We start from the raw sequence: 68,293 nt of genomic DNA, 5'->3' as shown, positions 1-68,293 counted from the left end.
AGAGGAACATGGGGGAGCACAGAGGAACCTGGGGGAGCCCAGGGAAGCAAGGGGAGTACGGAGGAGCATGGGGGAGTATGGAGGAGCATGAGGGAGCACAGAGGAGCACCACAGAGGAACATGGGGGAGCCCAGGGAAGCACGGGGGAGCACGGGGGAGCACGGAGGAGCACGAGGAAGCCCGAGGACTATGGTGGAGCCCAGGCTGCTCCCCAGCCTTGAATAGAGCGGGGTATGCACAGGCTCTGGAGCCACAGTGCAGGCCCAGCTCTGGGTCCCCTCCCCAGTCCCCTTCCCTAGCCAAGGACTCCTGCTTCTTGGGATCTGGCCACTGCCCTCTGGTCACCTGCTGCCTGGCAGTCCCTGCGTGGATCCCCCCGGCCCCGGCCCCGACCCCAGGCCGATTCAAATGGACCACCCCTAAGAAGGATGGCAGGTGCCCACAGGCTTGCTTGCGTCCCGTGTGGCCTTGTACCAGGGTCTGCCAGGGGGACTCTCCCCCCCCCGGGGCTCATGGTGGGCGGCCAGCAGACAGGAGACGTGAGGACGGAAGCCAGCCCAGAGGCTGTGAGGGACCACCCCGCCAGACCGCCTCCTGTCAGGCCTTTGGCCTCCAGGAGGACCCCAGGACGCACGTGCTGTCTTCCTCCGCCGAGCGTGTGGCCGGTTGTTGGTCATGGCAGCCCCTGGGGGGACACAGGGCATGGGGGGGACAGGGCAGCGTGCTCCAGGCCCCTGGGGGGGACACAGGGCGCCATGGGGGGGACAGGGCAGCGTGTTCTAGCCCACTCTTGGGCTGTGCTTGCCTACACATGGTACCCATGCTCCAACCCAGAGCCACAGGGTGGGCGTGGGGGTGCGGGCACGGGGGTGCCGGTGTGGGGGGTGCAGGTGTGGGGGTGCGGGCGCGGGGGTGCGGGTGTGGGGGTGCCAGTGTGGGGGTGCGGGCGCGGGGGTGCTGGCATGGGGGTGCGGGGGTGGGGGTGCAGGTGTAGGGGTGCAGGCATGGGGGTGCTGGCGTGGGGGTGTGGGTGTGGGGGTGCGGGTGTGGGGGTGCCGGTGTGGGGGTGCCGGTGTGGGGGTGCGGGTGTGGGGGTGCAGGCGTGGGGTGTGGGTGTGGGGGTGCGGGTGTGGGGGTGCGGGCATGGGGGTGCTGGCGTGGGGGTGCGGGTGTGGGGGTGCGGGCATGGGGTGCTGGTGGGAGGGACGGTGCGTGTGGTGCCATGCTGCTTGCACCCCATCCCACGCAGCCCCCTGTGAGCCGTGGCACCGCTTCCCGGCTCAATCCCCCCAGGGGCTTTCTGGGGGACATGGCCTGGCAGAGAAGGAATGTGGCTCCTTGTCCAGCCCCTTCCCCTCCCCTCAGCGGCAACTCCATCGGGGACGGGCTCCGTGGCCCGGGACGGGGCAGCTCCCGTGATTCAGAGAGCCGGCCAGGGGGCCAGGGAGCCTCCGGCTGGGGAGCGGGGCTTCTGGGAGAAGCGCGGCCTGAACACCCGTGGCCCACGCGCCCGCCTGCGTGTGAGCGGTGCTTCTGCCCGGGCCTCTCCACTGCAGACTCCACCGACACTGTGGGCTCCTGAGTCTGCGTTGAATTTCTCCACCCTGTCTGCGCTGTTGTTTATTTAAAACATATTTGAACATCAAGGACCCTGCCCCGCCCTCACCCCAGAGGAGGCTTGGAAACATGGGGCACTTCCCAGACCCCCGCCCCGCCGAGGCCGCCGGCCACCTCCTCCTCACACGGTCCTCATGGAGCCCTTCCTCAGCCCGGAGGGGCCGCGGGCTCCAGGAAGATGAGTGACAGCCGCGGTGACATTCCTGCGCCCTGTCCAGTCCACTCTCAAAGACGCTCTGCTGCTAAACTCATCCGCCCGCCTCTCCTCTTCCCTTCTCCCCCCCCCCCGCCCCCGCCTCAACCCCTTCCCTTCCCCCCTCGTCCCCTTCCCTTCCCCATCCCCTCCCCCCATCCCCTTCCCTCCTCCCCTGCCTCGTCCTCTTCCCTTCTCCCCTCCTCATCCCCTTCCCCCTCCCCCTCCCCTGTCCCCTTCCCCCCTCCCTTCTTCCCCTCATCCTTTCCCTCCACCCCTTCCCCTTCCCCCTCCCCATCCCCTTCCCCCCCTCGTCCCTTCCCCTCCATCCCCTTCCCTACTCCCCTCCCGTCCCCTTCCCTTCTGCATGTTTTCCTTACCAAAAAAAAAAAGTTTATTGCTCTTTTCAAATGTAAAAAATAACACGTGTTCGTTTTAGAAAATCAGATAAGCCAAAGAGGAAAAGGGCTTTTTCCTCCCCACGCCCGCCGGTGCTAGGTGAGGGACACACTGTCTAAGCACGCAGCCTCCCAGCTTCCTGGCAGTCACAGAAATTTCTGGAATTTTTCCTGGGCCAGGGCCGGGTGCACGGTTGGGAGGGCTGACGTTGGCAGGGGTGATCCTGGGTGGCCCCTCCGTGGGTTCTTTGGGCTTCCTGTCTGTCTGTCTTTCTGGGTCTGCCCCTTGCTGGGCCGGGAACCCGCTGTGCAGCAGCGTCAGGCCTCTCAGGCCTCCATGCTAACTCCAGCCCCAGGCTCCGAGAGTCAGACACAACCTTGGGCCGGCCGCCTCCCGCCGCCCCCTTCACAGCCGCTGCCACACGGTAGCCTGGCTTTTGTTCACTGAAACCTCAGAGCCGCTCATCAGAAAACGGGTCCTGCCTTCCTGCCTGCTCTGCCGGCCTCCAGTGGGCCTCCAGTGGGTGCTCAGCACCGAGGGACCCAAATTCTGCGACTCCTGGAAGTGTGTGGGGTGGCAAGCACCCCAGCCTGAGGGCACAGGCCCGTCTCCTTGGTCTGGATACTTCCAACTTGGCCCCAGGGTTCTCCTGCAAGGGGTCCTCTCCCCCCCTCCCCGCAGCCCGGCGGCATGCCACCCTGTGCGGACCCAGCCCCTCTGTGACAGCTTTGTCGCCTGAAGCTGGGCAGGACGAGGCTGAGATGCCCCCGGGCCCGGCAGTGAAGCAGGCCTGCGCGTGTGCTATCACCTGAGCTTGGCACTGCCTGGGGGGAGAGGGGCAGGCTGCAGGCCCGAAGCCCCTCGGGTGAGGGGACCCTCCTCCTCGGGACTCCTAGGCTCCGGCCCGGACTCCTGCCCACCCCCAGCACCTCCTCATCACCAGAAAGTCTCCTCCGGCTGGGAGTGGCCTGGCGGGGCCTCGGGAGTCACGACCCACAGCCTGCGGTGGGGGGGCCTGGCCGGGCACCCCGACTCCCAGGCCGGCTCTGAGGCTCCTTTCCCATTAATTGAATGGTTGCAGGAGTCCCCACCTTGTGGGTGCTCTGGGTCTCCGGGCCCTGGACAGGTGCTGTCCATGCTCCTGTCCTCCGAGAGGCTGGACGGCCCTTGCCAGCCCCGTGTCCTCCCTGGCCCACCGCCGCTGGCCAGCCTGGCACGGGAATGGCGGGGCCGGGTGCCACAGTGGCATGCTCCACGGCCTGGCCACGCAGCCCCGGCCCGGACGGCCAGCCGGCCACAGCCAAGGTCCCGTGGTTGGCAGCTGTGGGCAGGTGAGGTGGTGTCTAGTGCCGGGTGTGGCGGGCACGGAAGGGAGCCAGGCGGTGCCGGGGCCGCTGGCAGGGGCGCTGGCTCCTGCTCGAGCCTGGGCTGGGGCGTGGGGCCATCCTGCCGGCCCCGGCCCCCTGGCCCCCAAGCCCCATGCCGGTCCGCTGCCCTGGGACCAGGAGGGACGTGGGAGGTCGGCTGTCCGGGCCTCTGGTGCCTCTGGGCAGCACCCTGGCCAACTAGATGGCCAGGAAAGACAGGCACGTGAGGACAGGGAGCGTGACTCGGTCACAGCAAGGTGCCCGGAGCCAGAACACAGCGGAGAGGTCACCCGGTGCCGAGGACGACAGACGCGCGGCCGGGCCAAGCCCCCGAGGCCGCAGCTGTCCAGCCTGCTGGCCCAGGGCTGGACCGCCAGCCCCTGGCTTAAAGGAGATGCTGCCAATAGGCATGAGACAGGATCAAGTGTGGTCCAGACCTCTCTGCCATGACCCGGGCGTGCACACACGCACACACACGCATGCACACACACGCCCACTCCCTGGAAGCAGAGGCTGGCCGGAGAGTGCTGCGCAGCAGCCCTGGCACCCATTTCCCTCCCCACACACTCTGAGCCTCTGACGTCAGAGGAAGGAGTGAGCACACTGTGTCCAGCCAGCAGGACGTGAGGACCGGTCCTGGCGGCTCAGGACTCACAGATTTGTTGCATGAGTGCTCTGTGCGGAAGCGCCAAGCCCCATCTCCTCTTGGGGAGGAGGGACGCTGCCCCCCTACTCCACCCCGCCCCGTTCCTCTCCCCTCCCCCCCACAGCTGTGTGGACACCTGCGCTCCCCGGGGTGTTGCTCAAGTGCTGTTTGTGCACCGGCCTGGTCACTGGGAGACCCTGGGGGCCGGGGTGCCCGCCGCCTGCCCGCGGTGGAGGGGGGTTCTCGGCACGGCAGCGGGTGGGCGGACATTGGGGGGTAGCTGGGCGGGGAGGTCCTGTCCAACAGGTGCTGATGACAGAGCCCAGGCCCCAGCCAAGTTCAGACAAGCCAGCTTCAGCCCGCCGTCAGCCTGTGCTCCCGTCCTGGGGCGGAACTCAGGGCCGGGCCTCTGCCCTTGGCGTCCTCACTCGGGAATGGTGCTGCTCTGCTTGAAGCAGTTCACGAGTGTACGCACTCCGACAGTCCTGTTTTCCATCTGTTTTTTAAGGCATGTGGTGAAATCCCCCTCCCCGGGGAGTGGAGCCGGGGCGGGCTGTGGGGTGCATGGGTCCAGTTTCCATGCCTGTAATGAAGTATGCAGGCATCTTTAACCACTGGACTTTGAATCAGCTCTGGCCATGACCTCTTGCTAGCTGAGTCCTGAGGTCGCTCAGGGCTTACACAGGCCAAAGCAGGGAGCGAGCACAGCTCCCCGTCTTCGATAAAACCACCAGGGTGGGGGTCCTGGGGCTCTCCGCTGATGGCCGCCCCTAATCCTGACGCCACTCCCAACAAGCATGCCAGAGGAGTCGCTGTGCTCCACAAAACCCACCCTCCCAGTGCTCAGGAGGAGAGGGGTGGGCCGGCTGGGGACCTCACCTGAGAAGCAAAGTCTCATGGCGGAGGTCTGAGCCTGCAACCGGAAGGCGGTGGTCTGCACCCACCTCAGGCAGCTTGGGGACCCGAGGGACCCTCAAAAGACCTCACCCAGTGACCAGCCACCCTCTTCCTCCATCCACCCAGCAAGCCTCCGAGCGGGCTAGTTGACTCTAATGCGCTGGCTCCAGGCAGCCTGTCCCCTGCGCCCGGGGAGCTGAAGATGCAGAAGGTGACTTGGGCATCCCGGGACAAGCCTGGGGTGTTCCCGGGAGGAGACTCAGGGACAGGGCAGACATCACCACTTCCAGGGCCATCGTGGTCCTGGACACTCTTGAGGTCTGACAGCTGGCCATGAGAACAACAGCAATGCTGGGAGCCGGTGGCTCACACCTGTCATCCTAGCTACTCAGGAGGCTGAGGTCTGAGGATCGAGGTTCAAAGCCAGCCCAGGCAGGAAACTCTGAGACACTCATCTCCAATAAACCACCAGAAAACCAGACGTGGCGCTGTGGCTCAGGTGTTAGAGTGCTCACCTTGAGCTGAAGAGCTCAGGGACAGCGCCCAGGCCCAGAGTTCAAGCCCCACGACTGACTAAAAAAAAAAGAATATTGGCAAGTGTGAAGACTTGGTGCCAGCTGATGTGTGATCACCAAGCTAGGCCTTGAGTTAGTTCTCAGGAAACCTCTGCCACCGTCACTCTGCTCGCTTTCAGCCTGGGAAGTTACAGTTCTTAGCCTCATTGTACAGATGAGGAACAGAGGCCCAAGGAAGAAACAGGAGGCCCGGTCTCTAGAGGGGCACCGGGCAGTAAAGGGTGTGCTCTGGAGCCCCGCCCTGTGCCAGTGCTGAGGGTCTGTGCAGCCAGGCCCAGCAGCGTCTCCTGATCCTGGAGCCAGGTGGTTTGCGACGTAGCTGCTGACACCTCCTGAGGAGGGACGAAGCTCCTGGGGGCTCATGGAGCTTCCAGGGCTGCTGGGTGCTGCGGGCGTGTGCCTGCTGGGCCAGGCCTCCTGCCTCCTTGTGCCTACTCCAGCGAGGGCCCCATCCAAAGGCCTCCATCCTCCCTCAGACTAGCACTTGCTGTGTCCTCCTGCTTGTCTCTCTGTCCCCTGAACACACCTTGCACGCCAAACACTCATTTCAGGAGCACACTTCCATGCACATCTATGCTGTCTGACCGTGGCTAGCGCCTCTGGGCTACAAGAGTCCAGAGATGCACCACAAGGCTGGTGCCGGCCGAGTCAGGCACTGGCCCTGGGCCTCCACTGGCCACATGAGACCCAAGGAGCTGATTCAGGGACAGCCAGCACTGGGTTGTGCTAGAAGACCTCAGCCAGTAAGTGGATGAGAGCAGGAAACAGCACCATCTACACGGGTGCCACCGCACACCAGCTGCCAGCATGGCCAAGGCTGACAGCTAACACGCCTGATGTTTGGGACAGTAATAAAGGTATCGTGAGGAGCCATCAGCTCTGTGCTATGTGGTTTTAAGAAGGGAATGAAGCTCATAGAGGATTCTTGGACTTTGTGGTCCATCCCATGACCAAATGTGAAAACTTTCGGTGGATGCAGGAGTGGATGATGGCCAATTGGGATCTTTCCAGAGGCCGTATTTGAATGGGTAACAGGATAGAAAGGTGGCATGCACAGAATGAGGAGTCAGAATGTCTCTGATTTGCCAGCAGCTGTACCAGCAATGGGGACAGTGCTATCCTCGCAGAATGGGCAGAGGCCCAACTTTTTCTGCTGGAAAACGATTCCTGAAGAATTCTATACCCAGCCAAACTGTCCATCGCAATGAGCACAACACATCACACAGCACAGGGGACATTGGCTAACACCCGAGCCTGCAGCAATGACCCCTAGCAGAGTCAGTAACTCTGATCTCCATAAAACAAGAGAGTCAACCCAGGTGCAGACCCCCTTGAGGGGTCAGGAAGCCTGGGGGAGGTGTGGCAGGAGGCATCATGGAGAATGGGGCTGAGTTAGTGCCACACACCCAGGGTAAAATAAAGCAGTCAAGAAGAACTAGGAAGGGAACACTAGAAAAAGTTTGGCTGCAGGTTACATTTGCATACTCATGCATAGCCGGCACATTTGCATACTCAAGAATAGCTGGCACATTTGCATATCATGCACAGCTGGTTACATTTGCATACTTGTACATAGCTGGCACATTTGCATACTCATGCAAAGCTGGTTATATTTGCATGCTCATGAAGAGCTGACACATTTGCATACTCATGAATAGCTGGTTACATTTGCATACTTGTGCAGGGCTAAGGACTCCTTGTGTTTATGTGGGTGGTCAGGATCAGGGAGGGGATCAGATGAGGGACAGCTTCCTCTCTTCCCCACAGGGGCAGGTCAGCAGACACTGGCTAAGCTACAAAGTTGAGTAGAAATACAAAAACGCTATGGAGCAATATGGAGAGAAATACCCAAATACTTTTGTTTTTGCTTTCTTTCTTAAGGGGAAAAGGTTGTCTCTGGGGGAGAATAATTAGAGGGAGGAGGGTGGTTTGGAGGGGAGGGGAGGGCTGTTTTTGTTTCTTGTTTTTACAACAAGCCAAGGGATTGTTTAACTCCTTGTGTTCTATGTATGCTCAACTCTGATTTGAAAACAAGGTTCAGGCTTGGTGGTAAGACACCGAGAAAGGCTGTGTGCTCCGGCCAGGTGGAGATCCTTCATCCATGACCTATTGGAGGGTCAGGCATCTTGGCCTGGTTTCTTGGCCAGGTCCTAAAGAAGCACCCAAGAGGGTGTGGTCATGTTCTTGGCCTTGGATGAGGGTGGGCCTTGGCTGGCTGAGCTGGGCTGGGCTCCGGGCCCTGCTCTCTACCAGATGTGAAGCCAGTGCTGACATCTCCCACTCGAAGGCAGTGGACAGGAGGGAAGGGGTGGGGGCCACAGGGACACCTGCACTCCCCGATGGTGGGGGAGGGGCAGGGCCACGCCAGGCCTCTCGGTCCTTCTGCCCCTCCAGCACCCGTGGAGGCTTTTTTTTTCCGCCCTGAGTCCCCAGCCGGTGTGGGGTGTGGCTTGCTAAGCCCCTAACCTGTGTCAGTTCCTGCTGTCTGGTGGTGAGGAGACCTAGCCCTCGAGGCGGGGCTGGGTGTTCTGTGTCCACGGTTGGGTGGGTGGAAGGGAGGGAGGCTTGGGGCTTGGGACTCCCCAGCTGAGCCCGGCCCAGCCCACCTGTCTGCGCTCCACTGCACTTCCCGAGTCTCCTTTCCAGATGCTCCTCACTCACCAGCTTCTCATTTCAGAATCCATGACTGCCTGCTAGAAGAAGAGCTGGGTGAGAGCCGACCGTCCGGTGCGCCAGGCCTCCGGAGGCTGGGCCGAGCGTGGGACAGGGCCGAGGCCCAGGAGGGGAGGGTGGCTGCAGGCGCTGGAGGACACACACCAGCCACTCCCATGAAGGGGTTGTGGCTGTGGCAGTCACGTGGAAAATGCTAGAAGGCACCTCAGAGGTGCTCTGACAAGGGGTGGGGACTGAGGGCTCCTGAGCGCCCACCGGGGGAGGGGTACAGGGAGGCCGTACCCCCGAAGTGGCAGGTCCCGAGGCATTGTGGGAGAGCATTGCTTGCCCCCCCCACCCACCATGAGCTCTGGCCACAGAGGCAGCAGCTGCAGCGTCCTGGAGCGGCTGTTGGTGTGGTTGGCAGACGGACAGCGGCCGGTGGGCGACCGCTGGGGACAGAGTGCGGGGACCAAGCCAAGGCCTGCGCTGTTGTCTTTGGGTCTCAGTCTGTGTGCATTGAAGGAAGCCAGCTGCAAGGCCGGGAGAGAAGGAGGCTCCGGAGAAACTCCGCCTCCCACTGTCCTACTTGCGTACTCCATGGAGGGCCCTAAAACTGTCTGTTCCCACCGGGATGGTCCCAGGACACCCCACACACAGGCTGGGGTGAGCCACCCCGAACTCAGAGGACAGACAGTGTCCTGTGCAGACTCAGCGACATCAGCACGAATCTTCCTTCCTTACCCCGGGTCACACGGGGCGAGCAGGCCCAGCTCCCCTCTGAGAGGTATCTGCTGGGAGTGGGCTCTGTTTCACCTGCTCTTAGGTCTCCAGCCCACAGCCCTTGGCTCTGCCATGGCCTTCGCCTTGCCTTTTACTGAGCCACCTGATACAAGCTTGGCCTTGTCTCATCCGGTCCCTCTGTCCTGCGCAGCTGTTGCCTGTAGACTTTGCAAACGCTTCTCTGTGCGTGGGAAACCCCAGGTTTCCTGCGAGATGGAGTTGGGTTGTCTGTCCTGCCACTATAACATGGACAGAATTCTGGTAATGGACTCCATCGTGGCCTCGAAACCAAACGGCCTTGCATCTGAGTGGCCAATCAAGCAGAGGACTTGAACAAGCACGGCGTGGGAGACACCGCTGGCTCCCACCGGTAGGAAACCGGGGCGCTCCTGGCCAGGGCATACCCCGGAAGATGGTCAGCAAGAGCGCTCAGGCTCTCAGGCTCCAGGCTGCAAACCCAGCTCAGGGGGAAGACACCAGACGCAAACAGAGGCGCACCGAGTATGTCCATTGGTGGAAGAGCAAGAAAAGCAAAGCCACGTTCTCCACAAGATCGGGGGTGGGCAGGCCTGGGGGGGCTGGGCGGCCGGTGTCCGCTGTCCAGCAAGTTCCGTGCTGGGGGCGCTGGGTAGCCTGGTGAAGCCTTCTGTGTAGGTTCCACAGCAAGGAACATGCTAGAGCGCTTTGGGGCAGGTCGGGCCTTTCACTCTGATTCCCAGGACAATGCGGGGACAAAGTGGGGACAGAGGGAGGTGTAGGGAGCTGGGTGTTGACTCCTGTGGTGCTATCCTGACCTTCCTTCAGGAGATGCTGGGGCAGGGGGTACCCTGCCCTGGGCAGCTTGCTCCCCGTTCCACAAGCACCAGGGACCTGCCCCCAAATGTCCCACCGAATCCTCCCCCCGGATACTCCCATGGCTGTGCAGCTGGGGCTGGAGCCGGGCAGAGCTCAGAGCCCCGCTCCCCAAGTCCCCCTCCACACCCATCACCTTATACCTGGCTCTGAGGAACAGAAATGGCTGCGCTAAGCCCTCCGGTCCACTGAGCTGGCGAGCATGGCTGGAAACCACGTGGCTCGCTCCGAGCGGTGTGGGCAACGGCAGGGTTTCCTTCTATTTTTTTTCCCCTCTGTGATGGTTTTTAAAGGATCTGGACCACAGCACTGCTGTGGGGTAGAGAGCGGTGTTTTCTCCCGCCGGCTCCCCCAGCAGGTGTCCCTGGACCCCGTCCTTCTACAGCTGTCCACACCTTCTTCTGCTGAGAGCTGACCCGCCCGTCCAGTGACCACAGGCGGTCACCGTGTCCACACCTCAGCCTGTGTCCACACCGCCCTTCCCAGAGGTCAGAGGAAGTGGCCCCACCTCAGGGAGACAACACACAGCCCCGCCCGCCACACTCCAGCCAACCTTGAGTGCAGGGAGGGGCCAGCCCTGGGCCAAAACAACGATGCATCAGCACCTGTCCCCCACGCCTGTCATCCCAGCTGCTCCGGAGGCTGAGATCAGAGGCTTGCAGTTGGAAGCTGGCCAAGGCAGACAAATGTAGAAACACGTATCTCCAATTAACCAGCAAAGAAAAGCTGTGTGGCTCAAGTAGTAAAGCACCGGCCTTCACGGAAAAAGCTAAGCAAGAGCTCAAGGCCCTGACTTTGAGACAAACTGGTGCCCGCTCACAGAGCAACGGCATAAGCCCTGGGTTGGGGGCGAGAACCAGGCCCCAGGCCACGGGGCAGCGCCCGAGCACCTTCTCCCGCTCTAGCCCCCAGAGCGCCCAGCCCAGCCTCTCCCCGGCCACCCTCCCCCACTTTCTTCAACTTGCTCGTCTATCTGTTCTCATCCACCTCCACCATCCACGGACATTCACCACACATCCTCCCGTGTGCCCACCTGTCCCCACCCCCTCTCCGAGTCCTCAGGACCTGCCTCACACTTCCTCTGTGGGTGGCACTCCACGGGGAGCTGGGGTCAGGTGGCTGACCACAAACAGCCACAGGGTGTGAGCACGCGCCGCCACCGCCCCTTGCCAGAGGTCAGCGCTGTGTGGCGGTGCCAGCCGCGGCGGGCTGCTGTCAGGTGTGCCGTCCTGTCTACGCACCGGGCGTCCACGTTCCCGCAGGCTGCGGGCGGGAGGCACAGGAAGGGTGCAGAGGGGCCAGGGGGCTCCTCGGCTGGGCCCAGGGATGACGTCCGGGGGCCGCCTGGATCCTAGATGGGGTGCGTCACCGGGTGGGTGCCAGGGCACGCCGGGCCTGGCCACAAACCACACTGGGGGGCCTTCCTGTCCAGCCACCTCTCCCTGCTCCAGGGCCACGGCCCGGGCCCTTTCCTCTAGATCTGGGCCAGGACTGCCAGCGGTCCCGATGCTGCGCGTGGAGAGGTCAGGCCGTAGCTCCACAGGCCCAGGAACCGCCCTCCCCTCCCCCCCCAGCCCGCGTGGTGACAGTGACACCTTAAGACCCTGTGAGCACAACTCTGGAAAGAGGGGAACACATGAACAGATGGGAAGAGGGTGTCACGGCCCCATGGCAAGTGGGGTCAGGCCTGGGCCTACCGCCCACGCCCAGCCTTCTTGCAGTCACACACACACATACCCACACATGTGCGTGCACGCACGCGTGCGCACACACGCACGCACCATGACGCACAGGAAGGCTGATAGCGTAAGAAAGTGCTCCTCAGGTTTTGCCTCATGTTTAGACATCGTACCCAAGAGCAGAGAGAAGGACTTTCAAGCAACATGGAGGATTCTGCAGCGAGCCCACGCCGCGCAGCCAAGCGCCGGGCGGCGGTGTGAGCAGGGCCGAGGCGCCCGGCTCGTCTCCCTACCCCACGCGCCCGACCGGCCCCCGGAGACTCCCTGTGCTTCCTTGCAGAGGCGACGGCCGGGCCAGTGTGGCGGCCTCGCCTGGGAGCAGTCAAGCCACAGGAGCCCGAGCTCAGTGCCGGGCTGAGCACAGAGGGGAAGGCCGAGCACCCGGCGGTGCGAACGGGCTGCAGCGAGACCTGACCACCCCTCCCCGTCACAAAGCAAACTGAGTCACTTTCCCGGCAGCCATGGCAGGGAGGGGGAGAGGCTGAGGTCAGTCCCCAAGTGTTCCTGGAAGCCACCCAGAGCCACACCACACCGATGTCCCAGACTTCGGATCAAAGCTCAGGGCCCAAACAAAATACCCTAATGGAAGTTTCCATGACTGACTGGCTGCGGTGGAGAATTCAAAGCCACCATGTCCCAGCCCACGATACCCCCGGAGGTGGGGGGTGGGGGGAGAAGAGAAGAGGCGAGGCTGGATTTTTCTTCTTTTAGATCCCAGAACAGTACTTGAACTCAGTGCCTGTCGTTTTTGCTCACTGGCTGAGCCACGCTTCCAACCCCTGGGTTTACGTCCTCCACTTGTAGGACTCTGCTTTCCGCCGGAAGCTGCCCTGCCTGCTGCAGGAGGCCCCGCCCCCACGCTCCTGCCCGGCGTGGCACCAGCCCCACCCTGCAGCCCTCAGCAGCCCCAGCACCGTCCTTGGCACGTGGCACACACCTGCACCCCCCCCCAGCTGAGGGTGGCTTCCAGAGCCCCGCTCCCCGGCCGTCCTTCCAATCTGCCCTGCACGGGCGTCACGCAGACGCAGCCTGCCACAGGCATTTCCTGAATGTCACAAGCGAGGCCACAGAGCCCGTCACCAGAAGAGCGTGTCGCCAGGCTGGCAGATGTCATGAGATAGCAGAGTCTAAGCGGCGGGGAAAGGCCAAAGCAAAACCATTGTTATTTGCTGATGAGGCAGAAGGAAAGCCAAAGTGAACCACTGGCAGACCATAATAATTAAAGCAGGTTTTAATAACAAAATTTGTATACAAAGGCCAGATCATTTTTCATTAAACAACTTGAAGACACACCTGTAGATAGAGGCTACTTTTCTATAAAGATATCCTGGTACTAATTTAAAAGATAAATACGACCTCCAGAGACACGCCAAGCTAGATGCTCTGACTGACCGGCGAGAGTGCACCTGGCCTTCAAAGTAATAAACACCAAAGCACAAACACCTGCCAGGGATGTTGGTAAGAGGCGAGAGAGGAGGCTCTGTTTGCCGCAACCGGTATCAGACATGTGAGAACAGACACTGAGACACAGAAAGGCAAAGAGGAGGAACGTGCGGAATCAGACCAGGGAATGCAAGGTTCCCACACTGGACGCAGACCGCAGCATGCATCAGTGCACCAGGCACACCCGACCTCACGCTGGCCTCAGCGCCCATTCCCATGATTCATCCTGAAAAGTGCCGGTGCGAAACAGATGAAAAGGAAACCATCTTGACAGTTCAGACTTTCCAAGCTGGAGCTCAGAGGTCTGAAGTGCAAATGATTTGATTCATTGCTGATAAATTTAGATCTATTTCTGGCTCAAAAGGTGTTTTTGTTGTTTTGCTCCAGCTTTTTCTGTGTATGTGGTACTAAGGAATCGAACCCAGGGCTTCATGCATGCTAGGCAAGCACTCTTACCACTAAGCCACCTTCCCAGCCCCTGGTTCAAAAGTTTAAGTGCTGGGCTGGGAAGGTGGCTCAGTGGTAGAGCGCTTGCCTTGGATGCATGAGGCCCTGGGTTCGATTCCTCAGCACCACATAGGCAAAAAGAAAAAAGCCAGAAGTGGTGCTGTGGCTCAAGTGGTAGAGCGCTAGCCTTGAGCTGAAGAGCTGAGGGACAGCGCCCAGGCCCAGAGTTTAGGCCCCACAACCAGACCCTCGCCCCCCAAAAAAGTTTAAGTGCTGCTATTTTAAATCAATAAGAAAAACATTGATACAATTAGAAGGCAAATGATAAAATTAAAAAAGGATTTACAATCTATATGTCAAACGTCTACTTCGTAACAGTTAAAATCATTTTTGTTTTTCTGAGGCTGGTAGTGGGGCTTGAACTCAGGGCCCTGCACTTCCCAGGCCACACCTCTCGTTCCAACGTTGGGCTGTTTATCTGGAAATAGTAGTCTTGGGGATTTATCTGCTAGGGGCTGGCTTCAAACCATGATCCTCAGATCTCAGCCTCCAGAGTAGCTGGGGTTATAGAAGTGAGGCGCCAGCATTTGACTGGTTAAGATCCTTTTACAAATAAAAACACTCGGAAGCTTGTATCCCCATGGGTGGAGAATAAGGACGGGCGGCAGGACATACAGAGAGGGACCAGGGCAGGCAGATGCACCCTCGGGAGGGAGGAGCCCTGCGGGAGAGCCGCTGCAAAGGCAGAGGAACAGGGGCTGGCTGTCAGCCGCTTCTGTCCTGAGCACCAGCGGCCCTGCGGCCCTGGGGAAGGGACAGCAGGCCTTGGCACGGTGAGCCAGGCTCTGGCCGGCGAATCCCAAGGATTCACTCACTTTCATCTCAAAACAAAGCACCATGGTGGGCTTTGGGGCTCCTCAGACCACATCACTCATCCAATCTCGATGTGACTGGATTCTGCCAGGCCGCGGCCCCAGGCCGCTGACCCCATCCACACACCTCCCCCAGGAGTGCACAGCGCCTCCCAGCAGGCTATCCTGGGACTGGCCACACACAGACACAGGCGCGGTGTGTCCCCGCAGCGGGGAGGGGGGAGGTACCAGCAGCATGTGGCATGTCACCTGGGCCAGCCTGCCACACACAAGCAGTTTGTACATATGGGGGAGGGGGAGTAGAAAGAGTGTCCTTCTTTGGAAACTTCTAGTTCCTCAAGGAAAGCCAGAAAAGGCTTTGTTCCCTTAAAGACATTCACCTGTCACGCAGGTGGGTGGGGCGAGGTAAGGTCACGGGCGGTGATTGCCTGGAGACGTGGGTGGGAGCGGAGAGGCCCGCGCAGCATTGACCTCTCAGCGACTCAGCGCGCGCAATCTCAAATTAAAGGGCAGCAGGCCCAGGCGAGCAGTACGCATTCATTGTGACCGTGAAGAAGATACACACCCCTCCAGCCGCCCGGCCCGGGAGGAAGCATGGGGACACCATCGGGTCACTCCCTGTCACGTGGCAGGTTCAGGTGTGGCCCAGGGCAGCCACGGGTGTGCCAGGGCGCGGGGCTGGCCGCGTCCGGAGCCAGGGCCAGCGTGTGAGGTCCGCTCTGCGGGCAGAGTGGCGCGGTGAGGCCTGGCCGGCAATGCAGCTACAGTTTGGCCTTGAGGCTGCCCACCTCGGGCTTGTTCATGAACTCCGGCCACCAGGACGCCCGCTCCAGCACCTGGCTCTCCTGCAGGACGCTGCTCCACAGGTTCTTGTAGAGCTGTGGGCAAGAAACCCGACAGAAATGAGCAGGAAGGACAGAGAGGCCCCAGGGCCGAGGCCATGGTGACCCTCACGGTCTGTTGTGGACACAGGAAATCCTCCACTGTCGAGTTTTAGAAATGCTGGAGATGATTTAAGTCCAACATATATAACTCTTCATTTCTTCAGTAGAAGATAATTAGGAAAATGCAACTAGAAAGCATTATAAAGTCAGTTGGATGAGAATATTCCCTTCCTCCCTGTCTGGGAAGTGGGCGCCCTGAATCTGCCCCCCCATACTCCCCGGACCACACTGCTACTGGTCTGAGACCTGTCCCTGCGGCGGCACTGGGCGCGCTGGCCGGCGTGGCTGGGCGCAGCCCTGGGTGGGGCCGGCGGCCCACCACCCCACCGCCACCAGCTCAGTCCCGCCCCTGGTCCTTGGCAGAAGCCATGGAGTGGTATCTTATCCCAGGTTCACAACTGTAGGACCTCATGCACAGAAGCCAAGGACTGAACTGGCAGGCCCATATCATGGGACAATGCCCTGTGGGCAGCGGGGTGCGGGGCTCATGCCCGGCCCTGATGTCAATATGTGGCAGATAAGAGTCCCGCAGGGAGACGCCAGGCTGGCAGAAGAGAGACCGCACCATGCCCGGCTCCGTGGACAGGGGAAGCTCCAGAAGCTGGGACCACAGGGCAAAGGCTCATCGTCGTTGAAGGGGGAGTGGGGAGTGGAGGACAGGGACTGGTGCCGGGGGCCGGAAGGCGTGAGGGACACGGGGGCAGCGGGGCTCAGCGGGGTGCAGGAGCAGGAGGCCCTGGTGGAGGACCCCGCCAGGGGAGTGGCTGAGTCTTGGGAGCCAGGTGGGGGCCACACGGGTGGGCAGGGAGGGGACAGTGACCGCACAGCAGGGATGGCTGCAGGGGAAGGCTGGGGGGTGGAAAACTTAAAAGCTTTCCCAGGGCAGAGGACCAGGGTGGCGAGGGTGGCTGTCACGTCTGGTGTTCTGGGTCTGCCTGGGAGGTGGGTGGGATCGGGTGGGGAGCCGGGGGCAGGGAGGCTGGGCTGGCCCTCCTGCTGGAGCCCAGCTCCCACCCCCAGGGGTCAGAGCGGGCTGGGCGGGGATGTGCTGTGTGGACAGACAGCGCCCATCCCCCCATGACCCCATGGGACACTTTCCCAAGATGCTCTGGCTCCCTGTCCTCACCACCCCACCACTGAGGCAGCCTCCCCCCCCCTCACCTCGCCGTCGGCTCTGCCGATCGGGGAGCCCAGGATAAAATCAGGAGGGGCGATCGCGTCCACCAGGGCCACGGCGTCATCTTTCAACTGTTGGGAAACAGAGTCACACACTTGGCAAGGCCTGTGGTCTCCATGGTGACTTGGGAGCAACAGCTCCGGCAGGGCCTTGGCTGGTTGCTAAGCCCTGTTCACAACCAGAAACCCGAGCCCTCGCTCCTCTGCTGCTCTCCGTGGGGCTGGGCGGCAGACGTCTGGGCCAGGAGCCCACATAGTTCCACCATGCCGCCAGCACTGGGCTCCCAGGGTGTGCTCACCGAGGCAGGGGCCTGGCGGGGTGGTGGGTGTGGCTTGTTACTCAGCAGTCCCCAGAGGCTTGTCCCCCCACCCGGGCCAGCAAGCTGCCACTGTCCAGACTGAAAGGGATGCCCATGAGCTCCAACTGCACTTGGAAGTTTCAAGTCTCCCCAAACACCACCCTAGGAAGCAACCTCTTGATGAGATGTCCAGGAAGTTTCTTTTCTTTCCTTCTTTCTCTTGCTAGGCAGGTACTCTACCACTTGAGCCATGCCCTCAGCCCTGTTCTGCGTTGTTTTTTTTTTTTTTTTTTCAAACAGACTCTCCTATTTCTGTCTGAACTGTGACCCTGTACCTCTCCCTCTTGTGTGGCTCAGATTACACTAGGAACCTCCACCCCCCCACCCCCCCACCCCCCGCTCACTGATTGAGATAGGGGTCTTGCTAACTTTTTGCTTGGTTGGCCTCAAACCTTGATCCTCCAGATCTCCATCTCCCAAGTAGTTAGGATTACAGGCAGGAGCCATCATACCCAGGCCACGCATTTTCTTGAAATGCGGTAACGGATTTTTCTTCAGTTAACTAGTAACTCCACATAACTGTTGCTGAGCATGCTGGCATGGGAGCCATCGGGAGATGTCAGGAATGGTCGGTGGCTGCGTGGACCTGCACGAGGTTGGTCCTTCCACCTCTGCCTCCCCGCCCCCCCCCCCCCCCCAGCAGAGAGCTGAGGAGCACGGAGACACACTCACCTGAGCACACAGGTGCAGGATGGCGTCCTCCAGCGCCTTTCCGGCCTGCTCACTGGAGATGTATCCACCTGGAAGCACGGCCCTCCTCACTGGTGGCTCAGGCCCTCTCCTGCCCCCGTCCCGAAGGGCCCAACCCCCGCCCACCGTGACCCTGGTGAAGGAAGTGCAGGCTCCGCCCGGTTCTGAGGCCCTGTCCCGCCAGGTAGGGGTGCCAGGCCAGGGGTGGACAACTCAGGCCCTGGGGCCGCCCGTGGAGTGGGGACCTGTCCCCTTGTGTCCCCGGCCTGCAGCCTCGGGGGCCCTGAGTGTGCAGGAGCGACTTGAGGGGTAACTTCACTGGGGCAAAGCGGCCAGCCCGCCAGGGGCTCCTGCCAGCCACCCCCCCCCAGTCACCTCAGCTGCCTGCTGGCCACTGTGCCCTGAGCTGGCTCTTGGTGGGGTCAGGGTCTCACTCTGCCTAACCACTGAGTGGGAATCGGAAACAGTCGGAGCCAGGTGCTGGTGCTCACGCCTGAATCCCAGCTATGCAGGAGGCTGAGAGCTGAGGACTGCAGTGCAAAGCCAGCCTGGGTGGTAAAGTCTATGAGTTCTTACCTCCACTGACCAACTGAAAGTGAGAATAGAGATGAGACTCAAATGGTAGAGTGCTAGCCTTGAAAAAGTTCAGGGACAGTACCCAGGCCTAAGTTCAAACCCCAAAACTGGCACATACAGGAAGAAAAGGAAGGAAGGAAGGAAGGAAGAGAGGAAGGGGGGAGGGAAGGAAGGAGGGTCTGAGAAGGCTCCTCAGGTTAGAGCACTGGCCTGCCCTGTTCCCCTGCCCAGGGTCAGCTGAGGTCATTCTGGCTGTCCGGGCTTCCCAGTGGTCATGTGGCTCTTGAAGCCCAGGTGCCAACCTGTCTGTGCTACAAGCCCCAAGGCCTGGATTTAGCTCTCTGGACCCAGCCCTTTGCCCATCACGAGCAGGCATTCCAGAAGCATCTGCCAACCCGATGGAGGCCTGGTGTGGCTGAGAGGCCGCGTGTGGGGACCCGCATCCCCCATCTGACCCCACACCGGCTGGCAGGGCTGCGGGGTAGTGGCACGGGGTCTGGGCCTCACCTCGGTAGAGCAGGGCCTGGTGCTGGCTCAGGGACCACAGGGTGTAGAGCGCGCTGAGCCGGCCAAGCACGGTCCGCAGGGAGGGCGGCACGCGGGGGCTGTGTGCGTGCTCGTGGAACCTCTGTGCCACGGTGAGCTCCATGAAGGCGAGGCCCAGAGGCCGGCAGTAGTACACCTTCAAGACAGAACCCCGCGGGCGGGTGACTGGCGGAAGGCAGCCGCGCCACAACCTAGCTAGGCGCTGGAAGGAACCCCCATTCTGGGTGACCTCGGGAGGGCCTCAGTGAAGCTGGGAGACGCGTCTTCTGCCCTGTGATCACAGGACTGACGCCAGAACTACAGCTAGTGGTCACTCATCATTTCCAAATGACCAGGCCTGAGCACACACCAGCTGGGGTGGGGAGTGGGGTGGGGTGGGGGTGGTGGAGGGGCAGAAGATGGCTTGATCTAGAACCAGCTGAGGGGTTGGGCAGGGGCAGAACAAAAACAACTTGAGGGGCTGGGAAGGTGGCTCAGTGGTAGAGTGCTTGCTTAGCATGCATGAGACTCTGGGTTCAATTCCTCAGCACCCCATAAGCAGAAAAAGCTGGAAGAGATGCTGTGGCAAGTGGTAGAGCGCTAGCCTTGTGCTGAAGAGCTGAGGGGCAGCACTGGGGCCAGGAGTTCAGGCCCCACGACCGACAAAAAACGAACAAAAATATCCAGCTTGATAAAAAACCCGATCTAGAACCAGGCTGGGGTGGGGGAGCAGAAAACCTGATCCAGAACCAGTCTAGAACTAGACTCCTACTTCTGGCCTCTGGGGCCAGAGGTAAAAGATGGGTGACCCTGCTATCTGCTGATTCACCCTTTCCCAGCCATATGGTCCTGGGTTTATTCAAGCTCTGAGGTGCCCCCTCAGGTCCTCTGACCCCACCCTGGGCCTAGGGGGCCCCACAGGTTCCTAGGCCTGGCAACACAGGTGAGGCGCCTGGGTTCCCGGGGCAGCTCCTCCCCAAGTCACAGCACGGACAAGGGGCAGCAGGTCCTGCCAGCTCCACCCCGAGGGTTGGCCCAGCTGCGGCTAGCAGGACACACGCAGCAGCCCTACCTGCGAGCGCGCACCCAGCCCCCCCACCCCCAGACCATCACAAGCCACCCCTGGCCCTGACCCACTCAGACCTCTGGGGACGGGGAGGACAGTGGAGTGGGGCACAGAGCAGCGGCGTGGGGGTGCGCTGACCAGAGTGTGGCCGTCAGAAGGTGGAGGTCCCTCACTGGTGTGGCAGCCCACCTCCCCACCCACCACCACAGCTGGGTTCGCCTGCATGTGACCCTTGACCTCTTCCATGACCAGCCGCCAGGCAGATGCTGGCATGCCCATGTTGCAGAGGCGCAATGAGATGCCAAGAGGCCACCAACCTGACCAAGGCGGGGGGGGGGAAGGGGGGTTGGGATGGTACCAGGCTGGGGCCTGCCACTGCCAGGCCATTACCGCTGAGGGACCAGGAGGGACAGGTGGGGACGGGGAGTGAGCAAACGGAGCGGGCTGGAACACGCACCTGGCTGTTGTTTCTGGCCTCGAAGTCGCTGATGCCCGATCTCCTCTCCTGACTCAGCTTCTGCTGACTCTCTTGGAGCAGGTAGGACACCAACCACTGGTACGCTGCCAGGGCGGCTGCGGAGAGACGGGGTCACGTCACATCCTGTGTGCTTTACCTGGGGCAGGCGGCCGTGGGCTGTGTGCACGCCAGGGGGGCCGGAGCTGGGCCAGCTCAGACAGGGAAATTGCGGGTAACCGTCTGAGGCACCGAGCCGGAGGTGGCCTCGCGGGGCAGGCATGGCATCCCTGGGCTCAGCCTCCGGGGCTCTGGTCATGGAGCCTCACCACCACGTCTTGCGCTGCATACAGCGTGGTGCTGGTCCCTCGGCAGCGCAGAGGCTAGACCACTGCACAGCAGCAGTCCAGCATGTGGGAGGAAGGGCGCCTGTGTCCCCGCCACCACGCAGCGATCTCGGGCCTCACCCACCCACGACTGCTGTGGACTGCCAGCAGGGCCGGCCGGCCCGAAGCCTGGGCCCCACGAGGCCCCTGGCAGACTCGAGGGAAAGAAAGCTCCAGATAAGGGATGCCAGGCCAGGTGCCACATGGATTGGAGGTAGCAGACACAAAGCAGGAGGGCACCCTCTTCCATGGACCCTGTCCAAGTGCCATGCCTGAGGCCCTGTCCCTACACCCCTGTCATTACTTGAGCTGACTTCCCACGGCGGTGCCCTGCCACCGAGGGCACGGGGCACAGGGCACGCATGGGGAGTGGAGGCCGGAACAGCTACCGGACGCCAACGTCCTGGCCCTGCAGGACCCGTAGGCTATGGGAGGAAGACAGAGCCCTTGATTGGCTGCAGGGAGGAGGGACCAAGCCCTGGATTGGCAGCTGATCCTAGTGCAGAGCCGCCAGGAGGGAGACGGGGTCTGGCCACCTCCTGCATCACAGACTGATCCCGGAGAAGGAGCCACAGCACATCTGGTTCTGTCCCTGATACTCTATCAGCTGACCCTGATGGCACAACTGAAAAGCCCATTACAAGCCAGACAAAACCATGTCAGAGACTTCGAGCTGCCTGTCCATGGTCACACGGAAACCAGGAAGCAGAATGGGTGGAGAGGCCGTCCCCATGACTTCCAGACAGACCCCAGGGCTCCAGGGAGCAGGTGGCCTCTTCTGAACAGGTGTGGCGAGGACATGAAGGTCACCCTAGCTTGGGGTGGCCCTAAGTAAAACAAGAGTATAGCAAGAAATAGAAGAGGAGACAAAGGAGGAGGCATTGTGCCCGGAGGCAGCCCCAAGCCAAGAACAGGGAGGCAGCTCAGGGGCGAGGGGCAGGGAAGGGGTCGGGCCCTGCCACACCTTACATTTGGACTTCTGTCAATTATGAGATAGATCTTACTATTCTGGTTTTGATTTGTTGGTTTAAAATATATATATACCCACACACACTGGGTTTGAACTTAGCACTCTGAGCCCTTTTTGCTTTGGACATGCCCCTCTAACCTCCTCTCTGCTCTGTGTAGCTGGACACAGGCACGGCGACGAACAGCTTCTTCGTTGAGGTGGGATCTCACTAACTTTAACCATGGGCTGGCCTTCAACCAGAGGAGGCTGGAGGCTCCTTGACCCTGAGGAACCAGGACCTCCTGACTCCAGGGGACCCTACTCTGGTCTCCTGAACGAAGAGCTCCGGGTCTTCCTCCTCCAACTCTGCCCCATGGCACTCGGTGGGGTACTGGCCACATCCTGTCCACTCTCTCACCACACCTGCAGTGAATGTAAATAATCCCTGCAGGTTCTCAGCACTCAAACCACCTGGAGCTTGTGGGGCACAGGGGGATCCGAAAACGGTGAAGTAGTGGATGGAGGGGCCTCTGTTGTCCCACTAACCCAGTGTGATGGCCCCTCGGAGGACCAGAGCCTTTCCTGAAAACAAGGGAGCAAGGGAACCCCACGTCCTGCCCCTTGGGGTCCGTACCTGCCGGCTCCAGCCAGTGAGACATGCAGGAACCTATAAATGTCCGGCCTAGAATGCTGGGGGAGGCCTCCAGAAATTCCACCGTCTTCAGAGGGCTTTTGAAGCGAGATCCATCTAGGATATAGGCTCTTGTCACTTCAAAGAAAGGCAGGGCTCTGAACCTAGAGTGTCCCCTTCTCCCACCTCTCCACCCGCCTGTCCAGAAGCTGTGGATAGGGGGGCTGGGCCAGCATGCGGGCATGGCCAGGACCTGGCGGGGCCTACCCGAGGCCGGGCGCTCCAGGAAGCCCAGCAGGTAGTTGCTGGTCTGCTGCAACAACACGTTGTTGTCCCCTTCGTAGGTGCAATTCGGATCGTTGTCATTTCTGAGCTCACCCAACCGATTCACTGCAAGAAAACCACAGCAGCAGAAGATGCCAGCAGAGCCAAGAGGAAGCCGGCTGACTTCTCCTAGGAGCCTCCTCCTCCCATGGTGAACCAAGGGCAGACATGGGCTCTCTGGAGGGCCAGGGCGGGCACTGCTGACACCCACAGGGCCTTCTCTATCGGCCTGGCATCACCAGCACGGGCGCCTGGTAGAGATCCAGGGTATAGAGACCACGGGGAGGGGAATGGCCTCCAGAGAGGGGGAGGGCTGCCCTTCTTCCCTCTACAATGAGGGAGTGTGCGTGTGTGTGTGTGTGTGTGTGTGTGTGTGTGTGTGTGTGTGTACACGCGTGCGTGCGTGTGCTGGTCCTGGGGCTTAAACTGGGGCATTGTCCCTAAATTTTTTCACTCAAGGCTGGTGCTCTAGCTCTACGACCTGAGCCATAGCGCCACTTCTGGCTTTTTGGTAATTAACTGGAGATGAGAGTCTAATGGATTTTTCTGCCTAGACTGATTTCAAACGTGATCTTGAGAATGCAGGCTCCTAGGTAGCTGGGGTGACAGGCATGGACCACTGCCTGAGTTTCTTTTTAATAAGAAACTTGGAACATCTGAAGACAGCTTTCTTTCTTCTCCTGTCTCCATGGGTCCCGCCAGGCTGTTTGCCTGGTCCTCCCCTGGACCCCTGCCCTGACAGGCAGCACTCCCTGCCTGGGACGGGGTGTAGATGGGGGCAAGAGTCCCGTTTCCCGCCCACTCCCTGGCCGCAGTAAGCTGCTGGGCACCAGAGAGAAGACACTGTAGGAGGAGAAAAATCTGCAACTGGTCTTTTTTTCTCTCTGCTAGTATTGGGGCTTGAACTCAGGACCCCATACTCTTGCTTTGGATTTGAGCACAAGGCTCACTTTCTACCACTTGAGCCATAGCTCTACTTCCAGCTTTGGAGATGAGAGTCTCACGGACTTGCTGGCCAGGCTGACTTTGAACCTCAATCCTCAGATCTCAGCCTTCTGAGTAGCTAGGATGACAGGTGTGAGTCACCGACACCTGGCTCACAACTGATCTTTTAAGCAGACATGGTGTCTGCATATGGCCCTGATGGCCTCAGCTGACCTCAGTCGCCCTCCTCCTGGCCCAGGGTCCACAAGTCATGAAGAGTGAGTCAGGTATTTTTGTTGTCCGCAAGATTCAATTTCCTAATCCCACTAAAAACCCTATTAAAGCTAAACTTTTATAGTGTTCCTAGGAGCTACAGCAACAAATACAAAATTATGAAGAGCATTACTCACAAATACAGCTAGTGCTACTCACTGGACACTATGTTGAAAATGAACTATACAACTTGTGGGTGAGGATGGGAGGGAAAAACTGGGAGAGAGGCAGGGAAGGGGCGACATTGTCTAAAAAGAAATGCACTCACAAGCCGGGCTCTGGTGGCTCACGCCTGTAATCCTAGCTACTCAGGAGGCTGAGATCTGAGGATTGCGGTTCAAAGCCAGCCTGGGCAGGAGAGACCGTGAGACTCCTATCTCCAATAAAACCACCAGAAAACCGGAAGTGGCGCTGTAGCTCAAGTGGTAGAGCGTTCGCCTTGAGCTGAAGAGCTAAGGGACAACGCCCAGGCCCAGAGTTCAAGCCCCACGACCGACAAAAAAAAAAAAAAAAAAAGAAAAAGAAATGCACTCACTACCTCACTTATGTAACTGTAACCCCTCTGTACATCACCTTCATAATGACAATAACACTTAATAATAAAAAAAAGAATATGCATCAAGGGACAGAACATGCTAACAAATAACTTGTGGACCAGCACAGAGACCCAGCTCTAGTGCGGAGAGGCCGGGCCGCTGGTCCTTGTGCTAGAGCAGCCACGCTAGAACCGCCAGGATGGGCGACTCGAAAACTGCCACGGGAAAGCACACAGCTCCACCAGGGCCAAGAGTGCTCCCACAGGTCCCTGCGGACCTGTGAGCCTTCGCTACCCAGTGAGCACCTGCCTTTGGGAGCCAGGTCTTAGTGATTATTTAAGGTTGGCACAGAGGGAATTCTGCAGGGGAGCTGCAAGTAGTGCTAAGGATAATAAATAGTTAATAAATAACTCTAGAGATAACATCAACTATAGATGCACATGACCGGCTCTGGTTGTAGGTGGAGACGTGATATAAATTCCATCAACCAAGGAGAAGGTGTGCACACCATTCCTGTGTATAACCGGAGGCCAGGGCTCTGCCCACTCACCCTGATAGAAAGCAAGCCAGAGCCAGGCTCTGGCCTTGGCACCTGCCTGTCCACAAAAAAAGCCACAGACAGATACCATCAGTGTTGTTTCAGAAGTTCTATCAGAACAAGCCTGGGCCCAGGCACTGGTGACACACCTGTAATCCTAGCTACTTAGGAGGCTGAGCTCTGAGGAAGGTTTCAAGCCAGTCTGGAGAGGAAAGTCCCAAGACTCTTACCTCAATTAATCACCAAAAAAGCTAGTAGTAGAGATGTGGCTCAAGTGGTAGAGTGGAAAAAAAAAAAAAAAAAGCTAAGGAACAGCACCCAGTTCAAGCCCCAGAAACAGCACAAAACAAGAAAAGAGAAAAAAAACTTGGTACTGGCTTTCTACCAAGTCAATAACCAAAACATCCCAAGTGAGTTAAACAACACCTGCTTTCTGCTCCAGTTCCTACTGGCCTCTTCCTCATCACCCCAAGTTTTAGCCCAGAAATCTCAGGCATTGGAAAGAGGCAGGATCTGTCTAGGGTAGCGGTAGACAAACTTGCTCTGCAACAGGCCAGAAGGTAAATATTCCAGGCTCCATTCGTAAGCCAGGTGGTCTGGGCGTCGCACCATTGCTGCCGCATGAAAAGCATGGAGGGAACATGCATGGCTATTCATTTACCAAAATAGCCAGAGGGCAGAGCCCAGGGCCCAGGGGCTGATCCCTGGCCTAACACCCAATGGTAACGCTGAGGACCGGAGACCACCATGGGCTCCCCCAAACCTACTAGCTAGATAGCCGTGTCCCCCACACGCCTCCCGGCACTCCTGGATTCCTTGCTGCGCCATCCACGAGGCCAGGGGCTTGCCGGCCGACGACAGAGCATGGATCTCACGGCCAAGCTCCACCTGTGGGTGGGGAAATCCCATGAGAAGAGGTGACGAGAGATGTGGGGCACTGCACGCCAGGCCCCAGGTCGAGTGCCAGCATCGATGGATGGTGTGCCCTGGGGCTAATCCAAGACACCCTCTAATTGCCGAAGGAGGAGTCCCACGTTAACCAGAGTAGAATACTGAGCTGCCCTCCATCTCAGCAACAAAAACAAACGGACTGCTCAGGAGGCCGAGGTCTGAGGATCCAAGTTAGACGCAGCCTAGGCAGAAAAAGCCTGTGAGACTCTTTTCTCCAATTGACCAGCAAAAAGCCACAAGTGGGGGTGTGGCTCAAGTGGTAGAGTGGAAAAAGCTAGGAGGTAGTGCTCAGAATTGAGTTAAAAAAAAATCGCTGGGCGCCAGTGGCTCACGCCTGTCATCCTAGCTACTCAGGAGGCTGAGATCTGAGGATCATGGTTCAAAGCCAGCCCAGGCAGAAAAGTCCGTGAGACTATTATCTCCAATAAACCACCAGAAAACTGGAAGTGGCTCAAGCAGTAGAGTGCTCGCCTTGAGCTGAAGAGCTGAGGGACAGTGCCCAGGCTCAGAGTTCAAGACCCACAACGGACCAAAAAAAAAAAAAAATTCCCAGGACATGGTGCCCACCAGGCCACCTGCCCTGCCCACATATCTCCTGCATCTCGTCTCCTACACATCCTTCTCCTTGATATGCGATGAGGACAATTTAAGAGGGCCAGTATGCACAGCTGCTGAGTACAACCGCTCATTTCAGTGTTTTCATCGGAAAACAAGGGCTTTCAGGCCTATGGGGTCTGGCTGCGTTACCCCTGAAGGAACAACCACCACTACCACTGGTACCAGGGAGGCAATGCCAATGCCTGCCGACAAACCACGGGAATGCACTTAACCCCTCCTCTCCCACCGTCCCCTTGCTGGGCCTCTGCTTAGCTGTGAGTGCCTCCGATCGTTTGTGCACGATCCCATCGCAGGTGCTGCGTGCAATGCAACCTGCGTACCGCTGATCTGCTTCCCTGGGTGCTCACTGCTGTCCCCCTCAGGAGGCAGCAAGGGAGAGGCAGAAAGCGATGCGCACACCATCCACAGAGAGGGCAGTGGCTCCTCGTGAAGCACTCACCTCAGGAAGTCTGTGTGCCCGATTCTGGCACAGATCCCAGGCTGCTGCCCAGATCCAGTGGAGCGGATCGGGCCTTTGTTCTATTGTTTACGAAGGACCAAGAACCGTGAAATCCTCTGAGGGGCTGGTACTGCAGACTGTGCAAAATCAGCATGTTTGCCACAGGACAACCACGGCTGACCTCACAGGCCAGGGTTAGGGTTGAGTCAGCACAAGCTTCAGAATGGGGCTGGGGGTCTCTGCGCAAGCCCAGCCGCGAGTGGGTGGGGCAGCAGGAATGTGTGGGAGACTTGCCCCCAGGCCGTTGCTGCCCGGGGGAATAGCACAGACCCCTCACCTGTGAACCCACCCCAGAGTCCCCCACCCGCGCCTAGAAGGGCTCACCTGTGTATGGTTGCGGTCTCCCCCTAGCAGGGCCTGCTGTAGCTTGAACATGGAGAAGAAAAGCCATTTGGAGAAGTGGTCCAGGGCGTAGGCGGCCGCCAGGTAGGGAAGTAAGCGCCATTGCTGAAGAAAGCAAGACATCCCGGGTCCTCAGGGGCCTATCTGCCCCCTCCTCTCCCAGCTGCCCCATCCCAGGTCCTCGGGGGCCAATCCGCCCCCTCTTCTCCCAGCTGCCCCATCCCAGGTCCTCGGGGGCTGATCCGCCCCCACTCTCCCAGTGCCTTGTTTTCTCACTATGGGACTCAAGATTGACCCTGTGGACTACAGAGCCTGCCCGGGGCCCACTCTGAGCCCAGTGTATGCCTAGATGTTCCTCGGGAGGCAGTGTCTTATACCAGCACGGGACAAGCCACGCTCCTGCTGGATGGGCAGATGGATGGGAGGGTCCTCCTCTGGGGAGGCCCCAGAGGAGCCAGGCTGTGTCTCTTAGGAAATGGCGCCACCTACAGTCCCAAGTGTGTCAGACAAGAGCACAGGGGCGGGGCACCTGGCTGAGGGCATACAACAGCTAGGCCACCCCTGGCATCCAGAGCATTCGGACGGACTGTGGCCATGGGGGCCATGAGCATAAGCGTGGGCGGCACAGGGACACCTGACACATCAGGACATTGAGCCTCACTTCCTTACCAGAACGGTGTCATGCTCAAAGCAAAAGGTAAAGACCCAAGTGGAAACTCCCTCAGACTGCCACCACAATGTGTGTATGCCATGCTCCAGACGTGAGCCAGGCTTGGCACAGAGCTGGGCGGGCGGGGCTTGTCTGGTCGGAGCCCCCGTGGGGTGGGGTCCTCACGCTGCCACTGGGGGGCACCGCGTGCTGCAGGGCCACGGGAGGTCCTGGTAACGGAGGCACACCTCCCTGCTCCGGGTGTGACCTCCCTCTGTGCCTTTTGGGGTGAAACCTACCTGCTCAGCCCCAAGAACGTGAGGGTGGGTGTCCCTTCTGCAGTTCCAGTAGCAGCCCGGCTGTGCTCTACTCTGGGCATTTCTCAGGGCTGGGATGGGCAGCCGGGGACTGCGCTGTGACACCTGCCACCAGCCTGAGCTGACTCTTGCCCCTACTTGCAGATACTTCATTTCCATTTGATTATTATCTCTGAGACAGGGCCTCGCCATGAAGGCTCACCTCAAGCCGACAGCCCTCCTACCTCGGCCTCCCAAGTGCTGGAATCACAGGTGTTCACCCCCTGGCTTACCAACTGCTTTCCATTAAAAACATCGCCCCGGACGCTGTGCCACCTGACAGGCTGCATACCTGTGCTCCGTCCTGTCTCCTGTTTTTTAAAAGTGTCCGCCAAGCCCTCAGTAACTAAACTGCAACTAATCAGAAGAGATCTGCAAAGGGAACGGAGAGAACAGGAAACGGCCCCTGGTGCCTGTACCTGCAGCTGATACTCCAGCACCGGCACTTCCTCCTCCTCCGAGGGCCCAAACTGACACCGAGTGGCTGAGAAACGAAGCGCAATGCACACGGCCAGCTTCAGGTTGGTGACGGAAATGCCAATGATGGAGATGCGGCCCCAGGACAGGCCGCCCAGGGAGGCGCCGAAGCGCTGCCTGCCATCCTAGGAAGGAGAGCAGGTGTCATACATGGGCCTCAGACGGCAGCGGAGAAGGTAAGCCACAATGTGTACTGACCTGGCTCTACCCAGTGCCTAGAACTCTAGGTTCTGCAGGCCAAGCTACAGACCAGAGCAGGTGCCACTGGTGCATTGTGGGTAGAGGAGGGGCCAGCACTCACTGACACCTCAGGGTTCTTATATTCTCTGAGGCCTTCCTCCAAAACACTGATATCCGTGTGGCAGTCTTCCGAGCATTACCTGCCTACAAGTATTTATCCCATGCTCGAGTGGAAAGGAAATCTTCACTGGGTTTAAAATCATGTATTTAGCCGTGACACCCAAGACTAATCTCAGCACAGGTAAGGCTGAGGCAGGAGGATCTCAAATTCGAGGCCCATTGTGAGTCTGTCTCAAGCAAGCAAGCAAACACATCAACATGCATGTGCGCAAGGCTCAGTTTCCCTGGGTGATCTGTTGCGTCAGGTCACCGGTTCTGTATTCAGTGTGTACTTGAGAAATCTGCGGTTAAAGTGATTTATATTCCACTGGCATCAGGTATGAACATTTGTTCCTCCTGTGTCTCGGGACCTTCTGTCTCTCCCCCTTTGGGACCAACACTGGTCCCTGGAGGGCCTCAGCAGTCTTCAGTTCCGCAGCCGTCCTCCAGGGGGCACCGTTTGCCACCCTCGGTACTCTGCCTTTCTGTGCGTTCCCTTTGGGGTGGTTTGTAATTGATTAACACTCACATCAGGGTGGGCTGGCGTCTCTAGGTGCAGGCATAGAATGTGAGGTAGCTGGAAGGGATCTCCAGGGAGCTGCCTGAAGGCCTGGCACGCACTCAGGCCTCCCGAGGGCCTGCAGCTATGCAGGGGCCACCGCCACGCATCTCCTCCCTGGTCATGCTGAATGCGGGACCCCAGGAAGCCCGTGGGTCACCCCATCTGTGTGTGGTCACCAGGGCATCCTCCAGGGAATGCTCAAGGAGACAGCATGGGGGTGTCCACAGGGTGGACAGGGTCAGGGCAGCATCTGCAGCCTGGCCACCTCCACACCACCCCGCTGTGACTAAGTCCCCTCTGGAGAGGACACTGGAACCCAAACAGGGGTGGGGGGCTAGGGCACCCCTCAGCTCCTCCCTCACAAGTGCCAGGACCGGAAGTGCTGCCCGCTCACACCCACAGAATCGGCCCTACCTTAAAGGGGGTGACATAGGTGCCGTCGGGGGCCACGTCCCCGGTGCGGTTCAGGAGGTTCTGGCGAGGAATTCGAACCTTGTGGAACAGGGCGAATCTGCGGAGAAAGGGCTTCCGTTACCCCTGGCTGGGCGGGCAGGGAAAGACCAGCGGGGTCCCTCATCCTGTTCCTCACACGCCTTCGCTGTGGTGGGAAGGGCGTGCTGGAGCGCAGGGAACAGCAGCAGGCCGCCCCCGCAGGCGCCCGTGCGTGGCCAGCACGAAGGCTGCGCAGACAATGCCTTGTATTGAGGAACACCAGCCTCACTGGAGCTCCAAGTTACTACGGGTCACGTGAGGGGAAAATCTTTACCTTTTCCTGCCAAGGACGTAGAACAAGTCCAAATGTGCGTGCCTTGTCATGTGTGTGCCCGTGATACCTGTACACCTGTGATGCATCTGCCCACGGTTCACTGAGCACAGAACCTCACGGGTTCTCTTTGGATTCATTTGTATCCAAAAAGCTGTCCCTGAAAGTCAGACAGGGCCAAATGATCGGCCAATCTGCCCACCAAAGCTAGGGGCTCCAGAGGGCAGGAGTGAGAGAGAGAGAGAGAGAGAGAGAGAGAGAGAGAGAGAGAGAGAGAGAGAGAGAGAGAGAGAGAGAGAGAGAGTGTGTGTGTGTGTGTGCGCCTAGGGGCTCCAGAGGGCAGGAGTGAGTGTGTGTGTGCGTGTGTGTGTGCGTGTGTGTGTGTGTGTGTGTGTGTGTGTGTGCCTGGAACCTGTATGCACACTCCACTTAGGGCCTCCTGCTGCAAGTTCTAGTAACTTCTTGTGCTGCTGCCACCAGCCCAGCCCCATCTGCCAGGGGCAAGCCGGGACTCTACTTCGGGAGGGACCAGGAGGCCTGTGCACCCAGACTCATCATGAAAAGGCCCAGCAGCACCAAGAGGATCTGGCTGGAACCATCTTGAACAGACCTTTGTATGTTGGGCTGGGGTCCATTAGGCTAACATTGATCCCTGCAATCTGGGCAGCCCTTGAGGTTGGATTCTCTGATGTGACACGTTAATCCAGCTATTGCTTTTTTCACCATAAATACAAAAATTGGTTTAAAAAATATGAACTTAGTACAGCCTCTTGAATTGGGCGACGAGCAGATAAACCACTAGGCTTGGTGCCCTTTGCGGGCAGCCTGTGGCGGACCAGGGAGGCAGAGACTGGCCTGTGGTGCTGGCCACAGAAGCCCACAGTACTGGCCACAGTGACATAGGAGGACAGAGGCGGTAGAAGCTGGCCTTTAGTACTGGCCACAGGCAGACGAGGGAGGACTGACTCCATAGAGATGAAGGAAGGAGGCTGATCCTGCAGTTCTGACCACATCCAATAGCTCCTCCTAAGCCCTCATCTCCTGCTGCCGAGCCTGCTGGAAGACCTTAGGACAGGTTCGGTGAACCACTGCCTCAGCCTGTGGACCGATTCCTAAGGCTGTCACCAACTGTGCCCATGGTGATGCGCCTCAGCTAGCATGGAGAAATGCACCCTATGTGGGACATGGTCACTTCGGATAAAGGGGCCTATTTTGTGGGAACCATGGGCAGGGATTTTCCGCGATGTGTCCCAGTGTGAGGACCCAGGCTTGGCTGCATGCTCACTGAATTCTTCATAGATAGACTGGCATTCTGGTAAGTTCCGAGCCCCTTGCTTTCTTCTCAAGCTGCTGCTGAGGAATCAGTGGCTCCCAGCACGGCATGCACCTTCTGCAGTGGGGCAGGTAGGAGGTGATTCTCCGAGAGGAGGCCTGGGACGTGCCCTGGCCCAGCTTCTCCCTGTGTTGGTGCCTCGTCTCCTCCAGGAGGCCGGGGCCCTGGGCCGGGGCAGCTGTGAGGCTGCTGTCGGGCTCTGGGAGCTATGCTGGGGCACGGTGGGTGAAGGTTCAGGATGCCCTGCTGTGGCCTCCTCCATGGCCATGGATGTCAGGCCCAGAGTGGTCTATGCTCTATGGGGCCAGGCTTTCCAGGGGAGGATCCAGACCAGTGGGCATGGGGACAGCCAGGAAGACCACTTAGCTTCCCCCAGGATACATGGAGAGACCATCATCACACCATTTTACAGATGAGGAAACCAGAAAACTGTCCAAATGACACAGAGCAGAGCCAGGCCCTCTGTTGCCAAAGCTCTCGCTAATGACCTGGGGCTTGAACACCCAGAGCCTCAGCTGGGACATCCAGCATTCACTGGGGCTCCGCCCTGAGCCAGCGTCTGCATTTTTTGTACTCAGCACAGGCCCTGGCCGACCAGCCCCATTGGTGCCTAGGCTGAGCAGGGGCTGAGACTGACGTCTGGTTCGTGGTGGGGCCCCGGGTCACAGGAGCTGCTGGGTCCACATCCAGGGCGGGGTAAACAGATCAAGAGAGCCCGGTGGCACTGTCACCTCTGGGAGGACCATGCCCAGGCCCGAGACATCAGATGCACCTCAGGGTTCTGTGTGGACAACACTGAGTCGAGGCCCAGACCTCACAGAGGGAAAGCAGACCCCACGCCAACCCATTCTCCCTACCCAGGGCATCAGGCAGCAGCTGTGGCCTGAGAGCTGGGAGTGCCTCTGGGGGTGAAATGGCCAGAGGGCGGCACAGAAGTGGAACTTGTAGTACAAGGCCACATAGCGCATGGCCTCCCAGACAGGAGGCCTGGTGCCACTGTGTCTGATCTGGTCCCCTGGGAGCCTGAGGGTAGCAGGGCACTGTGGTCCCCTGGGGTGACATGCAGGCGGCCTCTGCCTCAGAAGCAATATCAGGGGCCCAGAGAGACGGCCCGTGACCTCCGGTACAGCATCACACTGACCCGTTGTCCAGACCGTTCTGCCCAATCTTCCTCCCTATGTCGCCAACCATTACCCCCGGCATGGGGAGCAGGGTCTTCGGGTCCCGGATCTGTGCAAAGCCACAGAGATCAACTTAGGATGGCTGGAAATGACAATGACTGTGCCAGAATGGCTGATGGCTGGGCCAGGGACTCTATCTGGGCGGCTGAGGGTCACCCCTGGTCCCCTGCAGTGACACGTCCCCATCCTAGCCCCAGGCAGGACCTGAGGATGGCTCACGTCCAAGTCCCACGGCTCTCAACACTTCACTGGGCCTTTTACACCTCACATTTCCCAGGGTACCACTCCGGGTCTCAGTGCCCTCAGAAGGGCACCCCCCCCCCAACTCCATACCTGAACCTTAAGGCTTGGGGCCATGGACCCAGCTCTAACTAAACAGACCTGGGAAACTCGCTTCCTTCTCTCTCTTCTATCTCCATTTCTCCCTCCATCCCTGGGGGGCAGTAGGCAGAGGGTGCAGTGCCGTGGGCACAGGCTGGCCCTGCTGTGAGAGGGTATCACGGTGGACCCTGCTCAGCATGGTGGGTGACGTGGTGAGGCCCTGGGCACTCAGGTCACACTGTCAGAGTCTTGAGTACAGAGTACGCACAGTCCACCCCAGGTCCAGGTCTGCTTGTGGACAGCATGCACGAGGGCCTGGCCCTGGGTCCCTGCCTCCCCTCGCCGCCCCTACAAGGTCTCACCTGCACCATGAAGGAGTGCAGCCCGTGGCACTGGCCCCCTGGTGTGTGCAGCTGGGCAAACACCACAGCGTGAGTGGCCGTCTTGCCCATGTTGCCAACCCAAAACTTGGCAGCTTCAAAATCAGGACAATGTATGATGAATTCCTGCAAGGGGGGTGGGAGGAGAGGTGAGCTTTCCCTCCTCCACATGCCACACCTGCAACCACCCTTGGTATCGGCCCCCTCGCACTGGAGTCCACACTGCCGAGCAGCTGGTGGAGCCACTGGCTCCCTCTCGCCTGCGAGGGGACTGGCCTCTGTGGGCATCTCCCAAGCACCCCCAGCTCATTGTCCTCAGCCCCCCACAGTTCATCTGCGCGGGCCCAGGGCCCAGGGGGAGGGAGGTGCCTACCTCCGTGGCAGGGTCGTAGTGAGCCGTCGTGCGGATGGCCTTGGTGTTACTCCCGTGACTCAGTTCAGTCAGAGCAAAACAGCCAAAAATCTAAACATGCAAAGTGAGGTTTAGGGGAGAGGCATGCCCTGCGGGTTCCTGGGGTGCCATGTGTTCCTCGCAGGACAGCGCCCCCCCTTCCACTGGACAGTCCCACCAGCTGCCCCCCACCAAGCCACCAGGGTGCCCATGAGGAGCAGGCACACCAGCGCAGAGGCCTCGCCACGTCACGTGGGGCTGGGTCACACAGCCAGAACTATTCCAGGCAGGGGAGGAAATGGAGGCCTAGGCCTGGACAGAAAGTGCATGCAAAGGCCAGCAGTTTGCTGAAGCTGTTGGTTTCAAGCAGGAGCCTAAAGAATGTCTTTCTTGGTCTGTTGGCCATTTCAGAACTTTGGAAATGTAATGGTCAGTTCATTAGAAAGAAACATTGGTTCAGGTGAGATGGCTTATGCCTGTAAACTGAGTACTTGAGTAGTCAGGCTGAGATTTGGAGGACTAGTTGGAAGCCAGACCAGGTATGAAAGTTTGGGGGACTCCTTTCTCCAATTAAACAGTAAAAATAAGAAAAGCTAGAGTGGAGGTGTGGCTCAAGTGGTAGAGTACAAGTGGAATGTTGAAGAACCTGAAACTAATACTAGAATCATTGTAATAAATTCAAGCTAATACTTAATTTGCAGTCTCAATACTGGAATTCCAAAATATCTGTATAGTTGTTATAATCAGATTTCTCATTGGATTGTTCCTGTGAGTTACATAATGCTATCACATTTATTACTAAAAATATAATTACTACATTTCATTAAAAAAAAAAAAAAAAGAAAGAAAGTGCATGCAGACCAGGACCCAATGTACCCCCTGACCGTGAGCTACAGGTTTGCCAAGACACCCACAGAAAAACAGGGGCCTTCCCTGGGAAGTCTGCCCCACCCATTCCCCCTGACCATGACCTTACCTCCATGTTGTAGATCTTCTCCAAGTATTCCAGATGTCTTTCAGTACCTGAGCTCAAAATTGTTGTCCCAAACACCTGCAATGTAACATCAGCTCATAATCAGACGATGCTAGGCGGGTGGCTGCTGCTCTAGAGCTCACGGCCGACAGTGGACTTCACTCTACCCCAAGGGCTCCTCATCTTCCCTTCTTTGTAAGGGACTTTATATTTCATAGCATTGTATTTTATTTAAGAATCTATGTGAGGCTGGGCTCAGTAGCTCAGGCCTATAACTAACAACTACTCGGGAGCAGAGATTGGGAAGGTTTGCAGGATGGGAGTTCAAAGCCAGCTTAGGCAGAAAGTTCATGAGACCTCATCTCAACAAATAGCTAGGAATGGTGATGTATGCCTGTCATCTCAGCAAACACAAATAGGATTATGGCCTAGGTAGGTAGGGCCAGGCAAAACATAAGACTCTATCTGAAAAATAACAAAAGCAAAAAGGACTAGAGAGGTGGCTCAAATGGTAGAACACTTAGCACGAGGCTGAGTTTAAAGTCCATTGCCAACAAAACTAAAATAACGTATGTGTGCAAATCTGCACACACAGCTGAAAAGACTTCTTGGTAGTAGAGGCAGTATTTTTTCTGGGGAAACAGGGATTCGGGGGCCTTCAGCGCCATGGGCCCAGGCCTCTGGAAACTCACCAGCATATGAAGGACCCACTTGTTGGCCAGGGACCAGTCGTACATGCCCAGGCACTGGATGGCCGCGGGGATTCTCATTGGCTTCTCAAACAGGTCGTCCAGGCTGCAGAAGCCATACTCAAAGATCCGCTTACACCGGAGGAAGTTCAGCTCTCGGTACTTCTCCAGGGACAGGTCGGCGGCCGGGGAGCGGGAGAAGAGAGGGTCATTCTCCAAAGCCGAGAAGATGGTTTTCTGAAACCAAGGGAGATGAGGATGGCAGACCTGGAGGCGATCTTGGAGAAAGCCTCCCAGGGTCTCCCATGGCCACAGCTGCCTGGGGCACACGTGTGTGACCAGACACAGCCAGAGGAGCACGTCGTCCCCTGCTGAGAGAGGGGCCCGGGTTTCAGAAAGTGTGGGCGGTGCATCCACCCCTTCGTCCTGAGCACCCTGTTACAGGCTCCGGGGTGAAGGCTCCGGGCCACAATGCCCAGTTCTGCATCATGTTACAAAGCAGAGGACACAGATCTTGAGCACTGTAAACCCATCTTCAGCGTCCGCCCCAGTGCATGCCTCACCTTGAAGCGGACTATCTCCTCCCCCTCCCAGAAGAGCAGCAGCTCCCGGCTGCAGAAGGAGGCTCGTGCTCGGTGTGCGCTGAGCGGCCCGCGGGGCAGGGCAGGCCACGAGGCATTGTCCTCTCCTTCAGGCCTGGTCAGGGCATCACCACTTCCTTCCGGCTTGGGTGCCATCATCTGTCATGCGATGTCAACCTGCACACAGAACACAACTGAAGCAATGTGTGCCTCCCGTCAACCGAGCGTGAGGCAGTGCTGCGATGGCCGAGACTAGAGAAGAGCAAGCAGGGCCCTCCACGCCACAGGGGAGGGCAGAGGGGCGGCGGGCCGGGCAAGCTGGCCTCACCAAGGACAGCATGGAAACAGGAGAGAGTCGAGAACCGTCCTGGAGGCCTGGAGCTCACGCTTGTCATCCCAGCTGCTCAGCAGGATGAGATGTGGGTATTGTGGCTGGGCAGAAAAGTCAGTGAAACTCTTATCATCAATTAACCAACAAAAAGAGGGGGGTATATCTGTGGCTCAAGTTATAGAAGGCTAGTCATGAGTGAACAAGGCAATCAAGAGCACGAGATCCCGAGCTCAGGCCCCAGTGCGCACGCATGCACGCAAACCATCCTAGAGCCAACACAGAGGTGGCCATGGTAAATAAGCATGGACAAGCCCGAGCGGCTGCAGGAAGAGGTCAGAGTGTGCCGGGCTCTGTGTCCTGTCGCACAGCCGTGCCCGAGGACACTGCAGCCTCTGGGACACAGGATGTCCAGGCTCCTCAAGGTTCACCAAACCCAGTGCCCAAGGAGCTGCCCTGCAGCTGGCCCAGTGCCTTCTGCCACACAGGCCTCCATACAACCTCCCCCAGGGGGACCCAGGTTGCTGGCCACAGGTGTTGGTCCTGGTCTGACACACGGACCTCCCACTAACAGCAAGCACTCTTGACTAAGTTCTGGAATTTTCCTGAATAGCCCAAGTGCTTTTCCCAGAGTCCCGGCCGCTCAAGGCATGGTGGGAGGGGAATGGAGCTTCGTGACTTGAGGTGACTGAGAGAGTCATCTTGGGTTAGACTCTGTGGTGATGTTTCTGTGTGTGACAGGGGTGAGAGGTGCCAGGCAGCCTGCACTCTGCCAAGGGGAATTCTACAAAGCCTTCTTGACAACAGAAAGCCAAGCACCCAGTCCCTGCCAAAACCCAGAGACCTGGAGGCCCAGACACCTTTTCTGACACAGCTGTGAGGCGGTAGATCAGATTGGAACCCAGCAAGCAATGTGGACCCCAAGCAGCTTGGGGTGCATCAACTGGAACATGGGGAAACACATGCATAACTAAACCAAGGGCAGGGGGAAGGGAACATGCTAGAAGAGTGAAGCCAGGGAAACAGACCCAAGCCTGGCAAGCTTCTATCCAGACCGCCTCCAGAAAAAGAAAGACAACACAGATTCCTGGTGGGGAGTCCAAGGGGAGCCTTTCAGACTGATTGTGAAGAAACGGGAACACGCCAAGATGCACAGTGAGTCACAGGCTGCCAATATGTAAGGGACTTCAACTCAAAGGCCAGATTCATAGACACACAACCCGTGAAAAGTGGTTCTATGTGAAGTAGAAAAATGCAAGTAGACCTGTAGTGACTCAAGACATTAAGGCAGCCGTGGATAAGCTTCCCACAAAGGCAAACACAGGAGTTCAACGAAGAGTTCTGCCAAACTCATAACTTAAGAATACCAGCAGGACACTTGTGGCTCACATGGGTAATCCTAGTTACTCAGGAGATCTGAGAATCACAGTTCAAAACCAGCCTGGGGAAAGAAAAGACTCTATCTCCAACACAAAGCCTGGATGGAGCGCACGGTTCAAGTGGTAGAGTACCAGCTGTAATCAAGCAAGCTGAGCAGGAGCAGAAGACTGAGTTTAAGTTCCAGTATCAGGAAGGGAGGAAGGAAGGAAGGAAAACCCACCGGTGTACAGCATGCTTTCCTTTCACTCTTCAGGCCAGGGTAACCCTAAACCAGCAAAGGTAGCACAGGAAAATCACACGGTGCAGATGGTAGAGATGTGGAAATCCTCACTGAATTCAGCAACACATTTAAAAAGCAAAAACCAAAAAAAAAAAAAACCTTAAAGTTTAAGAAGAATACCAGCCACGCAGCAGGAGGCTGAGGTCTGAGGATCACTGTTTGGAGGCAGCCTGGGCAGGAAAGTCTATGAGACTCTTATCTCCAATAAACCACTCAGAAAAAGCCAGAAATGGTGCTACGTGCCCAAGTGGTAGAGGACCAGCCTTGAGCAAAAAGAGGCTCAAGGACAGTACACAGGCCTTGAGTTCAAGTCCCAGGACTGTCAAACACACACACACAGCATCTATCTATCCTAGGAAGACAAGAGGATTCTACTTTAGAAAATTAATTAATGTAAGTAATTCATAAAAACAGATATAATCATTCATATCATAGAGAAAAGGCATAAAAACCTCTGTGGTCATGTCAATTTAAAAAAACCCGATGGGGCTGGGAATGTGGTTCAGTGGTAGAGCGCTTACCTTGCATGACTGAGGCCCTGGGTTCCATTCCTCAGCACCACATAAGCAAAAATGAAAAAAGCCGGAAGTGGCGCTGTGGCTCAAGTGGTAGAGTGCTAGCCTTGAGCTGAAGAGCTGAAGGACAGAGCCCAGGCCCAGAGTTCAGTCAGGCCCCACAATCGAACCCCCCCAAAAAAAACAAAAAACAAAAAAATGACAAAATGCAATCTGTCGGCACAGTTAAAATGGCACAGAGCAGGAAGAGATAAGGTTGTTTCACGCAGAATGGTAAGCAATGCAGGATAAAGGCATTTTAGACTCAATGAGTGCTACACAATGTATACATGTATTGAACTATCACATGGTAGCCCATAAATATAACTTCATGTAGTCATTTTAAAACCTTTTTGAAAGGAATGAGCATCATCTCCTTGATAAAGAATATCTACCAGGGGCTGGGAAGGTGGCTCAGTGGTAGAGCGCTTGCCTTGCATGCTTGAGGCCCTGGGTTCGATTCCTCAGCACCACATAAGCAAAAAGAAAAAAGCCAGGAGTGGTGCTGTGGCTCAAGTGGTAGAGTGCTAGCCTTGAGCTGAAGAGCTGAGGGACAGAGCCCAGGCCCAGAGTTCAGGCCCCACAACTGGACCCCAAAAAAAAAATAAAGAATATCTACCAGAAGAAAAGAAAGACAATGGGCAGCAAGGGGGACGTTTAACTGCGGAGAACTGATCATCGAATCCTCCAACACACCAAGGTGAGGGTGCCCACCCTGAAGACTCTATTCAGCTTTGTACGGAAGGTCCAGCCAATGGTGCAGGAGGGTGAAATAAAAGCACCCAGATTTGAAACATTTCTATTTGAAGATAACATGATCTATAGAAACCACTATATATTCACTCTCTCTCTCTCTCTCTCTCTCTCTCTCTCTCTCTCTCTCTCTCTCTCTCTCTCTCTCTCTCTCTCACACACACACACACACACACACACGAACCTTTTACAACTAATAAACTTATTAGGCACCTAAGAATAATGGAGACCTGTGTCATGGGACAGAGCCTGTGGACAGAGCTCCTACAGTAGGTTCCAGCAGACCAAACCACAGCAGAATGGAGTCACTAATGCTAAATGCCACATCACCATGCTGAGACATTACTGAAGCAGCCCTGCTACACTCTGGATCTGAAATGCCCCCTAGTCACCAATGGGGTAAACAGTTGGTCTGGGTGGATGATGCTCATAATCCAGCTACTCAGGAGGCTAAGATCTGAGATCACCGTTCAAAGATAGCCAGGGCAAAAAAGTCTCTGTGAGACTCATCTCCAATCAACCACCAGAAAACGGGAAGTGGCACTATGGCTCAAAGTGGTAGAGTGCTATCCTTGAACAAATAGAGCTCAGGGACAGCACCCAGGCTCCAAGTTCAAACCCTATGACTAACACTCTCCCCCCTCCCCCCAAAAAAGAGTTGGCCTCATGAGGGAAGCTAACACAAACTCCAAACCGATGAAATGGGAGATGGTGGGAGCTTTGAGAGGTGGAACTAGCAGGAGGCTCTGGTGGGCCCTCAAAGGAAATTGTGGGACATCAGTCTCTTACTCTTTCTTCCTCTAGTTGGCTTCTAGCCCAGGAACCATGTGGCTGGCATTTCTGCCACATGCCAGTTGCCACAGGCTCAGAGCAATGGCACTAACCAAACAGTGCTAGGACTGTAACCTTCCAAACTGTGAGCCAGCCAGCTCACGCCTATAATCCTAGCTACTCAGGAGGCTGAGATCTGACTATCTTGATTCAAAGCCAGTTTGGGCAAAAAAAGTCTGTGAGATTCTTGTCTCCAAAAAGCCAGAAGAGGAGATGTGGCTCAAGTGGTAGAACACTAGCCTAGAGGGGGAAAAAAAAAAAAAAAAGCTAAGGGACAGTGCCCAGACCCTGACTTCAAGGCCTCAGAATTGGCACACTGGCACACTGGTACACACATGTACACACACACACACACACACACTAAGGATAAATGTCTCTGTGTGTTATCTCTGGGATTTGTCAGAACAAGCAAGTTAACACAACCAACCCCCAAACAGATGAGTTCCTGGAAATCCAAATTCCAGGCTGCCAGGGTTAAGTCAACAGGAGGACAACCTCTCTGTTTTCATGCATACACAAACATAAAAAGTTCACCAATTTTGTTTTAAAGCTTGCTTTATGCTCTGACTAGCCTGGATTACCATCCTCCTAGTTACAATTCCCAATGAGCTGAGAAGACAGATGCATACCACTATACCCAGCTTGTTGGTTAGGATGGGGTCTAGTTAATTATTTGCCTGGGCTAGCCATATTTATATCAATTCTCCTGACATCCACTTCCTGGGTCGCTAGGACTGCAAATGGTCATTGTGCTCATCCATCAGTTGCTTTTTGACAAAGCTGCTGAGGTCATTCAAGGAGAAAGAACACTTTCAACAGCTGGTGTTGAGTCAAGTGGACATCCAACATGTGAAAGGATGAGGTTCAAGTTCACAGACACAAGACAAATTGACTCACGGGTCCACAGATGTAAACGGGGAGCTAAAAGGCAAGGGTGGGCTTGGTAACCTCCGATCAGCAAGACCTAGGAAGTGGCATCAAAAGCACAAACAGAAGAAACTGTAAACACACCATACATGCCATCAAAAGTGAAACCCTGGGCTTCCAAGGAGCAAAAGGATTTCCTCAAAATCCCAGGATTGTGAAGCAGTCCCCCTGGAAGCACCCGGGGTCGCCTCCAACAAAGCCTGGAAAAAGCGAGACTGCAGGGGAGTGCATCTAGAGTCAACTGTTCGGGACTAGTTGGGTGAGCTGCCCAGGCTCTCTCACGACCCGCTGTCCCACACAGCGAGATCGAAGAGATCACTCTGTCTGCTCCGTGGGCAGTTGCCAGCTGTGTCAAACGTTTCTGATCCTCCCTCGGATGGGAGAGGCGGCTGTGATTCTCTCCTCCGGTCCACAGCCACCCCCGTCCAGTCTTCCTCCTCGGGCAGCCAGAGTTTTGGTCTGAGTTCCTGCAGACTTGCCCCAACCAGGACGGAGCGGAAGTGCACCGAACTGCACTGGGAGCCCCGTCTCGCTTGGCCCCCTCTGTGTCCAGGGACCTCGAGTGGGGACCGTTCCCGGCCGGCCCCGCGCCACGCCCGCGCCCGCACCGTGCCAACGCGCCCATCGCGGCCAGGCCTCGGCTCCCTGCGGCCCGGTCGCTCTCGGCCGGGGACAGCCGGCGTCGACCCCGGGGACCAAGGTCCGGACCCGGACAGCGCGGCCGGCCTGGCGTCCCGGGCTCGCGAAGCCCTAGGCCTTGCGCTGCGCCGTCACCCGGGCCCCGAGCCTCCGCGCCCCGGCCCCGGCCCCGAGGAGCTTACCGGCGCTCCACCTCAGCTCCTCGGGTCCGGTCTCTGCGGTCCGACGCCGGCCTCTGGGAAGATGCGGACCCGAGGGCGGGACCAGACCTGCAGCGACGGCCCCGCCCACCCGAGGCGTGCTCCGCGCCGACTTATGACGTCATCGCACCGCCCCGAGCCCGCAGCCCTCTCGCTGACGTCATCACACAGCGCTCCCCGAGGGCCGGGGTCCAGGGACTGAGCACCGGGCCTTGGTCAGTGCCGAGGGCCGGGCGTCTGGTGACCCCAGGGGGACTGCTTACAATCCTGGGATTTTGAGAAAATCTTTTTGCTCCTTGGAAACCCAGGGTTTCACTTTTGATGGCATGTACAGTTTGTTTTACGTTTTCTTCTGTTTTGTGCTTTTGATGCCACTTCCCAGGTCTTGCTGATCCGAGGTTACAAAGCTCACCCTTGCCCGTTAGCTCCTCGTTTACATCTGTGGACCACTGTGAGTTAATCTGTCATTGTGTCTGTGAACTTGAATTCCAGCACCGGGCCTTCCTCAGCCCCAAGGACTAGGGACCGGGGAATGAGGACCAAGGGGGGGGGAGGGAGGAGCTGTGCCCGTAGCAGCCTCAAGGCCAGAGGACCTGGGACCAAGGGTCAGGGTGAGGCCTGAAGACTGGGCCTTCCTCAATGGCCATGTCAGCTGTCCATCCTGCATCTTGCTAGCCGCTCCTGCACCCAATCCTGTGTACACGTTGGTTGTGGAGCAAGAGTATTCGCAGTGAAGATGCCCACACTGTGACATTTCCTGGACTAGGCGATTTGCCAAGAAAGGTTTTTCACTTAAAGTGAACTAAAGATAGGCAGCATGATTGATTGAAAGAAGACAAAGTTAATACATTGAGAAACTTGTCAATTTTTTAGTGTTGGTAACACTTCCAGATGGCCATGCCAGTTGCTGTTTGGAAATTCTCTTTATTCCCTCTGCAATCTGAAACAGCTAAATCCCTCACTTCTCACTGCTGTCAAATCAGACTTTGAAATGAGGATACTGGGTCTAACCAGCTCCATCATGGCCACATGGTAGATAGAGAATTGGGTTTAAGTGGTGCCCTGACACTAGGCCCTGATCAGCTACTTCCTAGATCACAATATCTGCCCAAACCACAACAACTAATAAGTTAGGTTCACATTTTATGAAAAAATTGTTCTACCTGCAAATTGTCAACTTAAATCAGCAACAGAGAAATTGTGTCTTCAAAAGAAGTATTTTATTTGAGAATAACAAGGGATTATACTCTGGTATATGAACCTCATGGTGGGCCAGAGGCACAGAAGAGCATTTAAAAGATTATGAGGGTTTGGCAGAGTGGCTCAGGTGGTAGATCACTCACCTAGCAAGCACAAAGCCCCAAATTCAAAATAAAAAGTAGATGAAAGTTACACAAGATGCTCATGAACACGTGCCCTTGTCATCGATCAATTGATGACAAGCCTGTTGTCCATCCAAGGCTTGTGGTAGCTGTTGGATGGGCTTCCTAGTGGAAGGAATTTTTAGAGGGTTATTATTTTGGCAATCTTTTCTGGTAGCTCTTGCCATTAGTGACATATTCGTGAGAACTACCTCCCATGGCTTCCCAACCCCATTTTACCAGGGTTTAATGTAATTCTGTATCTATGACCCCAACAATGTTCTCAAAACCATCCAGATCTACTGCAGGAATTACATGTTCTTAGGCATACACTGGCAAGGGTAGAGCTGTCAGGTAAGGCCTCAGAGCAGCTGGTGAGAAATGAGGAACCTGTGGCATGGAGTTGGAGAATAGGTAGAAGTTGGATGACTTTTCACTGTTGGTTCTCTATAGAATTAGGTAGGATTAGGTTATATCACAACCAGTAGTGGAGAAAACATATGAAGCAGATACTCAGGGTCAGGAATGACATCTCGCTTTTCTCCCTTCTTCTCGTCTCTCTCCCCTCCCTTCTTTCACCTGCTCATTGCTGACCTCCAGCCCTGCTTGCCAGGATGGGCACATAACACATCTTGGTCCCATTATTTTACTCAATTTCATTTCCTGGTGCCTGTTTAAGAAGGTTGTTCTAGGGGCTAGGAATGTGGCTCAGTGGTAGAGTGCTTGCCCAGCATGCACAGAGTCCTGGGTTCAAATCCTCAGCACCATATACACAGATAAAGTCAGAAATGGTGCTGTGGCTCAAGTGGTAGAGAGGATCAGGAACAGTGCCCAGGCCCTGAGTTCAAGCCCCAGGACTGACCAAAACAACAACAACAACAACAAAAACACACACATTAAAAAAAAATGTTGTTCTAGCCCAATATGGTAGTGCACATCTATAATTCCATCTTCTTTATTTCTTTGTTTTTGCTTCCCCCCCCCCCCCCTTTGGTCATGAGGCCTGATCTCTGGGCCTGGGTGCTGTCCCTCAGCTCTTCAGCTCAAGGCTAGCACTCTACCACTTGAGCCACAGTGCCACTTCTGGCTTTTACTGCTTCTGTGGTACTGAGGAATTGAACCCAGGGCCTCATGCATTTTTAGTTCACAGTTGGTTGGCCTGTTGCTTCTGTGAAGAGGCAGTGCATCTTGGCAGAGGTATGGTACAGCAAAATTAGCCTCATGTCTGCCAGGTAACAAAAACACAGAGAGAAAGGATCTAGATTTCACCATCTTTTCTAAACAAATGCTCCCAGTGATCCAAGCTCACCTACTAAATTCCACTTTTTAAAGATTATACTGTGTCCCCCAAGGTCAGGTCAGACTCAAAATCTAAAGTACAGCCAGGTTATCTCCCAGGAACCTATAAATGTTATCTTTTTTTTTTTTTTCCTGTTCATGGAACTTGATCTCTGGGTCTGGGCTCTGTTCCTCAGCTCTACATCTCAAGGTGAGCACTTTACCACTTGAGCTACAGCACCACTTTCTGTTTTCTGGTGGTTTATTGGAGATGAGTTTCAAGGACTTTCCTGCCCAGGCTGGCTTTGGACCATGATCAGCAGATCTCAGCCTCCTGAGTAGGATTACAGGCATGAGCCACGAGTGCCTAGCTATAAATGTTATCTTGAATCTTGTTACCTTGTATCTTAAGTGAAGGATTTCTATTTTTTTGGGGGGGGGGGTCGGTTGTGGGGCTTGAACTCTGGGCCTGGGCGCTGTCCCTCAGCTCTTCAGCTCAAGGTGAGCGCTCTACCGCTTGAGCCACAGCACCACTTCCACTTTCCTAGTCATTTATTGGAGATAAGAGTCTCATGGGGCTGGGGGTTTAGCCCAGTGGAAGGGCGCCCGCCCGGTGTGCAAGGCCCTGGGTTCGGTCCTCAGCCCTGGAAAAAAAAAAAAGAGTCACAGTTTCCTGCCTGAGCTGGCTTTGAACCGTGATTCTAGATCTCAGCCTCCTGAATAGCTAGGATGACAGGTGCGAGCCACCGGCGCCTGGCTGGGAATTTTTTTTTTGGGGGGGGGGGGTCCGGTCATGGGGCCTGAACTCTGAGCCTGGGCGCTGTCCCTCAGCTCTTCAGCTCAAGGCTAGCACTCTACCACTTGAGCCACAGCACCACTTCTGGCTTTTTTCTTTTTGCTTATGTGGTGCTGAGGAATGGAACCAAGGGCCTCATGCATGCAAGGCAAGCACCTTCCCAGCCCCCCGCCCCCTGCTGGGAATTTTTAATATGAGAGCTAACCCAAAAGCTTTCAGGGCAATCATAGGTGCCATTGTGATTAAGAGACAGATACAGACAGAAGATTGTCAGATTTCAAAAGGAGATCAAATCTTATAAGTACCGTGTGCTATACTGGAGCTCCAGGAAATCAAATCTTAGATCATTGGGAGGGCTTAAATCATTGGGAGCATTTGTTTAGAGAAGATGGTCCTAGCATTTGTACCAAAAGCCCTGGGTTACAAGGGTGTGCTGCTGGAGTCAGTATTAGGTTACCGGTGACGCTAGGCTGCTGTCCTTATGGAGGCTTCTCTTCTGGAATGCCAAGGAGCATCCTTGCCGGAAGCACCGTTGCAGCTCCACACTGAGGGCCTGCAGGGAGCAGTCCACTGGAGGACTGACCAGGCTGGGGCCTCCTCCTCCATGGACTATGGACTCCACCTTTGTAGTTTGTTTAGTGACTCACATTTTTGCTGGCAACTATCATAGGCCTGCTGCCAGAGGAATCTTGGCATCGGTGTCTGACTGCTGCTGCTGGGAGCCGAAGCCATGTTCGGATGGGCACTGGGACACTCAAGAGTGTGCCCCCCCTACCCCTGCTGCTTCCAGCACTTCCGTGCTGAAGAACCCGCATGGGGAGGGACTGCAGGCCCCCTTCAGAGTCTCCAAAGCTAAGCCACCTAACATAAGGACCACTCACCGAGAACTCAAGCTGCTGTTTAAATTTAAACATGCATCAGAATTAAATAAATCCTGTGAAGTTTAAACCAGCTCCCTTGTTATACCATCCAGTTTACAAGTGCACAGTAACCACTGTAGCAACCTTATTAGGGCAAGCACACAGAGAATATTCTCCTCTATAGGACAGAGTACCTACACACCCCAAAATGAGACTGTGAGGCCAGAATGTGCTGCCCCAAAGTCTACTTCTGTGGCATACTTAAGAGCTGGCTAGCAAAGATACTAGAGACATATGAGCAACTGTGAAGAAGAAACATGCATCTGTTGTACGGGAATTCAGTCTAGAGAAAAGAGAAGCCACATTTTGAGAGGTCAGATTGGGAGTCTTTATTAGAAAGCCGACAATGGCAGGTGGACTTGTCACAAAGACTTGCAGCCCTGAATGTGTCTTGCACGAAGCATTTAAGGCAAAATCCACATCTGGGTGGAAACCAAGCCTTCACGAAAGTGTTATGGATAAAACCAAGCAAGCTAGATGAGGATACTTATTAGCTAATCTAATTAAGATTAATTAGATTTTGGCAGAGAACCACACAAACATCCAGGTACATAGAACAAAGAAAGGTTTATTGCAGCGAGAGGAGAGCCGGCAAGAGTCCTTCTCACAAGGGAGGAATGAGAAGAAGCACCCGCCATTGTCTGGGGTTTAGAAGGGGCTAAGAGGTGGAGGCCCTGCTGTGGACCCCACAGGCCAGGGGCCTCATTATGTCGGATTAGGATTGATGGCTGCTATCCAAATGGTAGATAAGGGTCCCGCAGCTACCCAGACCTGAAGGTCACTCTAAGGGTCTCTTGTTGCCTTCTATGGTGGTAGCTGCCCCCGAGGAGTGCCATCCCAAGGTAGAGGAGGCTGGAGGCTGATGATTTGCTGCCTCTGCTACGTGGGCCTGGTGCTGCCTAGGAAGGGAGCGTGCGGAGCGCGGAGAGCGAAGGCGTGGGCTAAGCGTTTCGCTAACAATACACGTGTTACCCGTGGGCAGAGCAAAGTGTGGAGGGGAGCAGCCGGGGCAATCAGGGAAGCAGGGCCCTCCCGACACATCTACCCGCCCAAGGCCGTCCCAGTCACCTCGGAGTTCCCAGCAAGCCTCGACTGGCCTGCAAACGAGCGCAGCGACGGCCACAGGCTGAAGTCGGAAAACAAGTAATTCCAGGAAACATCGGTACAAAATGGTCACCGCTGACAAGACGGGTTGCTTTGGCTTGGCAGAAAAGGGCAACACCGGTCCTGAGCGTCAGCCAGGCCCGGGTCCCGGCCAGGAACCCGAGCCAGCAGGGCCCGCCGCGCGGGCACCCACTTCCGCTACGTCACATTCCCGCGCCGCCGCGCCGCGCCGCGCCCCCGGCCCGGACCGCCCGGGGACCATGGTGGCGCTGGGCCGCGTCCGGGTGTGCGACCCCGGCGCGCTGCTCCCGGAGGGCTTCTGGGCGGCCGTGGCCGTGTGGCTGGAGAGGCCGCAGGTGGCCAACAAGCGCCTGTGCGGCGCCCGCCTCGAGGCCCGCCTGCGCGCCGCGCCGCCCGGCTCCGAGGCCCGGGGCCCCCAGCCCGACCCCGCGGGCGGCCGGCGGGGCGCGGCGGGGCGCGGGCCCGGGGCGGCCGGAGGGCCGGGCCGGCGCTGCCCCGACGACGGCGACCCCGAGCCGGGGTCGGGATCGGCCCCGGCGGGCGGCGGGCGCGAGGACGGGCAGAGCCGCCGCCCGCGGGGAGAGGGACGCGGGGAGGCCGGAGGCGGCGGCGGCGACGGCCCGGCCGCGGACCTGGAGTTGCTGTGGGAACGTTTCTCCCACAGCCTCGCCGTCGGAGACAACCCGGAGATGCTGGCCTTCCTCAGCAGCTGTGGGGACGCGGCGCGCCCGCCCGCGCCCGCCGAGCTCCACCTGGTTCTCAGAACTCTCATCCCGAAAGCCAGCCCCCAGTGCCGGCTTGCGGCCCCGAAGAGAGAGATGGTCGTGCAAGGTAAGGGCAGGTTGGGTTGTGGAAGGATGCGATTTCGCCTAAATGCACGAATCGAATTTCAAGGCAGCTGGAAAACATGAAGGGCGCCTACTGTGCCGGTCCCTGCGGTGGGCCAGAGGGGCTGTAAGGTTTGGGGGGGGGGTGTCTTCAGTGACAAGCTTCTGGGGGCATTGCTGAGGGGAGTGGGGGAGTCAGGCAGATGGGGTCAGGAAAGATTCTAGCAAAGACGCAGACTGGATTCGGTGTTGACTGATAAACAGGAGTCTGGAAGAGGGAGGGAAAGGAAAGCAACTTTTCCTGGATAGAGGGGTGAGTCAACTTGGTGACTGGATGGATGGAAACCTGTTACTCTTCGGGGTGGGTAAACTTTCAGACATTTATTTTGCCTGCCCAGGACCTTGAGACCTGCCACTCCCTGCCTCTAAGATGGTTCAGCAGTTTGCCTTGAGTTTTCTGTTGCCACTGTAACAACTTTCCCTGCACTCTTCACTGGCCAAACCCAGATAACCTGATTTCATCTCTGAATTCTGTAGGTCAGAAATCCTCGCTTGTGGTTCCCTGCCCTGGTCACTCTCCCACTGCCATAATCCCAGCACTGGCAGGCGTGGATTTTACTAGGAGCTCCTGGGAGGGGGTCCATTTCCATGCCCCCAGATAGACAGAGACTACATTCTTCATGGTTGTAGAACTCTGTCCCTCCTCCTTGGTGCCTGTCAGTTCCTAGAGGCCACCCTATGGTTCTTCTTACAGCTTGGTTTTGAGGGGTGGGGGTTTTCTCAGGCCTGGAACCTCTGACTTTTTCTGCCTCCTCCTGCAAAGTTCTCAGCTGTTCACTGCTCATGGGATACCAGATTTCCCTCCTACATAAGGTCTGCTACCCAAATCACATTGGTTAACACAACATACTGCTGAGTGCTGAGCATCAGGGTGTAAACAACTTTGGGAGACCTGTCTCTAGGTTCCTGTGCTGTCTTCCCTGGCCCTCCGTGTCCTCCTTCCTAAGGCTGGGTCCTCCTTCAGGGCCCTCCATGATTTTTCAGTCCAGTCCAGCTAGAAATCTGTCATCAGTGCTGTCATAACCTTAATCTTCCCAGCAGACTGAGAATGTGCCCATTATACCAAGGAGGGAGGGTATGCAGGGCTGGATGATTCCTCTTTTTTTTCCCCTTGTGTCTGTTGTGGGGCTTGAACTCAGGGCCTGGGTCCAGTCCCTGAGCTTTTGTGCTCAAGGCTTGCACTCTGCCGCAGAAGTCACAGCTCCTTCTGGCTTTTTTGGTAGGAGATAACAGTCTCTTGGACTGTCCTTCCTGGGCTAACTCCCAATCTCGGTCTTCAGATCTCAGCCTCCTGAGTAGCTAGGATTGTTGGTATGAGCCACCAGCACTAGATGTGGATGGGATGCTTTTTTTTTTTCTTCCCCAGTCCTGGGACTTGAACTCAGGACCTGGGCACTGTCCCTGAGCTCCAAGTCTAGCACTCTACCACTTGAGCCACTGTATCACTTCTGGCTTTTTTTGTGTATGTGGTTCTGAGGAACTGAACCCAGAGCTTCATGAGTGCTAGGCGAGCACTCGACTGAGCCACCTTCCCAGCTATGGATGATTCTTTATCGCGGGGTGGCTTGTTCACAATGTGGCTGTCTTGGTTGCTGCAGCCTCCCTGCCTCTGCCCACCCGGTGCCAGCTGTGTCCTCACCCTCAAGTCCAAAATGTGACCCTCAAGTGACCAAAAATGTGCACAACATGAAAAGCTTCTAGGGAGCATCGTTCTTGGCCGAGACCCTGTGCCTCCTCCCTCCTCTCAGGAGGTGGTGCTCCATCAAGAGAGCCGATGTGAGAGCTGTCCACCCCAGGCTTCTGCCCTGGGCTCCCGGAAGGTGTGTGTGTGTTCTCTGTAGAGCACACCCGCCTGGTTTATCTGGCTTTGCTGATCATCAGTTGTATGGCCACCAGCAGGGTATATGGTTTCCCTGTGCCTCAGTTTCTTCATTTGTAAGTGGGAGACTTAAAATCTCTTGAGAATTCTTGAAAGATAAGTGAAATTATATGTTATAAAATGTTTACAATAGTTCTTGGTAAGTGTTTAATAAGTGCTAGCATTTTTGGAAAGTGTAGGTTTTCTCTGTAGTTTTTGTATATTTCTTGGCCCTGTTTAGAGACTTGGGCCCAGGCTCACTCTGTCACCTACTGCAGCTCTGCTCAGATGTCATTCATACGCATTTAGATGAATTCAGATTCCCTAGCACCCCACCTCCACCCCCCACCCTTTGATTGCTCAACAGCAGCCCCTGATTGCCACTTCCTGGCCCTCCCCAGCCCTTTTTCTCCCTCTGTAGCCAGTGAGCCCTTTGCTTCTGCTTGCTCTCCACAGATCATGTTCTTTTGCCTGCAGTGGAAAGTGATTTCAGTCTGTTTTCTGGGTTTGTGAAATAGGGTGCACATTCAGTTTTAGTTTCAACTTTGCTATTTTCCTATATCAGAAGCCCTAAGTTTCCACACAGATGTATACAGGGCCTTCCGTGGAGCCGAGGATCTGCTGCTCGCTCTCATTGCATGAGGAGGTGAGTGTAGGATGGCCAGGCCGCACACAGGCCAGACTGCGATGGCCGGGCACCATTCTGAGTCACCCCTGTCGGAAGGTCGTCTGCAGCAGGTATTCCACTTGTGCAGAGGCTCTGTTCTCTTTGCTGTCGGTTCATGCCAACCCCCGGCCCCTGACTCCTGGACACAGCATGTGAGCCTTGCAGTTTCTGGGAGCAGGCCTGTGGCGGCAACATGAGGATTCTAGGAATGGAAAGCACCCACGGCTGTGGCTAATTCTGCTGTCAATAGGCCTGAGCTAAGCAGCGGTGACCTGTCTCCCCTATCATTTTTTCCCCAGATGTCTCTAGAGGAACTGCAACATTTTTACCTTTGGAAGAAGACAGTGAGGGGAACCTAAGAGTGACAATGAGCAATGTATATCAAATTGAGCTCAGTCGCACGGAAGGAGAATGGTAAGAGCCGCATAGGTGGTTCCCCTGCAGAGCAGTCCACAGAGATGTGTGCCCTCTGTCTGTGGCACAGGGAAGATGTGTGGAAGCCCGTGGTAGATGGGCACACCTGGCACGTAGAGCAGGGGGTGGAGCTGTGGGGTCAGCTCTGCACTCGGTTGGTTGGGTAGAAGTGCAGGTTTGCACACAAGGGACGGTTCTATAACCATCTCAGATTGTAAAACATTTTGTAGTTATTGATGTCTTTCTTCCTGTTTTCTTCTTTTGCTACTCAAACACAATCGATAAATAAAAATTAAAAACAGCCGGGCACCAGTGGTTCACACCTATAAATCCTAGCTACTCAGGAGGCAGAGATCTGGGGAATTGTGGTTTGAAGTCAGCCTGGGTAGGAAAGTCTGTGAGACTGTTATCTTCAATTAACCACCAAAAAATCTGGAAGTAGAGCTGTGGCTTAAGTAATAGAGCACTAGCCTGGAGCAAAAAAGGCTTAGCACCCAGGTCCTCAGTTCAAGCCCCAGGACAACCTGCACCCAAAAACCATTTTTTTTAAAACCAGCCCTTCTTAACTCCTGTTTCTCTTGTTTTCAAAGGTTCATTTCTATTTTAATTTTCTGTCCAGAGAGATGGCATTCAGATGGAGTTATTCACCCTAAACCCACCTGGCTTGTAGAGGAGCTGCTGGGCAAGCTGGCCCGGTGGGCTGTGGAGAACAAGAGGAGAGAATTCAAGAGCACGCTCTCTCTGGTTTCCATCATGAGCTACAGCAGGACCTACCAGGAACTTAAAGAGAAGTACAAAGACATGGTCAAGGTAACCACGGTGGGGCGTCTGGGGACGGCTTCGACAGCCTCACACACTCAGGGACTTCTCCAGACTCTGCCAGGATAATCCCTGCCCGTGAGCCTTCTAGCGTGTTCACGTGCCATCATGGAGGGCAAAAGGGAAATCTGCAGTGTGAAAGTCACTGGCCGCTGAGCCAGATACTGTATTAGCACAACCATGGCTGTAAGCTACAAAGAAAGCTGCAGTGCACAGGAGTGGACTGTGTGGAGGAAGGAAATGTCTTGGTGTCTGTCGCAGCTGCTGTGTGACTGAACACCCAAGGCCACAGGCTTGTCTCCACACCGCTCACACCCCTGCTTACCCCACACCAGGCACTGAGAGGCGGATGCCACCTTTTTTTTAGCCCACTGTCTGTGTTCTAGTCGGTACCAGGTGAGCAGTGAGGACCACCACCTTGAGCCCTCTCTGGGGGGCCATCTGAACAGCTCGCAGTCATTTTCTTGCAAAATACATGGGGTGACATTGCACTGGTTATGTCCAGTGATACACAAAGACTGTCTTCCTGTCGGTCTCTTTTTTTGGGGGGGGGTCCGGTCGTGGAGCCTGAACTCTGGGCCTGGAAGCTGTCCCTCAGCTCTTCAGCTCAAGGCACTTCAGCTCTACCACTTGAGCCACAGTGCCACTTCTGGCTTTTTTTTTTTTTTGCTTATGTGGTGCTGAGGAATCGAACCCAGGGCCTCATGGCATGCAAGGCAAGCATTCTACCACTGAGCACCTTCCCAGCCCCTTCCTGTCAGTCTCTTATTGCAAGAAATTAGGGCCAGGCATTGTGGCTCCCACCTATAATCCTAGCTACTCAGGAGGCTAAGATTGGAGGATCACAGTTCAACACCAGCCCAGGCAGAAAAGACTGTGAGACTCCTATCTCCAAAAAGCTGGTAGTGGAGCTGTGGCTTAAGTGGTAGAGTGCTAGCCTTGAGCAAAAAAATGCAGAGACAGTACCCAGTCCCTTAGTTCAAGCCCCAGGACTAGCACCAAAAAAAAAAAAAAAAAGAAATTAGGAATATGTGCTTTGGGAATAGGCTTATGTTTTTTTGTTTTTTTGCATAGTTAGTTCAGTTTGATTTTGTGCTTTTCAGCGATTCTGTAAATATTGAGCAGTGGGGTTATTGCAGAGTAATTTACACATATTTGTGAACATTTCTTAGGTATGGCCAGAAGTAACCGACCCTGAAAAGTTTGTATATGAAGACGTGGCCATTGCTACGTACCTGCTGGTAAGTGTCCACAGACTCACTCACATGAGTGTAGAAAAGCTCCCATAGCAGATCCACCATTAGCAAGAATATTTGCCAAGTCCCCAGCTCCTGGTGGCCCTACTTTGTTTGTCCAGATGCATAATCATGGGCTACACGTGTGGTGGTTTGCCTTTCTTGGTACTTTTCCAAGGGTGTAAAACAAACTGAACTGTGAAATTGAACTTTAGGGAAACAGATTGGACCAGATTATAGCCATAACCATAGGTCACTGTGCAGTGGTCAATAGCATAAATATATGCTTGTTTGTTTGTTTGTTTGTTTTTTGAGCATTTTTGCTCAAAGCTAGCATTCAGCCACTTTGAGCCATAGTGTCACTTCCAGTTTTTAGGTGGTTAATTGGAGTTAAGACTTTCAGGAAGGTGGCTCCGTGAGGCCCTGGGTTCGATTCCTCAGCACCACATAAGCAAAAAGAAAAAAAAAAAGCCAGGAGTGGCGCTGTGGCTCAAGTGGTAGAGCGCTAGCCTTGAGCTGAAGAGCTGAGGGACAGCGCCCAGGCCCAGAGTTCAGGCCCCACGACCCCCCCCCAAAAAAAAAAAAGACTCAGGGCCTTTCCTTCCTGCCTCAGCTGGGTTTGTACTACAATCCTTAGATCTCAGCCTCCTTAATAGGTAAGTTTATAGGCATGAGCTACCAGTGCCCGGCTAATAGTATAACTTTTGGATTATTTAAATATGCATAACTTAAAGGATATATAGAGAGAAAGCATGAAGATGTGACCATTAATTTGTCAACTGGTGCTCAGAGACGAGCACTTGGTGGCTCTGGGGATGGAACCCACGGCCCCATACCTGCTGGGCAAAAATAGGCTGTACCACCACACCAGCTCTGAACATGGTTTCCTGATCGGGAAGAAGCTTTGGTGCCCCCTAGGGTCAGACCAGAGCAGGGCTGGTCCTGGCCATTTCAGACCAGTGCCCTGGTCACAGTCCATCAGCTGGGCCTAGAGCCCCAGGGCCCAGCTGATATCTTTCCACACTACCCTGGAAGTGGGGTTTCTAATCCCAGCAGAGATTGGTGTCTCAATTTTTCTTTTTTTTCCTTGCAGGACTAGGGAGGAGCCCAGGGTCTTGAAAATACTGGATGGGGTACTACCACTGAACTACCCAAACCTTTTGTTTTTTGTTCATTGGATTTTTTGTTTTTGTTTTTGTTTTTATGTCAGTTGTGGGGCTTGAACTCTGAGCCTGAGCACTGTCCTTGTGCTCTTCAGCTAAAGGCTAGTGCTTTACCACTTGAACCACTGTGCCACTTCCAGTTTTCTGGTGGTTAATTGGAGTCTCACAGATTTTCCTGCCCGGGCTGGCTTTGAACCATGATCCTCAGATCTCAGCCTCCTGAGTAGCTAGGATAACAGGCGTGAGCCACTGTCACCCGGCCAACCCTTTGTTTTTTTTTGTTGTTGTTGTTTGTTTGTTTGTTTTGGTCCGGTCATGGGGCCTGAACTCTGGGCCTGGGCTCTGTCCCTCAGCTCTTCAGCCCAAGGCTAGCATGCTACCACTTGAGCCACAGCACCACTTCCGGCTTTTTTTTTTTCTGCTTATGTGGTGCTGAGGAATTGAACCCAGGGCCTCATGCATGCAAGGCAAGTGCTCTACCACTGAGCCAACTTCCCAGCCCAACCCTTTGATTTTATCTTTATTTTTAAAACAGGGTCTTGGCAGATTGTCCAGGCTATCAGAATTGTTGATTCTCCTGCCTTTGCCTTCCCAATATCCGGGATTACTAGGGGGTCCTGCCATGCCTGGCTAGAATTCTTCTTTTTTTTCTTTTTCTTTTTTGTTTGTTTTTGTTTTTGTTTTTGGCGCTTGTGGGGCTTGAACTCTGGGCCTGGGCGCTTGTCCCTCAGCTCTTCAGCTCAAGGCGAGCGCTCTACCACTTGAGCTACAGCATCACTTCCGGTTTTCTAGTGGTTTATTGGAGATAGGAGTCTCACGGTCTCTCCTGCCCGGGCTGGCTTTGAACCGCGATTCTCAGATCTCAGCCTCCTGAGTAGCTAGGATTACAGGCGTAGGCTACCGGCGCCCGGCTAGAATTATTCTTGAATAGAATGATTTACTGGCTGGCTTTATTTTGTATTTCCTCTTTATCCAGGTCCTATGGGAAGAGGAAAGAGTGGAGCGGGGATTAACAGCGAAGCAGTCCTTTGTGGACCTGGGCTGTGGGAATGGCCTCTTGGTCCACATCCTGTGCAGCGAAGGGGTGAGCCAGACTCAGGACCTGTGCAGGAGGCTCTCAAGTCAGCACAGGTCCTGCCTCTCTTTCTGCTCTGGTCTGGACTCAGTGGGTATTTGTTCTCCTAGGGTCACCAGAGGACCAACATGGGATGGGAAATTTGGGAGCAGGGGAGTGGAGGCCTCTGGAGCTGAGATCTCCTCTGTGCTTGTATGTCCTGAGACAGCCAGTGAGCCTGGCCTGGGGCAGGGAAGTGGGAGTGTCCTGGGCTTGACCTTCACCTGTCATTGCTAGTGTGCTCCCTTGACTCCACCCCCATTAAGATTCACAGTGACTGCTGGCAGTGCAGGCCTCCACCAGGGTGCCCCTCACAGCATCTCAGAGCGCTGGGGACTGTGCACTATCCTTCAGCGCCAGGGCCTCCTGCCCCGCCTGTGCAGGGCCTTGGCTTGCTCCTGCCATGTGCCAAGCCTAACCTCTGGTTTCTCAATCTGATTCCTATAGCATCCAGGCAGAGGGATTGATGTCCGAAGAAGGAAGATCTGGGACATGTATGGACCCCAAACTCGGCTAGAGGTACTGGCCTAGCCATTCCCTTGATTTCCACACAGGGGTCTGTCCCCTGGTGGGTCAACTAGACTGCTTACCAGGACCGCATTCATGTTCATCTGAGCTCTCTGTGCCTCTGACCATATAAAATAATATTTATCAAAATGAGTTCCAGGAAATGGAAACAAGGATAAAAGAGGACTAGAGGTATGGCTCAAGTGGTAAAGTGCCAGCCTGAACTGGAGGGCTAAGCAAGAGCACAAGGCCCTGAGTTCAAGTCAAGGAACCAGCAAGAAGAGCAGACAGACCAGGACAGATGGAGGTGCTTTATATTTTGCACAGCTGCTGGTTACAGGGAAGACAGGACCTGGCCTGCAACTGAGGCCCTGCCTCCTCCCCTGTGCCTGTTGTGCAGGAGGGGAGGACAGGAAAGAGGAAGGGGGAGCCCCTGCTTTGGAGGGCCGTTCTGCAGGGGATGTCTCTTTGCCTCTTCTCGTAGGCCAGCTTGTTCAGACATTGAGCAGGTGGTGGCCCACAAGGTAGCATGTTGGCGTAGCTGCCCCTCCCGTGGCGCCCCCTCCCGTGGCGCCGTGGGTGTGGTGCCGCTGGTGGGTTTGCTTTAGGATCTCCATTTTCACAATTCAATGCCCAGGTCAGACGGCTTAATTAACGCTAGTGAGAGAGAAGAGTGTAGTGGGCTGTGGCCTCAGCTGCCCGTGGCCAGTACTGCCACACCAGCCTTACCCCAGCCTGGTCTGGAGCACCACGCGTGGGCGCTAGCCATTTCCTGTGCACATAGAAGTGAAGCTCGAGACGCCCGTCTCCTCTCAACCACTTACATTCTTTATTTGTTCTACACATGCACACGATGCAGTAAGATACGCACTGCTTCTAAAACCTCAGGTTTGAAGAGTGCCCGGGAGGCTCTGGGCCTGAGTGTGTGACCTCAGATTCAGACCGGTTAGCAGAGTTAAGCTTGGAGTTTGGATGTAGGGTCCGAGAGCAGAGTGGGAGGACTCACAGGGTGGGAGGACTCACAAGGAGAAGGCACTCAGGGTGGGAGGACTCGGGTGGTTTCAAGTCCCCAGTTACTGTGTCATTGGATAAGACCCTGAAGTCCCAAGGAAAGCAGTTGGCATGGGTCCCTGAGCACCAAGGTGCTAGTTGTTTCCTAGAGGTTCCCAACAGCTGCTTTGGCCCTGGCAGGAGCCATCCACCCAGAAACTTCCTAGAGCCTGCATTTGGGCCCGCTGCCAGCGAGAACTTGGGTTCAGGTCCTGTCTATTTTTCCTAGTCCCTGCCTCCCTCCTCAGTGAAGAGAGAAACAGTTTGTGGTCTCAGCGACCCCGTAGCTCCATTAGTGTTTGTGTTCTGTCATGACGGGGCAGTCACTTGCTTGCTCCCGGTGCCTTGGGCGGCTACAGAGGCCCTGGCCGTGCCATCTCATTCTCTGCCTTTCTCCAGGAAGGTGCTATCACCCCCGATGACAAGACCCTCTTCCCTGGCGTTGACTGGCTGGTTGGCAACCACTCAGACGAGCTCACGCCCTGGGTGCCCGTCATCGCAGCCAGGTGAGCGGCTGGCGGGGTGCTCCTTCTGAAGGCTAGCTAGGATATGCAAAACGACGAGTATGATTCACCTCATATCTCTGTTGGCCAGTACTGAACATTTCTATCTAGTTTGGAAAGGTGTGTCTTTTTCTGGATGGTTTTTCTCTAATACCAAAGGTTTGTCTTTAAGAGGGAAAATCTGTTAAGCACGTAAGCACTGGGCATCAACCTTGGTCTCTTCTCAGTGGGGGCTGGGTAGTGTCAGGGCAGGTGGTGTGTCCCTTGGGGGCTGGGCACTGTCAGCGATGCTGCAGGCCCCAGGAGCCCATTGCAAAGCTAAGAGGCGCCTTAGCACTTGTTACCCAGGCTCCTTCAGCCACGGGTCTTTTATTTTATTTTTTATTTTTTGCTAGTCATCGGGCCTGAACTCTGGGCCTGGGCGCTGTCCCTCAGCTCTTCAGCTCAAGGCTAGCGCTCTACCACTTGAGCCACAGCACCACTTCCAGCTTTTTCTGCTTATGTGGTGCTGAGGAATTTGAACCCAGGGCCTCATGCACGCAAGGCAAGCGCTCTACCATTGAGCCGCCTTCCCAGCCCCAGCCACAGGTCTTTTAAAAGGTACTGGGGAAAGCCCAGGTCTCAGCTGACAATGGAGGGCCAGGAAGTTGTTTTGTTAATTAGACGCATATTTTACTGCAAACACACTGCTATGTGGATGTTAAAGTTCCCTTGGGGGAGGCTGTCAGTCGTGTTTTATGTAAGCGGCATACTGGTCATTGGCACACTGGCCATGTTGGTGCTGACCGTGCTCAGCTCTGTCTCCTGCGGCTGCTCTAGGTCCTCCTATGACTGCCGCTTCTTTGTCCTTCCCTGCTGCTTCTTTGACTTTGCCGGGAAATACCGCCGGAGGCAGAGCCAGAAGACACAGTACCGGGAGTACCTGGACTTCATCCAGGAGGTGGGGCTCTCGTGCGGCTTCCACGTCCAGGAGGACTGCCTCCGGATCCCGTCCACCAAGAGGGTGAGTCCTGGACAGCATTGCCTGGAGGGGGAGGGGAGGACGCGTGGGACCAGGCGCAGAGAGCCACAGTGGACACAGTCAGGCCTGGAAAAGAAACCATGGACTCTTCCAGGGACTGGTGTCCACACTTGTAATCCTAGCTACTCAGCAGCCTGAGATAGGAGGACCCCAGTTTACAGCCTGTCTGGGCAGAGAAGTCCATGAGACTTGTATCTCCAATTAACCACCAAAAAGCTAGAGTGGAGTAATGGCTCAAGTGGTAGAATGCCAGCCTTGAGCAAAAAAGCCTAGGGAGAGCACAAGTTGTGGTGCTGGTCCAAAAAGCCATGGATTCACTTGATCAGAGCTGCAGGGCTTGGTGTCGATGGCAGCGTGGTATGCGCATGCCTTGTACATGATCTGAGCCGTGCCCAGGGCCAAAGGCAGGTGCTGCTCTGCTCTACAGTGTAAGCCACAATGGAGCAGGTGCAGCGGCTCAGAGGCTGTGGCTAGATCAGCCTTCTTGGCTCTGTGGGCCATGCCAGGGAGGAGGGGCAGACCTGAGATGTCCCCCGAGGTTGCTGGGACAGTGTCTCCACCTTCCTGAGGCCCCTGCCAGGCTCCTATGTATCTTTGTTCTGCCAGGTTGACGTAAGGCCTTACCCTCTGCCTTGGAGAATGCTTCAGTAGTAGAAGGGTCTGCACCTTGGGTCAGGGCAGACAGGAATGGAACATTTTTAGGCTGCAGGTGCTAAACTCAGTAAGTGAATAGTTGGCAGGTTGTAAATCATTGATGGCACTTGCTTGGGCTGTTCACTGTTGTCTTTTTTTATTTTTAGCTGTCTCTCTGTGTGTTTTACTGGGGTTTGACCTCAAGGCCTACTTACTTGGCTGATATGCCACATCTCCAGCCTGCTTTTGGCTGGGATTCGTTTAGAGATGAAGGGTTACAGGGTTTACTGACTGGGCTGGCTTCAATTGTGATCCTTTAGATCTCAGCCTTCTGCGAAGTCAGAATAGACACTTAGGTTTTTATTTTTAAATCACTTACCATGGTTTTAGTTTTTGAAGTTGGGACTTTGGGGTTAGGGATGTAGCTCAGTAGCAGAGCACTTAACGAACATGCACGAAGCCTAGGCTCTACCCCCAACACTGCAAAGAATTTCAGAAAGGATGTTTTTCATGACCAACTACTCCAGAGCAAGTGGAGAACTTTGAATTAACCCGTGAGCCTACTCGAATCCCATTTTGCCCTCTTTTCAAGCACAGGTCTGTCTCATTGGGAAATCCAGAACTTACCCTGCCTCTGGAGAGGCCTGGATGGATGAGCAGAGGACCCGGTACATTCGTGGCCGGCAGGGTTGCCCCGCGAGCCCTCCTGGTGGCCAGCATTCCTCTCCTGCACCCCGAGTGGTTGGCAGCAGCCTCCAAGACGGTTCCAGAGCCTCGGGTGTGGGGGCCGAGGGTGAGGCTGAGGCCAGGCCCTCAGAGCGGGGAGTCGAAGACCCTGCCACTGCCGGCCGGCCCTGGCTGCCTGGATTCCGCCCCAGAGAGAGAGCCCAGCGCGCAAGGAATTGTGCCACCCTCCCTCCAGGCTTTGCTGACCAGGTGGTTTTGCAAGTGGCAGAGTTGCTGTTAGGTGGAAAGAAGCTAAACCCAACGGGTTCTCAAGAAGGAAGTGTGAAGGCCTGGAACAGCGGAGGTGGGTCGTGGCCCTCCCCTGCCCAGGCCCGTACAAGCCACAGCTTCACTCCCAACCTCCTGGTAGCTAAATAGACCCGGGGTAGAGTGAAGGTGCCATCTGCAAGCACGCTGTTCACAGCTGTCTTTATAGTCCTGTTAGCATAGAGGACTGGGGGTGACCTTTGATCCTTAACCTTACAGAGATATCAGGGTCGACCACGACGGCTCATCTCAAATCTAGAAATCACACAGCCAGAAAACTGATCACCAGATGCTAGAAAGATGCACTATCCCCTTGAATACAAATTTGATACTTTAATTCAGCTGCAAAGCCTCCCACCCCACTCCCTGGAATTCCAGTGGCTTTCCGGAAAAGCTGGGCCAGAGGGAACCCCAGGGCAGTTGTAAAGATTCCAGTTGGAAACCTCCAGAAGGCTCCCTTGGCCGCCAGAGGGCGGTGTGGGCCCCCTGCCTGCTTCCAGAGTGTGAGCCATTCTGGAGCCCAGGTGCCCCACCTCTGCCTCTTGGCTCCTCCCTGGCACAGGAGTCAGTGGAGCGGTAACACCTTCCTCCCCGAGCCATGTCACCTGCCCAGTGACTGGTGGGTCCGTGTCCCCCTCCATCTCTGTCATCTCTCTGCACGTGTAACGTGTATGCTCAGGACCTTCAAGTGTGTTCTCCAGTCGCGTGTCTGCTCAGGAGTCCAGGCCTGAGCACCCCGGGGTCCTGTGGCTGGCAGGCATGTCACTGATGCCTGTCACTGGGGGCTGAGCCACCCCCAGGCTTTGGGGTCCCCAGGTAGCAGGCAGAGCCACCCCCAAGCTTTGGGGTCCCCAGGTAGCAGGCAGAGCCATCCCCAGACTTTGGGGATCTTTAAGGAGGAGGCTGAGCCAACCCCAGGCTTGGGCGGCTTGGTGGAGCTGCAGGAGCCTAGTGGATTAAAAGTCAGGAACAGCAAGCACGGGGACTGGAAGGTAGTGAAGAGTTGACTTCTCCAAGAGGAAGTCAAGGCCACTAGAAGAATGTGCAGGACCTGGAAACCGGTTGTCCGTCTCAGGGTCCCAGGCTGTTGGTTTCTGTCCCCCCCCCATGTTCTCCCCTCAGGCAGTTGGAGTGTGACTTTGAAGCAGTGGAGACCCTCTCCTGGGCGGTGCCTGAGGCATTGTGACCTCCTCCTCCTTCCTTTAGACAGTTTGCCAGGGTGAGGCGGGCTTATCTGAAGCAGGCCACACCCTCTCCTGGGCGGTGGCTGCCTGGGAGGCTTGTGTAACTCCCTGGCCGCCACCGAGCTCTGTCAGGTGTGGATTCCATTGAGGTCCTGCTGCACACATCGTGGTGTGTAATCCCTTCTTTGGGCACGCCCACTTTTCAACAGAGAGCCTCTCCTTGGCAGAAGTGGCTGGGGAGCTGGACAGGGCGACCCTGCGGAGGCTGAAGCGGGAGTGCGGAGGCCTGCAGACGCTGCTCAGAAACAGCCACCAGGTGTTTGAAGGTGAGCGCGGGGCGGCCGCCCTGCCTGCAAGGGCCCAGAGCCGCTGCTCGGGGGATCGTGGCGGAGCCTGCAGCGTTCTGCGTGGCCGCCGGGGTGGGCCGAGGCTGCCCTTCCTCCTGGACTTGCCACGGCCTCTGGTGCGGAGGCTGCTCTCCTGCTGCCATCAGAAAGTCACGTGGCTGGGGGGGGCTCACGCTGCGCCTTTGGACACCTGCAGGATCCAAGTGCAGGGCCAGCAGGACGAGGGGCGCTTCCACAGTCTGAGCTGGGTTTCTAGGTGGGTGTGGGACCGGGTGTGCACTGAGGCTGGTACCTTGGCGTGCACGGGGGGTTCACAGATTTCCACACTCACATGCGTGTGTAGGAATAGGGTGGGAAGAACCAGCGATGCTGGGGGTGGGTCAAGTGGCCCAGCAGGGTGGGAAGGAGCAGCCCCCACGTCCCCGCCCTGGGCCTGCTGCACTCTGGCTCAGGTTCCCATTCGCCCCTCTGCCCCACCTCAAGCTCTGTGGTTGTAGGCAGTAGAAGGAAGCTGCCCGTGGCCTGCACCAGCTTCTCCTCCATGTCTGTCCCGAGGTGGACCCAGCCTTCTGCGTGCAGGACGGAGGGATGCGCAAGCCCGCACCCTGGTGCCGAGGCCCAGACAGGAGGTTTGGGCAGCAGCCTGGGGCTCGTTCAGGAACAGGTCTCTGCCAGAGGCACTGCTGTTTATGCCTCTGCCCATGGCCCTAGACCGGAACTGGAGAGGCCACCACGATCCTGTGTGCAGAGCATGTGCATGCACTGCCCCGTGTCCCTCCCGACACAGTGTGCACGAGCTGCTGTCTGGGTGTGAGCACAGGTTGCTCAGCCCCGTGTGTGCAAGCACCTCTGAAGATCTGCACACTGCCTTGGGCAGGCCAGGTGCCATTGGCAGCTGAACTAGGTTCCTGGTAGCAGCTGCCACTTGAGTGGGTGCTGCTGGTGCTGGGGGTGGGCAGGCTGGGGAGCAGGCCGGAGCTGGGGGGTGGGGGTAGAGGAGTAGGAGACCCAAGGCGACCCTCAGGAAGAAGTCGCTGGTGGTGCTGGGGGGTGGGCAGGCTGGAGCTGGGGGGTGGGGAGGTGGGGGTGGAAGAAGACCCAAGGCGACCCTCAGGAAGAAGCTGCTGGAACCCAGCCTGTGGCCCAGCCAAGCTAGGCAGCAGTTCCTGGAATCTGCACTTCCTTCCACAAAGCTTCAACCCATGAAAGCACTGCAGCCCCAGGGGCCGCTGGGCCCTGCTTCCAGCACATCTCCTTTGAATTGGTGAAGGAGTAACTTCTTTCCTTAGGAGCAAGCGCGGCTTGCTTTGGGTGGGCGGGGGCATGGTTAGTTTTGGAATCGCTTCTGTGTGGGAGGCAGCACATAACTTTCCTTCTAAGAGTCCAGCAAAAATATGTAACAACACTGGCCTCCCTCTGTGGGAGGCAGCGCTGGCTTTTTGCTTAATGGGATTTGTTTTGTTTGTTTTGCTAGTCCTGGGGTTTGGGGACTGTCCCTGAGCTGCTGCTGCTCAAGGTGAGCGCTCTACCGCTTGAGCCACAGTGCCACTTCTGGCTTTTTTTGAGTGGTTTATTGGAGGTAAGAGTCTCACAGAGCTTCCTGCTTGGGCTGGCTTTGAACCTCAATCCTCAGATCTCAGCCTCCTGAGTAGGATTACAGGCGTGAGCTGCAGTGTGGCTGGTGGTGAGCAGTGTGTGGTGTGGGCCGTGAGTGCTGACCCGGTTGCGTGCCTCTGGGGCCTGGGCTGAGGGCAGCTGTCCTGGGGAGGCAGGGACTCCTGTCCCAGTGCTGGCCGGCTCCGCACGCAGGACTCACCCCCCTCCTGCCCCACCTGGAAGATGTGGACACAGCTCCAGGGGGTGGGGGGTGGGGGAGGTGTCCAGGGCTTCCGGCCTTGGGGTCCCACTGCCGGTGCCCCTGTGCCGCAGTGCCCGGGGCCCTCTTTATCCACACAACTCTGCTCTGAGCGGGGCAGGAGGCCTGAGCCAGCCCTGCTGCCTGCTGGCACTGCAGTGGGAGCGGAAGGTCAGACACAAGTGAGCGCAAGAAGCGGGTGCTGGTTCCTGTGATCCATGGCAAAGCGGAGGGCACGCTTCTCAAGGAGAGCCGGTGGCGGCCTGTGCTCCTGGGGCAGCCCCTGTGGCGCCGGCACGCCCTGCCTCGGATGGGGTCTAGGGCAGGAGCCCGGCAGTGCTGGCAGCCTGGGCGGCCTCTGCGGGGTTCCCAGTGTCCTCAGAAATCCCGAGCCAGCAGGGTGGGGTCTCGGGTGGAAGCCCCCCGAGGGTGGCTGCCAGCAGAGCGGCCTCTGGGCGGGGGTGAGGGGGTGCTTGCCACATAGGGTCCCGTGCCCACAGTGGCCAGCCTGTGTCCTGTGTCCTGTGTCCCCAGAGCTGCCGCTCTGGGGATGGCAGGTCAGGAAGCGGGCTGTGCTGGCGTACCCGGGGGCAGCCCAGGCCTGTGGTTTCCAGGGCCAAATATTTACTGTCAGCCACCTCTGCCCACGGGCCTGCTGCCTCCCCCGCTTGCAGAGGCACGGGAGTGGGTGAGGGCGGACGGCTCAGAGGTGCCTTTATTCCTCCCCGCCGCGCTGTCTGCAGGCAGCCCTGCGGCTGCCAGGGGAAGCAGGAAGGATCCGGCCGCTTTGGCCAGGTTTCCTGAGGCCCCGCTGTCCTCTGAGGATCAGACAGCCGAGAGGAAGCCCTGGACTGCTCCTGACTCTGGTCATCCCGTGCTTTGATCCCCTCCCCTCCTCTCGGGGGACAGGCAGCCTGTGTGGGCCTCCCTCCTGGGCACCCCTCCCACACACACACACCCTGCTTTGAGGTCAGCATCAGCCACAACAGCCTCTCTGGCACCAGCCCACCCATCGCTGATTCTGCCAGCAGCCCGCCTGTCTGTCACTGGTTTTGCAGATGTCCTTCTTGGGGTGTCTGCTTCGGGTCCTGAGGACTGTTGGTGGACGGGTGCATGGACCAAGTGTGTGGGGGTTGGGGCGTGGGAGGCAGCCCAGCCTGCCTGGCACCTGCCTCTGAAGTGCCCTTGAAGACCAGCCACCCAGCACCTGCTTTCCTGCGTGAGGGCCCAGCCATGCTGGTCCCCCAGGCCCGGTGGGGCGCCCAGCCTCCCTGCCTCCTGCAGGTCAGCTTGCCCAGGCCCCCAGTAGCCTCCTGCCTGATGACCTGCCTCACCAGGATCGGGACTGGGGTCTCCACAGAGCCAGGTCCTGCGTCGTGCCCCAGGGGCTCCTGTGTGGTGGGGGCTTAGGACCAGGCACTGGTGACTTTCTGGGCTAAAGATGTGGCTGTGTCTTCTTTGTTCCAAACCTCAGTTCTGCACGGGCGAGTTCGCATTCGAGACTGGAGACAAGAGCCACAGAGGGAGAGGCGGCAGGGGGCCTTCAAGACCCGCCTGTGTTGGTTCTTCACTCACCACCCGGATGGCTGTGTGCTGCCCGCTGCCAGCTGCCCATTTGCCCATGGGCCTGGGGAGCTGCGGCCGGCCCACGGAGGCCGGGCCTAGAGGCTGCGCTCCTGGCTGGCTGCTCCTTGGCTCCTGCTTCCTCTGAATTCCTGAGACACAGCCAGAAGCCAGAGGCACTCCCCAACGTGGGACACCCCGGGTTGCTGGGCATGTTATAGTCACAGCCCGGTCTCCGTGCGGCTGCCTCCTGTCGGCCAGCGTGTGTTTGCAGCACATCTCCACAGCGGCCCTGTGGAGACCAGGGCAGCACAAGCTGCAGGCTGGCAAAGGTGCCATGAGGATCAGGGAGTGCAGAGAAGGTGCCCAGGCGCCTGCTGGCGTCGGACTGGACGCTGCCACCTCGTCTTCCCTCCCCTTCTCCAGAAGGCCTCCCAGAAATGGCGTTTCCACCTTAAATGGTTTTGTCATTTGTTTGGTTCTTGGTGCTCCTAGGATTTGGGCTCCGCCTGCAGGAGTGTTCCACACGGAGCCGTGCCCGTAGCCCCCACGTGGCGCCCGAGCCCCCTCTGCATGGCCTCATGCGTGCTCCGGCCAGGCCGCCCTCTCCGAGCTGTGAGGAGGCCAGGGGCGTCCCCCTGTACCTGCTGGCCCCCCATGAGCGCCAGGCACGGGGAGCAGAGACAGCTCAGCAGCAGGGACGGGACGGAAGGGTTTCTCGGCTCCCTCCCTCCCCAGTCTGCATGCCCGCTGCTGCGCCCCGTGTCTTTGGCAGCCTGGTCAGCAAGGCGAGAGCCACGGCCGCCGCCCGCACTGGTAGGAGTCAGGAGCCGGGCTCTGCAACCGCCCGTGCCCTGGCCCGGACCCACTCCACTCTGTTGCTCATTTGACCCGATTTGTCTTTAGTTCTGGACGGTTTCTGGGTGCTGGAATCCCGGAGTGACCCGCGCCTGCCCTCCACCCCCACGCCTTGGCCCAGGCTCTTTCTGTGGGTGACCGGCCAAGTGCTGCGTGTGCACTTCCCATGCCAAGTGAGCCCAGGCTGGGAAGGCAGCGGCCGCTCAGCAAGGCTCGGCCTCTGGCTGGGAGCACAAGCAGAGGTTCGGGTCAGAGCAGTTGCTTGGCTAGCCAGGGCATTGGGCCGGGCCACTGTCCACACCCACGAGGGTTGGGCCGCGGTTGGGAGTCGGGTGGGATGGGTCACCTCCAAAGCCTCTGCAGAACTTGTCGAGGCCGGGCTGCCCCGGGGGCGTCATTCTGCCTGGAGACAAGGCTCCCGCGTGGAGTCCATGTGGTGATGGTCGCAGAGTTGTTGGGTGGTCCCCCCTGAGTGGGAGTGGGGACCATGCTGCATCCAGCCTGGTCCTTGGGGCCGGCGGGCCCCTCCCAGTGCCAGGGGGCCGGAGTGCCCTCCCTGGACCAGACTGGGGCTGCGTCCTCCCAGGGGGAGAAGCTGGCCTAGCCCAGGCCCGTGGCCTCTCCCCGAGTTCTTCCGGCGCCCGACCTCGGGTGAGGGGAAAGACCCTGCAGCCGGCAGCAGTGGGGGCTGCTGCTTCGCCCCTGCCCTCCACGGGTCCTTCAGCCGGCACTGGAGCCCCAGGGGGCCAGGGCCCCTCCCGAGAGGACATGCTGCAAGGCTGTCCCGGCTCAGCCTGTGTCCTCCCACGCAGACGCGGAGGATTGAGGCGCAAAGTCCTGCGACGTGCATGAGGGCTGGGACACACGTCTGACCTTGTGGGGTCCCCTGAGCGCAAAACAGCCTGAGTCAGAAGGGCCAGGACAGGCCCGCGGGGGCTCTTTCTCCCCACAGACGAGCTGAGGGAATCCCATCCAAAGGTTGGAGCCCCTACCTCCCAGCTGCTCCAGGGAGCCCCTCCTGCCTTCCCAATGACCAGAGAGATTTGTGGGCATGAGCCCTGGGAGAGGGAGGGGCTGTGCGGGAGGAAGATGCATCTCAAAGGAGGCTTGAAGGAATTTGCTGAGCAGGAAATATTTTCTGGAAAGTTCAATGGGGCGCCTGTGGAATCCCAAATATCCACACCACTAGGACGAGATGTGTGCCTTAGAGGCCTCTGAGACTGGGCTGGCCAGACTTCTGCTTTCCCACAAGGCCACGGCCCCAGGGCAGGGCAGAGGGGCAGCGGGGCCCTGCCTGAGCTCTTAGCAGGTCAGCAGTGGGGAGACAGCCGAACCAAGGCTTTTCTTTTTTTCTTTTTGGTCTGTCGTGGAGCTTGAACTCTGGGCCTGGGCACTGTCCCTCAGTTCTTCAGCTCAAGGCGAGCTCTCTACCACTTGAGCCACAGCGCCACTTCCAGTTTTCTGGTGGTTCATTGGAGATGAGAGTCTCACAGCATTGCTGCCTGGGCTGGCTTTGAACCGTGATCTTCAGATCTCATCCTCCTGAGTAGCTATGGTTACAGGCGTGAGCCACTGGCGCCCGGCTCCGAGCCAGGTCTTGAAGTGGAGGGTGTTTGTGACAGGGCTCTCCCCGCAGACACTGGCTCCTGCGAGAGTTCAGGTTCTCCCAAGTGGTCCGGATGCAGGCAATGGGCAGGCCAGCCCAGTGGGCACTGCTAGTGCTCTGTGTGCCCAAGAACCACAGTCCCATGCCCGTTTCCCTGATGACTGATGCTACCCTTCCCATATGCTAATCAGCCACATGCATGGTTTTTTTTTTTTTTTTTTTTTTTTTTGAGAAATGGCTAGTCTAACCAGATGATCATTGTAAAGTCAGATTGTTTTTATTTTGAGTTGAAAAGTTATATTTGTACTCTGGGAGTCAGACCTGTATCCTATGGTATGCAGCATTTTCCCGCATTCACTGTGTTGCCTGTTCACATTTTGTTTTAAATTATTGTAGGGTGCTGGGT

General features: G+C 56.8%; 2 protein-coding genes, 2 long non-coding RNA genes and 1 other non-coding gene across 6 annotated transcripts; 3 read left to right on the top strand and 2 right to left on the bottom strand.

Annotated features, from left to right (window-relative positions):
* Positions 1-14,999: 14,999 nt before the first annotated feature.
* Acox3 (acyl-CoA oxidase 3, pristanoyl) lies at positions 15,000-42,217 on the bottom strand. Its single transcript, XM_070021770.1, has 18 exons — positions 42,113-42,217; positions 36,221-36,415; positions 35,661-35,894; positions 34,972-35,046; positions 33,978-34,067; positions 33,587-33,730; positions 32,864-32,952; positions 30,041-30,137; positions 28,668-28,850; positions 27,226-27,348; positions 25,601-25,721; positions 22,506-22,628; positions 22,242-22,355; positions 20,276-20,391; positions 18,735-18,909; positions 17,634-17,701; positions 16,588-16,674; positions 15,000-15,360 (listed from the first exon to the last, which is right to left on the bottom strand). Exons 2-18 carry the CDS (start codon positions 36,395-36,397, stop codon positions 15,244-15,246), a joined length of 2,133 nt encoding a protein of 710 aa, XP_069877871.1. The 5' UTR covers positions 36,398-36,415; positions 42,113-42,217; the 3' UTR covers positions 15,000-15,243.
* On the top strand, positions 34,317-34,449 carry LOC138826556 (small nucleolar RNA SNORA2/SNORA34 family). Its single transcript, XR_011371746.1, has one exon. It is a non-coding gene; the product is annotated as a small nucleolar RNA SNORA2/SNORA34 family (small nucleolar RNA).
* On the top strand, positions 42,080-47,127 carry LOC138826537 (uncharacterized). Its single transcript, XR_011371736.1, has 3 exons — positions 42,080-42,345; positions 42,513-42,581; positions 46,236-47,127. It is a non-coding gene; the product is annotated as an uncharacterized lncRNA (long non-coding RNA).
* LOC138826536 (uncharacterized) lies at positions 47,034-47,758 on the bottom strand. The gene is made up of 2 exons (XR_011371735.1): positions 47,554-47,758; positions 47,034-47,384 (listed from the first exon to the last, which is right to left on the bottom strand). It is a non-coding gene; the product is annotated as an uncharacterized lncRNA (long non-coding RNA).
* Positions 47,759-47,839: 81 nt separating this feature from the next.
* Trmt44 (tRNA methyltransferase 44 homolog) lies at positions 47,840-65,904 on the top strand. Of its 2 annotated transcripts, none has more exons than XM_070021768.1 (11): positions 47,840-48,441; positions 51,322-51,436; positions 52,027-52,246; positions 53,428-53,496; positions 55,630-55,737; positions 56,215-56,286; positions 57,724-57,830; positions 58,647-58,830; positions 60,079-60,511; positions 61,868-61,984; positions 65,335-65,904. In XM_070021768.1, the coding sequence occupies exons 1-11, from the start codon at positions 47,850-47,852 to the stop codon at positions 65,523-65,525; spliced, it is 2,208 nt and encodes a 735-aa protein (XP_069877869.1). In that variant the 5' UTR covers positions 47,840-47,849; the 3' UTR covers positions 65,526-65,904. The 2 variants fall into 2 exon arrangements, with proteins under 2 accessions (XP_069877869.1, XP_069877870.1); XM_070021769.1 differs by having other exon boundaries at positions 48,352-48,441; positions 52,056-52,246.
* The last annotated feature ends 2,389 nt before the right edge of the window (positions 65,905-68,293 follow it).

Source organism: Dipodomys merriami, unplaced genomic scaffold (genome assembly GCF_024711535.1).
Source record: "Dipodomys merriami isolate MVZ:Mamm:240054 unplaced genomic scaffold, mDipMer1.0.p SCAF_143, whole genome shotgun sequence".
Taxonomy (NCBI): Eukaryota; Metazoa; Chordata; class Mammalia; order Rodentia; family Heteromyidae; genus Dipodomys; species Dipodomys merriami.
This window is presented reverse-complemented; position numbering and strand designations above follow the sequence as displayed.

Coding starts and splice junctions, on each gene's coding strand:
- Acox3 (XM_070021770.1), bottom strand. CDS start 36,397: ATGATGGCACCCAAGCCGGAAGGAAGTGGTGATGCCCTGACCAGGCCT. Junction 22,356..22,505: donor CCTGGAGCGCCCGGCCTCGG/GTAGGCCCCGCC, acceptor CCTATATCCTAG/ATGGATCTCGCTTCAAAAGC. Junction 15,361..16,587: donor TCGGCAGAGCCGACGGCGAG/GTGAGGGGGGGG, acceptor TCTTGCCCACAG/CTCTACAAGAACCTGTGGAG.
- Trmt44 (XM_070021768.1), top strand. CDS start 47,850: ATGGTGGCGCTGGGCCGCGTCCGGGTGTGCGACCCCGGCGCGCTGCTC. Junction 52,247..53,427: donor AGTACAAAGACATGGTCAAG/GTAACCACGGTG, acceptor AACATTTCTTAG/GTATGGCCAGAAGTAACCGA. Junction 58,831..60,078: donor GGATCCCGTCCACCAAGAGG/GTGAGTCCTGGA, acceptor TTTCAAGCACAG/GTCTGTCTCATTGGGAAATC.